The sequence below is a fragment of the Camellia sinensis genome, chromosome 4, assembly GCF_055761805.1.
Source record: "Camellia sinensis isolate YWXY chromosome 4, ASM5576180v1, whole genome shotgun sequence".
Taxonomy (NCBI): Eukaryota; Viridiplantae; Streptophyta; class Magnoliopsida; order Ericales; family Theaceae; genus Camellia; species Camellia sinensis.
This window is the reverse complement of record NC_138964.1, coordinates 102,112,471-102,184,559: the sequence shown is the minus strand read 5'-3', so window position 1 is coordinate 102,184,559 and position 72,089 is coordinate 102,112,471. Positions and strand designations below refer to the sequence as shown.

At 36.1% G+C, this 72,089-nt stretch overlaps 3 protein-coding genes across 3 annotated transcripts in view; 1 reads left to right on the top strand and 2 right to left on the bottom strand.

Annotated features, from left to right (window-relative positions):
* Positions 1 to 6,856, top strand: part of LOC145823929 (ATP-dependent 6-phosphofructokinase 3-like) — an 8,672-nt gene extending 1,816 nt beyond the window's left edge. Inside the window, exons 3-5 of the mRNA XM_082923499.1 lie at positions 6,274 to 6,342; positions 6,464 to 6,593; positions 6,804 to 6,856. Of these exons, the coding sequence (XP_082779625.1) occupies positions 6,274 to 6,342; positions 6,464 to 6,593; positions 6,804 to 6,856 (252 nt within the window). The remainder of the gene's footprint in view (positions 1 to 6,273; positions 6,343 to 6,463; positions 6,594 to 6,803) is intronic.
* A 20,534-nt stretch (positions 6,857 to 27,390) lies between these two features.
* LOC114297199 (GDSL esterase/lipase APG-like) lies at positions 27,391 to 33,341 on the bottom strand. Its single transcript, XM_082923498.1, has 7 exons — positions 33,338 to 33,341; positions 32,761 to 33,129; positions 32,504 to 32,582; positions 32,373 to 32,424; positions 30,761 to 30,994; positions 28,794 to 29,049; positions 27,391 to 27,587 (listed from the first exon to the last, which is right to left on the bottom strand). Exons 1-7 carry the CDS (start codon positions 33,339 to 33,341, stop codon positions 27,391 to 27,393), a joined length of 1,191 nt encoding a protein of 396 aa, XP_082779624.1.
* Positions 33,342 to 37,614: 4,273 nt separating this feature from the next.
* Positions 37,615 to 60,691, bottom strand: LOC114297184 (uncharacterized). The gene is made up of 10 exons (XM_028241567.2): positions 60,415 to 60,691; positions 56,644 to 56,819; positions 55,569 to 55,700; positions 55,429 to 55,479; positions 53,229 to 53,325; positions 45,450 to 45,496; positions 42,642 to 42,858; positions 38,468 to 38,597; positions 38,343 to 38,385; positions 37,615 to 37,898 (listed from the first exon to the last, which is right to left on the bottom strand). The coding sequence occupies exons 1-10, from the start codon at positions 60,467 to 60,469 to the stop codon at positions 37,818 to 37,820; spliced, it is 1,029 nt and encodes a 342-aa protein (XP_028097368.2). The 5' UTR covers positions 60,470 to 60,691; the 3' UTR covers positions 37,615 to 37,817.
* Between the last annotated feature and the right edge of the window lie 11,398 nt (positions 60,692 to 72,089).

Genomic DNA, 72,089 nt, shown 5'->3' with positions numbered 1-72,089 from the left:
GGATCATTTGCTCATTCATTGTCCAGTGGCATCTTGTTTGTGGGAGCTTATTTTTTCTACTTTTGGAGTGGTGTGGGTCCAGCAAAAGGGGGTGTTGGAGGTTTTGTGTAGCTGGGGAGGGGGTCGGGTTGGGAAGAGGCGTGGGAAGGTGTGGGCTTTGGCCCCATTGTGCTTGATGTGGTTGGTATAATTAGAACGGAATCGTTGTGTTTTTCAAGGGGTTACTTGGCCAGTGCCATGTTAGAGAATAGGTTTTTTGAAGTTTTGTATCGTTGGGTGTCTAGGCGGGTAGATCTGGATTTGTTTGCTTTTTGGGATTTTGTAGATGGTTTGGTTGGTTATGTATTTGCCTTTGTTTGGGGTTATGGTTTTGTATTCTTTGGCATCTGCTTGATGCTTTTGGCAATAAATTTATTTACCAAAAAAAAAAAAACTCTAGATCGAAATCGCATCTCAAATTTGCATCAAAATCATGCTACGAAGTCAAATCCAAGTATATTATGAAGTTACAATCAGGAATATATGCCAGATCAAATCCAAATGGAAGAGATGAACTCGAAGAGGTCTCCCGATCCCAAGTATGTTCAACTAGAGAACCAATTCAACTCGAAATGTTCTCGAATTGGCTTAGGGTTTCAAATCTCGAGTCAAAGATCCAAAACAGAGTCAAAATTACAAGACCTAAAGGCTCGATTTCAACTTGTGTTCTTGAATTAGAGTCACGTTTCGCAACTTTAGGGTTTGACTCACTGCTTGGATTGAGAACTCAACTCTAGTGAACTTAAATTCTGCTTGATCAGTGGAATCGAAATGTAATAGGAAGGAACCAACACAAAATCTATGCTCTGATACCAAATATTGCAATCTAAATGCAAATCAAGAATCAAATTAAGAGAGAGAAGATAAATGCCCCAATTAGGGTTAACGCCCCTAAGGGCTAGAAAGAGAAACTAAGCTCTACTCCAATCACAATGTATGTTCTTTAATCCAAAAACACTAAGTACAATGGGTATTACATCACCTATTTATAGACTACAACTAAGCTACAACTAATAGGCCATGTTATCATACACTTAAAGGCACTTATTATACTACATCAAAATCTCTAATCTTGAGTAGGCTAAGGTGGTGTTTGATAATCTAATTCAACACTTACGAAATTATTGATTATTGATTTTAAGTTCAATTTTAGTTGATTAAATAGATTAAATCATGAAAAAACTATTAACACATGAACAACAAATTTTACATGCAAAACCCAATAGGGTAAAAAATCATAGTCCCGACACTCAAAGAAAATCCACTATGATCAAAGAATATATACGCAAAGTTGAGAGGACTTATAACCTTCACCTAGGTTTGTCTAGCACAATGTTTTGTAGTAACTCCTACGAGCACAATATGACCCAGTCAGCCTTCTTGATCTTTAGGAGTCCACGAAGCTTTAGGTCCAATCTCCGTTCACGAACAGCTCTAATTACCCAATCGGCCAAGGGTGTAGAGCGAATGATGCAAGAATGTAAAGTATTTTATGGGCTTTTGAAACTCAACTCTCTATAGTGAGAATATATTTTTCTATGAAAACACAATTGTTCAGATACCTAAATTTGGGTTAAGAAAAGCTTTTTATAAAAGAAAAAGGATTTCTACAGCAAACAAAATTAGGTATAGGAAAAAGGTAGAAGAGCGATTGATCATATACGCTAGAGCGATCGCTCAGTCCAATAGGGTTTGGTCGCCTTTCAATCACAAGGTTCTGTTTTTCAAAGCATAGCAGTTGATAAGTGATCGATCTCCAACGGCGATTGATCGCTTACCCAATGCGATCGATTGCTATGTTTAGGAAAACATATTTGGCACATGATTTTAAAACCCCAAGGGGTGGGGTAAGTGACAAGGTCTTGGGTCTTGGGGGTGGTTGTAGGATGTTCCGGGGGTACCCGAGGGCACCCAACAGTTCAGACTCCCGATTTCTAATATGATATCACTAGTATAGTGTGAAACAGAAAGTGAGAGTCCAAATTTGGCAACTTTATAGAAAATCTATTTATTGCAAAATATGCCAGAAATAGACTGCATCATCAGATCTCAAAGTCGTCACCTAATCTTTTTGGGAAAACTAGGAAACTCGTGACTCGTGCCAAAGGTCACTATTTGTTATAACCAAAGATATCTCAGTTCAGAACCTTAGGTATGAGGGGGGAAGGTTATGAATTGAGCACTCCCGCTTACCCAATCAAAATATCGGCCTCTACTAAGCCATGATATGAGTTTTATAGACACTATATGCTCATGTTCTAATTTATTAAATAATGCTAGAAATTATTATGTGAAGCAATCAAGTATAGATCATGTTGCTCACTTTGGTTATGCTTTGAATTCATGTATTTAAAAAAAAAGCCTTTTTGTACAACTCAAAGAAAACTAAGTTCACACACATGAATAACATTCCAACTTAAGCAACACAACCTCCATCCACTGGCATTCATACAAATATTCCAAATAAGCAAGTAGCCACATGGTATACCGTTGGACATAGTAGAATAACAGACATACACATGATGCTAAAACTAGAAATGCTCACCTAGTACTCATCCATGCAAGCCCCAAAAGTAATATGCCATAAACATATGCATGATCCTATATGAAAATATCTAATGCAATACATAAAGATCCGGCTGCTAATACATGACATGTGAATCATCTCAAAACATGAGGTAGCGTACATAATTACGTTTCAAATGATAATTTCCACAAATGTAGATGAGCCGAATCCAGATGCATGAAAAGTGGATGCAAGGCATGGATATGATAAATAAAACATGATGCCATCTACAGATATGGTAAGCATAAAAATAAAAGGGATAGAAAGAAATGGAGGATGGAAGTTATTACAACAATCCTTTATGATGAAAGGAATAGAAGGTGTGGGGTTGGAAGTTATTACAACAATAAATTGATTCAGCAAAACAAGAGTTGAATCTAACAAATCATATGAAAATAGAAAAAAAGAGATGTAATAGAAGCTGCGCGTGCCTAGGAGATCATCTGTCGGAAATCGCCCTGTTCTGCTTTACTTTGCTTGGAAAAGTCATCTAGCCAGACAAATAAATGGTTTGGCCAGATGAAATAATTGTTGGCCGTACCATTTATCTGGTCGGCCGTACGAACAGATCTGGAAAACCCTATTTTGTGCGGCAAAGACAAAACAGAACAAACAAAACATTTCCAAAGGATGCTCATCTTTTTTACTCCTTCCTATCATAAAGATGTTGAAGGAAGATGTAGATAGGCCTCATCCAACATCCAATAGCAAAATATGCTATGTAACTTGTGCAAAAGTTATAAAATAGACAGAAGCTAATATGTACAGGAATGAAAGCTAAAAAGAAATACAAGCCAAAAAAATTGATAGAAACATGCATTCATCTCTTTGTATATAAGGGTAAATTAATGCTCAAATCTATTGGTATCAAATGGAGAGCAGATTGCCACCATTTCTAAGATGAAACCTCGTAAAGCTAATGAAAACTCTATAGGGCTTCTAAGAAAGTAGGGAAGAAGAGAGTAGAAATACATATAACTTATCAAAATAGTTGAAGACTCATCTTCTTGGTCACGGAACAAGGATGTAAAATCCACTTTCATGTTCAAAATTGATTAAGAAAAGAGGTTTCAGCACTTTTGATGAGGAAACTCTTATAGCTTCAAAGAAAAGAAGGAGAGAAAGAAAGATAACAAACCACAAATTCTCATCAAGATTGAGTGTGGATTGAATCACATGGATCAAAACACTGGGATGATGCAAAAGAGGTAAGAAAGTGCAATAAAGTGAAGAGATTACACTATCTAATAATTCTATAGGTTGAGCTATCCACATCCAAAGCTAAAATACATATTTAAGTACAAGAAAGCAATAAATTACAACATTTATAAGGGGTGGCTGAGCCATCCACATCCCAAAGCTAAAAGATTATATTGAAACAAACATAAATTATACTATAACTCTATGGGGGTGGCTGAGCCATCCACATCCCAAAGAGGATCACAAGTATAAACAACAAAAAGCTACGGAAATAGAGAGAGGAAAAAAAAGAGAAAAGGAGAAAGGGATGAGAAAAACTTCAATGCTTACCTTTCAAAGCAAGGAAGAGTTTTTGATTACCAAACTTGCTTCCAAACATCCTCAAGGTTTTAGGATATGGCTTCTATCTATTGAAAATATCTCCAAAAATATCTCCACAAAATATCTCTGCAAAATATCTCCGAAAAATATCTTTGAAAATATCTCCGAAAATATCTCACGTGCATGGAAGCTAATTTCCCAGAAAATGCTCTGTTTTGCAAACAACTTATCCGGTCGGCACACTTTTAAGCCAGCCGACCACTTTTCATCCAGCCATAGGTTTTTTGTACGGCCAAATAGAAAAAGCATACGGCCAAATTAAATATTGTACCGTAAGATCAGTTTTGAAGGGAAAAACAGGGTTTTCCAAAGAATTATCCTCCTTCCACTCATTTCCACTTTGACCTTTGCTCGGTTTACTGGAAAAGCATAACACTTGGAATTTGAAATGTGAACCTCATAACATTGTAGAAATGTTTGGAATTACACGACCAAAAGATTTTAAAAACAAAGGGTTTTTACAAAAAGAAAAGGTCAAAAATAGTTTGGCTAGAATGGGTGTAAGGTTGTGATTAAAGCTTGAATCCGGCTTTCCTGCAAAAGAATTCAAAAGATTGCACATTGCAACTTTCATCATCGGATGTTTGGAAGAAAGAGCCCAAGTCTTAGGGTCGGTCAAAATGGGGTGTGTACAGGTGTGCTCTCTGCAATGCTTAGGGATCGAAACCTCTTAGGTGCTAACAATTTCTTAAGGCCATTAGACTAGGGAAAAATCCGTGAATTAACCATGGTGCACTTGTGGGAAACTCCTTGTCGAGGGCCTGTGCATTCCTGGGGATTAGTCGGGCTTTGATCTGGACAACCCAGTGGCTAAAAAAAAAAATTTGCTCAAGATTGTAAAACAAGGTTTTGGGAAACAATTAGAACTCTCTTTGTATAAAAACCTTTTTCAAAATGGTTGGAATATGTATGCAAATATTAACTGGATGGGTAAGGGATTGAATCTTTCAAACTTCTTGTGTGGGGCCGACGTAGCCTGTGCAATGACCAAAATATCCTAACATAGTTAAACTACCCTTAAATCCAATTTTGATCACCGAAAATAGACAATACAAAATATCATATTTCAACTTAAAACTAAATGAATTAAATGATAATCAATTAACTCCGTTTGATAACTATAATTGATATCACTTAAAAAATTAAATGCCTCTTAAAATGTAGGCTAGAAGTTCAAAAAAAATTTAAGTTATATGAAACTTACTTAATTCTGATTGAATTTATAAAATATTAAGCATAAGTATTGATATACACTATTATATACTCACTACCATTGCTACTACTGCCGCTGCCACCACCATCATGCCACCGCCACTATCATTACTACTACCGCCACCTTCTTCACAATTGTTATTGTTGTTATAAGTACTACCCTCATTTCACTACCGCCACCACACCGCCACCACAATCCCACCACCACCGCTACTATTGCCTCCCCCACCACCACCACCACCACCACCACCACCACCACCATGCCACCGTCACTACTACCACCACCACCACCACCACCACCACCACAACCTTCATCACCATTGTCATAAGTACCACAATCATTTCACCACCTCCACCATACCACCACCACAGCCGTCACTACCATTACTACCCACCACTACAACCTTTCACTTCCACAACCATTGCTACCATTGTCACAACCACGATTATCATTCCACCACCACTACCACCCCTTTTTTATCTCCACAATATTACCCTTCCACCATCACCACAATTACTATCCCTTAATCTCCACACTATTGCCATTGGCGCCATAGCTAATGTCGCCGCAGCCTACACCACTACCAACTCACCGTCACAATACAAAAATTGTAAGATATACAATTTGAAAATAAAAATTTTCAAATTTGATCTTGTACATATTAAACAATTTGTTTTAATTTAGCACTTAATTTTTCTTCAAACAGTCTTTCAGCTTATGAAATTCAGTACAAATTTCATTATTCAGTTTTATCAAACACCACCTACATTATTTTCTAATTTTGGAAAATGATATGATGTTTACGAACTCGAATAGCACTGAATTTTTTGGGGAGTCATAGTGAAGGTCATTTACATGACAATCTGCTATCCAGGAAATAAAAAGGCGTGGTTTAAAAGTTGCAGTGGCTGGAATACCCAAGACAATTGACAATGACATTCCGGTACTTCTCATGCCTTGCACAATCTCTTCATTGTGACAAATGTTGCCATAATTGGATGCAAAATGATAAATTAGTTACTATTCATGAAATATTTTCATGTCAATGAGTTCGCCTGATTCAGGTTATAGACAAGTCCTTTGGTTTCGACGCCGGTGTTGAGGAGACTCAACGGGCTATCAATGCAGCTCATGTTGAAGCTGAAAGTTTTGAGAATGGCGTTGGTGTTGTCAAGTTAATGGGCCGCTACAGTGGTAAGTCTTCTTCCTCTAGTTTTGCTTCCTGCACTGACAGATTCCACCATTAACTTCCTCCCCTCCCCTCCTCTCCTCCAAAAGTGTAGATGATTCTACGTGAAATCCACATTTTCTTGCTTTGAAAGGCATGTCATATTTGTGGTTAAAAAATATCTCGAGAAGTTACTTCTGGTTTCTTGATGTAGTTCATATTTAATACTCATACAGGATTCATAGCAATGTATGCCACTCTTGCCAGCCGAGATGTGGATTGTTGCTGAATTCCAGAATCACCCTTTTATCTGGAAGGACCAGGTGGACTTTTTGAATTTATGGAGAAAAGACTCAAAGAAAATGGGCATATGGTTATTGTAATAGCTGAAGGTGCTGGACAGGAGCTTCTTTCTGAAAGCATGCACACCATGAACCAGCAAGATGCATCAGAAAACAAGCTACTTGAAGATGTTGGGTTGTGGATATCTCAGAAGATCAAGGTATCTGCACATCCGTTTACTGGTTGCCATATTGTCTTCCATGTCTGGTTGGTTTGTAGGTGCATGTGTGTGGTATCAGTGTGCATGTATTTACGATACTAACTGATTCCTGAATTTATTTAAAGCTCATGAATGATACGTTACACATTGAGAGATATATTTGCATAATACTTGAATATCTTACTGCCAAGTAGGAGCAAGCAATGGAGCTATCTTTGTGTCACTGTTACCCACTTGGGTTTTGCTCTATTCATTTTGTTACCACTCGGTAGCACCATCACTGCTACCCACTGGCCCTGAAGAAAAATGGCACCCATATGAAATGTAGCCCTTTGTTTTAATGATGTCAATGGGACATAGCATGTAACGGTCCTCACTCTTAACCCAAAGTAAGTAAATCCAAGTCACTTGGGAATAACAATCAATAAAGGTGACAAACCACCAATACCTAGAAGTAGAAATTATAGGTGAAGGCGCCCACACATCAGTATGAGTAAGCATAAAAGGAAAAATACTTCTTTTATTAACTGAAAGATAACAAGTAGTTTATGCTTGGCAAGTTCACAAGCATCACAAACAAAATTATTCCTAGGACAATCTTAAACTAATGAGTGAAAAAGCTTTTCCAAAATTCTAATTGAAGGATGACCCACACAACAATGCTACTGATGAAGAAGATAAAGGGAGGAGCCAGTAGTCCATTGAAGAGCCTAAACAGTGGACAAAGACAAGGAAAGAGAGATGTCATCCAAAAAGTATAATCCACCTTGTGCTCTGCCACTAATCATTTTTCCCGTAGCCAGTTCTTGAAAAACACAATGAGTAGGAAAAAAGATTACAGAGCAATTTAGTGAAGTAGTAAGGGCTACTAACAGAAAGTAAGTTAGTAGAAAAATTAGGAACATGAAGAACAAATGAAAGAGAGAGTAAATACGAACAATGAACTGAATCTTTGCTAGACACAGATGATAAAGTACCACCAGCCACTCTAATCTATCCCATCCAAAACAAGGAGAATAAGAATGGAAAAGACTAGAGGCACCTGTCACGTGGTTGGTAACACCATAATCAATAATTCAAGGTGACGAGGACGTATTAAGGGCACTAGCAAGAATACCTGTGTGAGCAAAGTTGGAAGAAACAGGGGAAGAAGGAACTATGGTAGGCGAGGAATCAAGCTGAGCCATCAATCGCCTGAGAGTGTGTAGCCTATCTTGGGAAAGAGTACTAGTGTCACCAAAAGTACTAGCAGTGATCTCGGACACGTGGGAAGAACTGCACCACCACCACGGCCACGTCCTCGAGTAGGACGATCATTCAATTTCCAACAATGTTCCCTATCATGTTTGTCTTTCCCATAATTATCACACTTCAATTGATCCCAATCTACCAGGGTACACTTATTGCCAAACTAACTGGACTTGGTGTCTCGTGGATTAGGAGCAACAACCAAAGCCGAGCAATCCTAAATAGAGGTATGGCACTACTCCGCCTCTCCTCTTGCTGAACAAGAGCACAAGCCTCGCGCAAGGGACCATCATTAGTAGGTTGAGGGAGGGCACCAGCAATATAGCCAGTCAAACGACGGGCAACGATAACGAGACAATAGGATCATGAACAAATCAAGTAGTTGGTACCATTAAGTTTAACGGGACTAATTAAAGAGAGGGCTATCACCAAGAGTCACGACATGATTCATCACACTCTCCTCATTGGCCTTAGGTTCTTTACTCTCGCCTTCAGCCATGGAAGATCAGAGGCCACACAACTACTCACGGATGCAGCAATACAAAGGGAGACATGTCCAAAAAATAACTGGAGACAAGAAGGCACCTCTTGAGTCAAAAAACAGTGGAAGGGCAAAGCAAACAGAACTACCAGAAGCTGAGAAACTGAAGTAAACAATGTCTAACAACACAGGTAAATGGATAGAAATATCAAAAAAACTTCAAAACAAGGACATCTGAGCCATCCATGCTTCCGGTCGACTACCTGGGAAGAGAGGAGAAGAAGGACAAACAGCTGGAAGAGGCTCAATCAAGGGATTCTTAAAAAATCACCCGTTTTTCCAAAAAAAAATTAAATAAAGTCATAGTGAATTAGCCCATCACTAGTCGATCAATATCATGGTGGAATTTTTTTTTTTTTTATTTTATTTTTACGATTGCTATAGACAAAAAAAGAAGGAAAAAGAAAAAAAGGAGAAGAAAATCTTCGAGGAGGAAGATCTAGCTCTGATACCGCATTAATTTTACAGAAGAAGGGGGGAGAGAGAGAGAGAGAGAGAGAGAGAGAGTACAGTTGAAGCAAAGATATTACTCAATGATTAAAGGGTTCTCCTCTTAGACACATGTATCCATAATAGACACAAATTACGTAAGTACCAAAAATACCCTTAACCCAAATAACACTGACACTTAACATGTGGCAAGCCTGGGCATCTTCCAGCATAGTGCAGGTCTAAGGGAGTGACAAGTCAGCCGTCATCACAATAATTTCAGGGGCTGGGTGAGAGGTAACCTTTTCAAAGTGGTGGATCTAACCAGAGGCAAAATAATAGTGAAAATGGGACTAATCTGGGGCAGACATCTCGTAATGGGACTCAAGAGCAGAAGTCAGCTACTCTGGGGCGTGTATATGCTCTCACTAGAGAACATGCTGAGGCTACGCCATTTGTGGTTCAAGGTACACTCTTTATATCATCAGTACCTGCCAAAGTTTTATCTGACTCTACACCTCGAATAACATGAACTTAGGTATTATTTAATAACGGTGAGTTAGGTTAGGCTGTGTGAGTACGCTCTAGCTTGGGGTTGCTTGTTTATTATCCTTTTTAGTCACTTCTGAGTTAGTAATGACATGTAATTTTCTTACTTGGTCCAGAGCGCTAGTTGGATTGTTTTAGTTTTTAGGAGGATTGCATTGTGCCTTTGTTAGGTGAGTAGTTGTATGCTACGTATTTTTATAAATTTCCCTTACCCTAAACTATTTGGAATGTGAATTGTTTTGTCGTGACTAAACTACCTTGGTAAATTTATTATTGTGTCATTGGAACAAAGCTATTCTTGAACATGTGTAAACTTGGCATACAATTAACTATTTATTATGGGTTCATGCTTGTAATAGTGAACTATCTTGTTTATGAAACTGAATCGTTTTGATTATATTGGAGCCATATATGAAAGCCCAGGGAACTTATTCCACTCTGTGTGGTGACTTTGGTCACTAGGGAACATATCTGCGTTAGGCTAAGGTCTTGGTGCCCACGGCCGGTCATGCCTTTGATTTGGGGTGTGACAATTACGGTATCAAAGATGTAGGTTTATTGAATTACATATCTTGCATTTTATTAATCTACATGAGGTATGAGTCCCCTGTCCTTAGTAGTGTGTGGTTGAGTCAAAACAACAGGAAATTACCAAAATACCAAAAAAAATCAGCTAGGGGTCACCCCCTCGACCCCCCATCCATTGGACCCAAGTCTCAATGTACAGTACTTATCAAGGTCCGCAAGACCCAACAGAGTGCATTTGCAATGCAACTAGTCACTGGGCAGCTAACCATGAGGTACCCCTCTTTTATTCCTCCTTTAGTATGTTGAATACAGAAATTAGAGTACATAGAATGTTTCTATTTTTAGTATTACGTATATAATATGTGATTTTGTCAATCATTGATTTAGTATCGTTTCCTAAATTGTATCATGAATCTATTATATATACATGGCCTCTACCTCATTCATGGGAAAGCCAAATAATTCTTTTCATTCTTTTTGGTATCAGAGCTAGGTTAAGTACCTAGTAATTTTGCTTCACTAATGGGCGGCAGCCTTGCCTTGGCCGCCCGCTGGACCTCAATCCATTCCACTGCCATATTTTCTTTCAGTATCACTTCATGGTGATCTCTTCCTCTATCCACTAGTTTATTCATATCCCAAATATCTCTGTCATATTTTTTTTTTTACTCGCAATCCATTTTTTTGTATTTCTGTTCCACTTTGTCTTTCTCTCAACCTCAAATGGGTTTCTATCTTCAAACCTATTTGAGTTTGAGCGGTGAGCATGGTGATATACCATGTGAACCACCTAAGTCACCTCATTTGGTGCACAACCCAAGTCGCCCCCTTTGGCGCACAACTCAAGTCGCCCCCTTGGCACACCACCTAAGGCGCCCTCCCTGGCGCACTTTCTAATAAGCCATCCCTTAGCGCACTCAATCATCTGTTGCTATCATCGTTCAACACCACGTTATAAGTACCAGTGTGTGCCACACTTGCTAGTTTATTATCCAGTTCTCTACATCGATTTGGCATGATCCTTTTAAACTGTCTCGACATTGATTCCGGTTAATCTCTACAACGGTCCGACATGACCCCTTAAACTGTCCTGACATTGATTCCAATTAGTTCCTACAACGGTCCAGCATGACCTCGTAAGCTGTCCCGACATTGATTCTGGTTAGTTCCTACAATGGTCTGGCATTCTAACCAGTTTCTGCAATGGTTCAGCATGACCATAAACTATCTTCCAACATTAGCTCCAGCCTCTAATGCCGACCAGGGTCTTGTTAGCTACCGACCAAGGTGTTTCCTGGCCATAGATGCTTCGGTAACTCTTCTAGGGAAATTCGGTCCCTCTTTTTTTTTCCCTTTCTAGGGTGTGGTGCTGATGTATTACGCATTTTTTGGCCTTTTTATTTAGTGGACTACCAGATTTGATCGGTAGCATTTATTTGGACTAGCCATTGAGTTTTTTCCATCTTCTTCCAGTCATCCGTTGGCAAGCTACAATTGTTGAATATATTTACATCAGCTTTAGGGAGAGTGTTGAATATAGAAATTAGGGTACATAGAATTTTTTTGTTTTTAGTATTATGTATATAATCTGTGATTGTGTCAATCACTGATTTAGTATTGTTTCTTTATTTATATTGTTTCCTAAATTGTATCATGAATCTATTATATATACATGGCCTCTACCTCATTCATAGGAAAGCGAAATAATTCTTTTCATTGTTTTGTGCCAACTACTGGCTCAGCTGCAGGTACTGTTCCCCCTGCTACACCACCTATTGCCCTAGTTGCCTTAGTAGCACTAGGGGTTGTTCCTTCCTGTATACGATATTGTAAGTTTAGAGAAGAGAAAGAGATAGGGAATGAGTGAGACCTCATCCCCTTTTATATTAAGAATAAAGCATAATTACAAGAGTGCCATAAGGCATGAATTATAGGCCAGCTTATTATAGCCAATGACATCAATAAAACAAATCATAATAAAATATGTGAATATAATTTCCTTATTCTAACACTCTCCCTCAAGCTGGTGCGAAGATCTCTCTCATGCCTAGCTTGTTGAAAATGTCATGAAATGGTTTGCTCCCAATTCCTTTGGTGAGAACATTTGCTAATTGATCTCCAGTCTTCACAAATGGAATACATATGGTGCCACTAGTGAGCTTTTCCTTGATGAAGTGTCTATCAATCTCCACATGCTTGGTTCTGTCATGTTGAACTGGATTATGGGTTATGTTGATTGCTGCCTTGTTGTCACAGTACAATCTTATGGAATCGGTCTGACGGATCCCCAAGTCTTTCAACAATAGTCTAATCCATAACAACTCACATACACCCTATGCCATAGCCTTTAATTCTGCCTTAGCATTAGATCTAGCAACCATATTTTGTTTCTTACTTAGCCATGTGACAAGGTTGCCTCCAACAAATGTGCAATATCCAGAGGTTGATCGTCTGTCAGTGATTGATCCAGCCTAATCCGCATCAGTAAATGCCTCCTCACCAAGATGTCCATGTTTCGAGAAATAGAGACCCTTTCCAAGAGAAGTCTTCAGGTACCTCGGAATTCTCATACCTGCCTCTAGGTCGGAAGTTCTAGGAGCATGCATAAATTGGCTAACTATGCTTACTGCAATGGCAATATCTGGATACGAGTGGGATAAGTATATGAGCTTGCCCACTAGCCTCTGGTATCTCCTCCTATCCACTGGCTCTCTCCCTTGATCTTCAATTAGTTTCTGGCCCAGTTCTAGAGGTGTATCACATGGTCTACCCCCAAGCATTCCAGTTTCCTTTAGCAAGTCAAGTACATACTTCCTCTGGCATATGAAGATGCGCCCAAGAAATATTTCAAATTACCCAAGTCTTTGATTTCAAACTCCTTGGCTAAGTTGTGAGAATATATTGTGTATATTCTCAATTTGGCATGATTGTGTATATTAGGAATTAGGAAAGATTGTGATATAAATATTTGAATTGGTTGTTTTTCCCTTTTCAATCATAGGTTTAGGGTTATACAAACTGATAAACTCTTTGTAAATAAGATACAATTGAATATACAAGTTTATTCAGAAACTTACATGGTATCAGAGCTACGTTCGTAACCCTAGCCGCTTGATTCATGAATTCTTCTTCTGGTTTCTGAATCACGAATTGATTTAGTTCTCTCTCTCTCTCTCTCTCTCTCTCTCTCTCTCTCTCTCTCTCAATTCACGATTATCATGGTCGGTTGAAGCTCTCTCTTCCTTGTTCTATCTGGTTTGAAGTTCTAGTTCATCTGGTCAGCGTCATCGGCTCACGTGGTTCATAATCGAACTGCGTAAGTGGGATTTCTGGTTCGTCAAACTCGCCTAAAGCTTGCATCTCTTTTTCTGGTTCAGATTTCAATCACGACTCCCTCTCTTTAGGTCTGATCACAATCACGAGTCTTTGACTCTCTGATTTTTTTTTTGGTTCGTTATCTGTCTCTGCCTTAGCGAAGTCGTGACATCATCTGGGTTCAGCTTTGGGGTCTCAGTCTCAGTCTCTATTATTCGTAATCTCTCAGGATTGCGTTTCGATTGAAGCTCTCTGCTTTGTTGTTGGTATTGACGAAGCTCCCTAGCTCTTCGTCTTTGGTCTCGTCTCTGTTCTCTGGTCACTAAGCGCTTTCTCTCTCTTTGTATTGGTTCTCTGATCTTAGTCCACCAGGTTTTGTCCTTATTACACTTCGACTACATCAGTACCAGTGTGTGTATCATATTGTGTGATCTGGTTCTAGTTGTTTGGAATTATTATATGTTTTGACTCATCAGTTCTTAGTTTATTACACTCGAACCCCTCACCTCTCTGGTTATTACAATGTCTTTGGCTTTTGATGAGTGTGCCTTCTGCCATCAGAGGGGTCATTAGAAGTATCATTGTCCCAAGAAGGGATGTATGTTTGCCTTTTTCTTCTCAGCAATTTCCAATCCAATTTTGTGCCCCTCCTCCGAATATTTTTCAGCCTCCCACCGGTTCTACTGCATTTGCTCTGGCTTCTGATCCTGACCTGACTTCCTTGATTACTTAGATTAGTCAGCTTTAGCATATACTGTCTACCTCCCAACTATCACCGTCTGCCTCCATTGTTTCCTCTCTTCATTTAGGTTTGCTTGGGTCTTCTTCAGGTATCTTTTCGTCTATCTGAATTTTTGACTCTGGTGCCTCTCACCATATGACTCACCATTTCTTCTTACCTCAAAATTGAACTTCTCCTCCCCTTCCTATTACTGTTAATGCTACTAATGAGTCTGATATGTCTGTTATATCTATTGGGTTCGTCTTACTGTCTACTATGTCTGCTGTTTCTATTCCATCTGTCATCTATGTTCCTCAGTTATCTGTCAATTTATTATCTGTCAGTCAGCTTGATGTTTCCAGTTTTGATGTTATCTTTTCTTCTTCTATCTGTTCTGTGCAGGATCGAATGTCCAAGTAGTAGATTGGGACTGGTCGTAGAGTTAGAGACCTCTATGTGGTGAAAAGCTTGCATTTGCCTATGACAACCTCTCCGATAGCCTTTTTCTCTTTTCTGTTAGATTCTTTGCTAGGAAGAAACTGAAACCGAGAGGTAGTGTGAGTCTTGGTGAAGAAGTCCGTAAGTTGCAAAGCCGAAGAGACAAAAGGAAGCGAGATAGAGCCAGACTGCAGATGTTGTCAGACAAAGTGACAATCAATCTCAATGTGTTTCGTCCGTTCATGGAAGATAGTATTGTGGGCAATCTAAATAGCACTACGGTTGTCACAATAGAGGGAGGTCGGAGAAGACTGAAAGACACCCAAATTAGATAAGAGACAACGAAGCCAAACAATCTCAGCAGTAGAATGAGCCATAGTACAGTACTCAGCTTCGGTAGTACAGTGAGCAATAACAATTTGTTTCTTGATTTTCTAAGAGATCAAGGAATCGCCAAGAAACATACAGAAATCAGACGTGGACTTGCAATCAATAGCATTACCAGCCCAATCAGAATCAACATAGGCCACCAAATCCAGATAAGAAGTAGAGGACAATAGTGAACCCTGAAATATAGTATCGCGGAAATAGCGAAGAATCCGAACCAATGTAGCCCAATGTGTGAAGTGAGGAGCAGAAACAAATTGGCTAACCATATGAACAGCATCAGTAAGATCAGGACGAGTAACTGTCAAATAGACTAAGCAACCCACAAGCTTGCGATATAAAGTGGGATCATCCAGAGGGACACCATCAGTAGAGTTGAGCTTCACATGAAGCTCAGTAGGTGTATCAGAAACCTTAGTATCAGTAAGACCAGCACGGTGAATGACCTCATTAAAATACTTAGCCTGAGACAGAAAATAACTGAAAAGAGGCTGACTCTTTTAGAGAGCTTTTCCTCTTTTAGAGAAGAGAAAGAGATAGGGAATGAGTGAGACCTCATCCCCTTGTATATTAAGAATCAAGCATAATTACAAGAGTGCTATAAGGCATGAATTATAGGCCAGCTTCTTAGAGCCCATTACATCAATAAAACAAATCAAAATAAAATATGTGAATATAATTTCCTTATTCTAACAAATATTTCCGTCAAGTTCTTGAAAATCATACATTGGCAAATGTTCAAGAAGTATTGGTCTTATATTTATTTTTTAATAATAGACATGGCCAAGAAGTGATGGACATGTCGCAAAACGAGTGTCGGACAAGTGCCCGAAATTAAGATTTTTATTTTTACTTATGGATACAGAAAAAAAAAGTATTAGATACGTGTCCTAGAGTGTTCGAGGACTGTTGGTGTCTAACACGTGTCCTACACGGACACGTCACCTTGTTAGAAGTGTTTGTGATTCTTATATATATATAATGCGAACAAAAATAGAACTGAATTGTAATGAATTAATCACAAAGGATTAAATTTCTGCTGTAGCCATTATTTTGAATGGAAAATCTAAAGACTTGAAAATCTAACAGTGGTCAGTCCCCTTGGTGCAAGTGTTGCATTTCAAAATACAAAGTGAAATTGGCCTAATTACAAGGGGAGAAAATGTAATTTAACCAAAAATTATCATCGAAAGTCAAGGAGATGTACTGAAGGAACATTACAAATCTAAAGCTTTCAGACTGTTGAAACTATAGTCTATATGGGTATATCTGGGTTCTGTGTGCAACTATGTACTTTGTATCAACCTATATTATTTAGGTAGTCAGCCTCCTGATTATTTTGCTTTTATATGACCTTTAGTTTGCTACATAAATGTTCACAAGTTTAATCTTTTGCTGTTGCAGGATCATTTCAATAAGCAGAAGAAGGTGCTAAATCTTAAATATATAGGTTGCTTTGCTGAAAAACACCTCTTGCTGTTTTCCTCCTCTTTTCTTTTTTTTATTTTATTTTTTATTTTACACACACACACACACATAAAGGTGATTTGTCCAAAAACAAATGATATAACTGGACAATTATTTGTCCCATTTGGCAGATCCCACGTACATGATTCGGGCCATCCCGAGCGTTGCATCTGATAATGTGAACTGCACACTCCTTGCTCAGAGTGCAATCCATGGTGCAATGGCAGGATACACAGGCTTCACAGTCGGCCCTGTCAATGGAAAGCATGCTTATATACCATTCTACGTAACTTAATTATAGAAAAACTAACCTTGTATTTAGTGTGTTGATGATTGAATATTTGGGTGTCATTAAGTCCTTTGAAAAGGTGACTTCGAGACCTTGCTTGCAATGTGCTCCTCTCTAACTACCAACTTATATTAAACATGGCATTTTACTTTTGGCTTTAAATGGTACATTGTCAACATGAACTTATCAAACAAATAAGTAAATAAATAAAAATAAAAACAAAAATTGACGCATCATCAACATGTCACTGTTTAGATTTCCAATCTTTGTTTTAGGTGGGACCATTTGAGGATTCTTTTGGGATTTATTATTGGAGTCTTTTATCCCCATTATTGCGGATTAGTAATTGCCTTAAGTTTCCTTTTTTGATTAAGTTTGTTAGAATATTGTATAAATATAGTGTTTGCTTTCGGCTGTTAGAATATTGTATAAATATAGTGTTTGCTTTCGGTGTTAGAATAGCTTTAGCATAGCAGACTTCATTATATTATTAATTGTATAGTATCCAATGCCCCTTTCTCTCTCTATAAAGAGAGCCTTCATCCCTTTGTAAAACACACAACATAATACAAACATTTCAGAGTCTCTCTCTCACTCTATAGCTTCTCTCACTCTCTCAAACTAATCTTTCATGGTATCAGAGCCCAGTGTTACATTTCTGGCAATTTTCAATTTTTGTGTTTAGTCCCGTACACAGTGGCATACATCAAAACGCTCGGAATTTTCTCACGATTCCAACGGCACCTAGCCCGTTCTCAGAACACCCTCCACGCGCCCACACGCGCCGCCTTTACCTTCGGCGCGTCACCAGCTCCGCCACCACTCTCACACGCGCCCGCACGCGCCATCTGTTGCCACTCACCTTCGCCACGCGCCTCCACGCGCCCACACAACCGCGGCTGACGTCAGCCCTGCCACTCCCGTACGCCGCGCCTGCTATCGTGCGCCTTTCGTGCGCCGCTTCACTACATTGCACCCGCGTGCGCCAAAACGGCTATTGTGCGCCGCGCCTGCGCCTGTTTCGCTACCGTGCGCCGCCGCCTTTCTGCTAACGTGCTCCTCCCTGCACTCTGCTAACGTGCGCCGCTGACATCATCGCTGACATCATCTCTGTCCAGCAGCCTTTTCTGGCTATTTTCGACCTTCCGGACTCACTGGTACACTCTGTTTTACCAAATTTTGCTCCTACAGGTCTCTTCCTGTTGCTTTAATCCTACTTAACTAGTATTATGGATCGTCTTGACACCTCCCATCCCATTTCCGTTATTCTGAATGGTTCAAACTATGTTCTGTGGGCCCAAGCCATGTCTTCCTTTCTTAAAGGCAAGAAGCTCTGGCGAATTGTCACCGGGGATGTGACTAAACCAGTCAAAGACAGTGCCACTACTGAAACTCCTGTTCTTACTGCTACATATGAAGACCGACTTGAGGAATGGGACAGTAAGAATTACCAAATCATTACCTGGTTTCGTAATACCTCTGTTACCTCTATCAGTCTTCAATTTGGCCGGTTTCAGCTTGACTCTGTAACTACTCCTGCGAAAGACATCTGGGATTTTTTGAAAGAACGATACCAGACTACTGGTCTTGCCCATCAATATCAACTTCAGAACCAACTTCACCGCATGCGTCAAGAATCCACTCAGTCCATTAATGACTTCCTTTCTCAAATATACTCTGTTTGGGATCAGCTTGCTCTTTCAGAACCAACCTGGCATGACCCCGAAGATGCAGTTTTATTTACTAACCATCGCAACCAGCAGAGGTTGGTGCAATTTCTCATGGCTCTTACCCCCTCTTTTGAGCCCGTACGTGCCTCTCTGCTTCATCGCCATCCCTTGCCCACTCTTGAACAAGCCATTTCTGAGTTGCTATCAGAGGAGACTCGTCTAGGTACTCTTCAAACTCATCATGTGGACTCTGTTCTTGCCACTCCTCCGTCCCGGCCATCATTTACCCAGCGGACAACTGCTTGCCTCTATTGTCAGAATCGGGGCCTTCCTTCAACCCATCTCCTGGTCAATTGCCCCGTCAGATCCTGCCGCTACTGCAACAAACTTGGTCCTGGTCATCTGCAACAGGATTGTTTTCGCAATCCATCTCGCTCATCCTCCAATAGCCACTCCTCTCGCGGTGGCTCTTCTCGGGGAAGTTTTCATCGTTCCGGCAACCAGTCTCATCACACTGCTACTTCTGCTTCCGGGAATCAGTCTTATCACACTGCTGCTGCTGCTTCCGGGAATCAGTCTCATCACCCTGACACTGCCCCCTCTGTAGGGTTCTCTGAGTCACCTGCTCCATCTACCCCTCACTTTTCTCCAACGGATGTAGAGGCCATGCTCAAACAACTTCTCTCCTCATCTGGTACACCTCCTCCTACTGCTTTGTCTGTCATCCCAGGTAACTCTTCTTGGTATTTTGACTCTGCCTGTTGTAATCATATGACCTCCAGTTCTACTATCTTTTCTTCCTTATCTTCATCTCCTCATATTCCCTCAATACATACTGCTGATGGTTCCCTCATGTCTGTTCGTCATGTTGGTACTGTTTCCACCTCTTCTTTATCTCTACCTCACGTTTATCATATCCCTGCTCTTACCTTAAACCTTATTTCCATTGGTCAATTATGTGAACTTGGTCTAACTGTCACCTTTTCTGCTACTGATTGTTTGGTACAGGACCCTCAGACAGGGCAGACTATTGGGATCGGCCGTAAGCGTGGACGTCTCTATGAACTCATTCACCTTCATGTTCCTGCCTCTCCTCAGATTGCTGCTCCTACATCTACTTCCTTATTATCTCCCTTTCATCTTTGGCATTGTCGCTTAGGGCATATTTCTGTTACTCGTTTAAGGTCTTTGGTTTCTAGTGGACAGTTGGGTCATGTAATTCCCGATAATTTCGATTGTATACCCTGTCAACTTGCCAAACAACCTGCTTTATCATTTAATAAGAGTACTTCTGTTTCTCTTGCCCCTTTTGATCTTATACATTCGGATATTTGGGGGCCCTCCCCTACTACTACTATGGGGGGATCCCGCTATTTTGTTGTTTTTATTGATGATTTTTCCCGGTTTACTTGGCTTTTTCTCATGAAAAATAGGTCTGAACTTAAACACATTTATTATCGATTTGCACAAATGGTTCACACCCAATTCTCCAAAACCATCAAAATTTTTCGCTCTGACAATGCTATGGAATATCGGGATTCAGATTTCCTTTCCTTTCTTCAGCATCATGGTACACTGCCTCATCGTTCTTGTGCTGGCACGTCCCAGCAAAATGGCCGCGCTGAAAGGAAACATAGGCATATTCTTGACACTACTCGCGCTCTCCTTCTCTCTTCTTCCTGTCCTGAACACTTTTGGGGAGAAGCTGCTCTCACTGCTGTTTACACTATCAACTGTGCTCCTACCCCTGTCATCCATAATCAAACTCCCTTTGAACGTCTGCATGGCACTCCCCCTCCTTACGCCAATCTCCGGGTTTTTGGCTCTGCTTGTTTTGTTTTACTTCAATCCCATGAACACACCAAGCTTGAACCTCGCTCTCGTCTTTGTTGCTTTCTTGGGTATGGAATTGAACATAAAGGTTTTCGCTGTTGGGATCCTCTCTCTAAACGTCTTCGTATCTCCCGCCATGTCGTTTTCTGGGAACACCAAATGTTTTCCTCGCTATCCTCCTTTCACTTACCCGGACTTTCCACTACTGCACTGTTTACTAATCCTTCCATCGATCTTTTCTCTGCTGAATTTGATACAGGTTCCTCCTCCATCGAGACGCCCTTGCTCACCCCTGATCCTGTCCAGCCTGCTCTACCTGAAGGTCTACCTCTGGTTGCCACACCTCCTTCTCCACCGACTCTTCCTCCCACCGATCCTCCTACGGGTCGACCCCACCGGGTAACTCAACCTCCTATTCATCTTCGTGATTATATTGTTGGATCTGCTGCCTTCTCTACTTATGAACCTACCTCCTATCGTGAGGCTTGTACTAATCCTCTTTGGCAGCAAGCTATGACTGATGAACTCCATGCCTTGGACAAAGCTCATACTTGGGATCTTGTTGATCTTCCTCCTGGCAAGACTGCGATTGGCTGCAAATGGGTTTACAAAATCAAAACACATTCTGATGGCTCTATTGAACGCTACAAAGCTCGTCTTGTTGCCAAGGGTTTCAACCAAGAATATGGCATTGATTATGAGGAGACATTCTCTCCTGTTGCTCGGCTTACCTCTGTTCGCAGTTTACTTGCTGTTGCTACTGCTCGCCACTGGGGGCTCTTTCAGATGGATGTCAAAAATGCTTTCCTCAATGGTCATCTTCTTGAAGAGGTCTACATGCAACCCCCACCTGGGTCCACTTTTCAACCTCATCAGGTTTGCAAACTACAGCGTGCTCTCTATGGTCTCAAGCAAGCGCCTCGTGCTTGGTTTGCTAAGTTCAGTTCTACCATTCATGACTTCGGATTCACCTCTAGCTCCTATGACTCTGCTCTTTTTATACGGACTACTTCTCATGGTACTACTCTTCTTCTTCTGTATGTGGATGATATGATTATCACTGGTGATGATCAAGCTGGTATTCTCCACCTCAAACAATTTCTCCACCAACAGTTTGAGATGAAGGACCTTGGTACTCTTAACTACTTCTTAGGCCTTGAAGTCTCTCATGATTCTACTGGTTCCTATTTGTCCCAGGCCAAATATGCATCCGATCTTCTGGCTCGAGCTGGTCTTACTGATTGCAAAACTGCCTCTACTCCGGTTGATCCCCAGATTCGTCTCACTCCTCTCGATGGGACTCTTCTCTCTGATAGTAGAGTAGAAATCTGTTCTAGCAAATAATTATTCGCCAGCATGTCACCTGTGGAACTGTTCATCTTCTTCCTATTCGCCAGCATACATTTTGCTAGAACAGATTTCTACTCTACTATCAGAATGTATGCTTCATAAATATTCTTGAACAGATTTCATATCCATTTTTGTATGTTGATGTGCAGCGGGTAACGGAAAGACAGAACAAGGTTGTGATAACTGACAGAATGTGGGCGAGGCTGCTGTCTTCGACCAATCAACCAAGTTTCTTGAACCCTAAAGATATCATTGAAGCCAAGAAAGAGGAACAACCGAAAACCCAGCTCTTAGATGGGGATAGTGTTAGTGATGAGCCAACGAGCAAAGACAATGGAAAATCAGGCCAAGCAGAGTAGCTATTCATCTAGACATGATTGTGCTCTTTCGTTATCTTAATCTGTGGTGAACTTTGTAGAACATTAGATGATTTGACTACTAGCAGGGGTTTGTGAACAAGTTTTGTAGATGAGTGCGTTCATTCGGCCAGGTATGGAGTTTTCGTGATTTTTTCAAGTAGAATATTGTTGATGATAACAATCAGAGGATTTTGAGAACTTGTTAGGATTTTGTGAACAAGTTTATGTGGATGAGTTATATATAATATGAAATATGGGAAAGGCATAGTACACACCCCTCAAAAGATGTATATCATATGCATCTTATAACTACATAAGAAAATAGTATAACTTTATATTTTGAGTCATAACTAAAAAAAATAAAAAATAAAAGAGTCATAACCAAATACAAAAAAGTCATAGTCAAAATTTTAAAATAATGTCATAATTAAATAAGGAATTTGATCATAACTAAAGAAATAAAATGGCGCAACTTAGGATGAATATGGTATAGGGATGTGTATAATAGAATTCTCCATGAAGTATATATGATGTATGTGTATATATTACAATGTATATATATATATAATTTTTATATTTTTCTATTTTTTAATTAAAAAATGAACTTAAGATGGAAAACAAATTTAACTAAGTTTATACCTAACATTTAAGGACTAAATATTAAGTTTTTATAAGACTCAATTACAAAAATATTAATTATTAATTTTTATTTTTATTTAATTTATGGATTTGTTGGATGCCTTCGTGATTGTAATATTATTTTAGTGTTGGATTTGGGAGAGACTTTTAGACTCAAGCTCGGGCTAGTTGGGTTTGAGCACGAGAAATTATTTTAATTGTCAACTTAAGCTTGCCTGAACTAGACCCGTCCATCTTATTTTCAACTGTTTCATACGTATTCTTGCTTTGATATAGGGATGTGGTGCTTCATATTGTGTCATCTTGTGTCAGTTGTGGTGTTATTTTAGGTTCGTGTCAGTTGTATTTGTGTTGTATCATTTTAAGTTTATGTTAAAATTTTCTCAACACTAATCCAATCTGATTTTTTTCCTTCTTCTCAACACTAACCCATGGCTCTTACAAACATTTCAACCGCTTTGATAAATTTCATTGTGAACTTTTTTTCTTCTGTGTGAATTCTATTGTCACAGCTTACATAAATGTTTGAATAGTTCAAGGTATCATATGATTAACTAATTAGTTCGATAGTTTGCCACTAAAAATTACATATTCCGATACAAGATATTTTCATTTTATACTCTCTTTATTTGTGTTTGCATTTCATTTGCATTGTGTTGTCAATTTTATTAATGTGAGGAATTGTTGGAAAATTTAGAAGTGGATGGGAATGGGAATTGACTCTATTTGAAATAACAACTTTTCATTTAAAACGGCCCATTCGAATGAAATGTTGCTACTCTTCATGTTGTCTCGCCCGATGAAAGGGTACAACCCTTCTCTATTTGAAGAGTCATTGTCAAACACATTCCGAGCCCATGAAGGATGAAGGCAATAACACAATAAAATAAGGAAACACAAAAATTCAAGGGAGAATCATTGGATCAAGGGAAATAGTGAGAAGATAATAATAAGTGAAGGACGAGATTCAGACTTATAACCCGTTCTCTATTTCCATTTCACACAATTCATGTATTATATCTTTTACATACATCTTATATTGAATCTCTTTGTGATTCAAAACATACAACATGTGATTCAAAAGTAACTTTATTCATTTCAAATTTGTGCCCCGTGGACTTACATCAACAAATAGGGCTTAGCCCTTTGCAAAGAGAGGCACTTTGCCTTTTTCATCTACCTATGAATCATCATATATATAGGGTTCAAAAAAATCATATATATATAATAATAGTTCAATTCATTATTTTTCAAAATTATAAAATAAATAAATGGGCTTCAACAATATGGTTAATTTTTATCTTAATTTTGTTTACAATGATGAGTAAATAGGCTTTGTTCATTTACAGTCTTAAAAGTAAAAGACATTATACAAAATAGAAGTGATAGAAAGAGAAGTGGAAAAAAAAATGGAAATTTTGTTTTCTAACATGCATTTGGTTAAGATGAAAATTTTGAATTTTTTTTTTAACAATTAGCTACTTTAATGATGAAATATTTTTTCTCTGTAAAAGTCATTTGCCATGTTGAGATGTGTTGTACAATAAATTAAGTTTTCTTTTATTTTTCATCATTTTCATTCTAAACCAAAGCTGTAAAAGTTTTAAAATTTCTTTCTTTCAATCAATTTCATCAACACTCTTCAGATATCAGTCGGTTGAAGGTGATCAATACCATCAAATTCAAATCAGCACTATGGCTTAATTTTAGGGTTAGTTTTGGTGATCTATCAATTTTGGTCTGGTGGCTTCTTTTGAATTCTCCAATCACTGCTAGTGTTCTTGTTTATAGTTTCTGCATTGTTTCCACTTGAAGTAGGTACCTTGTTTTTTCTCTTTGTAGATCTGTAGTGTTGCATATGATTGTCAAGGCAACCTAGTTGGGTGAACATCACAAAAAGTAAGAATCAAGGAGGGTTGGGAATCATGAAAATCAGAGTTTAATCACTGCTTGTTATCAAAATGGTGGTGGAGATATGGCAATAAGGACAAGGCCTTATGGAAAAAAGTTGTTTGCTCTAAATATGAATCTATTGGTGGGAGATGGATGCCATTCTTGGAAGATATTAGCAGAGTTTCAAGAGTATGGGGTGACATTCTTTCGGTTGCTAGTAGTAATCCCCAATTGGGCAATTTTTATCTGTCAAAATGTAGGGTAGTGGCTAGAAATGGTTCTGGAATCAGATTTTGGATTGATAGCTGGGTTGGTGAACAAAGTTTGAAAGTTCTGTTTCCAAGACTCTACATGCTGTCAGTTGAGAAGGATGACTCTCTTGGGATGCTTGTGGAAAGGAAAGGTAACTCAGAAGAGTGGGTGCTGGCATTCAGAAGACCATTAAGAGCATGGGAGGTGGCTGAGGTTGGTAGGCTTAACACTATGTTAAATGCAGTCAGAACATCAGTGGCAGATTCTGAACATTGCTTGAGATGGATTGCATCCTCCTCAAGTGAGTTTAATGTTGCTTCTATTTACTACATAAATGAGGTTGGTGTTTTATCTGATGTTCCTTCTCTGATATGGAACAATCTTTCTCCTCCTAAATCGCAATTCTTTGGGTGGTTGGCTTGGAAGGGGAGGGTCAAAACCGTGGACTACCTTCGAAGTATTGGTGTACTTAGTGGGAGTGTTCGTAACACCTGTATTTTTGCAATTATGATATTGATCTGTTAATCAGGTGCTTTTGTTGTGTCCATCAATCTGGAAGGTGTGGTTTAGTTCAGTGGATTGGTGGGCTATTCAGTGGTTGTGCCTGGGTCAATTGAGGGGCTTCACAATTGGTGGGCTGGGTTTGAGTTTAAGAAGTTTGAATGGCTGATATGGAAAACTATACCAATGGCTTTACTGCGGTCCATCTGGAAATGTAGAAATGAATGTGTTTTTAAAGGAACTCATGCCGCAGTTGGAAATGCTTGTTGATTAGGAAAAGTAAGAATTGCATTGTGGATTAAGTATCATCACCCCAGCTGTGTGTTGTCCGTGCATGACCTGGTTTCCAACATGCATCAGATTAGATTTCCTGCAGTGTGAGTATTGAAGCAGCTCTGAAATGCATTGTTGTTGGGACTGTTACACAGGTGATTGGGTGTTTTGTGTTTTTATTATTGATACTCCTTGTGTAGAATCCATGCAGAGTGAGCATTGTGGATGGTTCTGGGTAGAAGTTTATGGGTGGCTGCTCTGTTTTACATTGTTGCTGGGATTGAATTCGCTGATCTGTTTTGCACTATTGTTGGGGTTAAATGGCTGCTATCTTTGTGTTGTTGGGGCTGCTGCATTGGGTTTTTGTTTTTTGTTGTTTTTTGTTTTCTATGTTGCTCTTTCCTTGTTTGGTTTGTTTCTCATCAACCCCACAATGTGCTAGCGTATGATTATGCGTTCTTTTTAGTACCAGCATAGTTGGAATCTTCTAGTATGCTTTGATGCTCTTTACATTCATCATTTTTTTTATTGATGTATTCTTCTGATTCCACCAATAAAGATTTTGTCTTTTTGCTACTAATAAAAAAAATAAAAAAAGCAACCTAGTTGGGATATATTCTTTCCTTGTGATGTTCTCACCCTGGTCTTTTTATCGATGCATTCTTGATGGACTTCTTTTTACTCTTTTTACATCAATAAAATAAATAAATAAATAAATTCAATGTATACTTTATATTCGTATACTTTTTGTGTACTTTTTTTGAATACATTGCTCTTTTTGTAATGTTCTTTGTCACATGATATTTCAAGAGTAATTAATAATTTTCAATTTTATTGGTTACTATGGAAAAAAAATCAAAAAAACACATAGAAACTGAAATTAATTTCCAAGATTCACTAACAGTTTGGTACCACAAAAAAAAAAAAACTTAAAAGGTACATTACACTGACTTCGCTTGAAATTTGAAAAAAATACAAATAGCTCTACAATCTTGGCATAATTATACTAGCATCCCTTTTAATATGGCTAAATGGACTAAAACTAATGTAAATCGTGTGAAGACATAAAGATAAATGCGAAAAAAAATATGGTTTAGTATAAAAGAGAGGAAAATATCATTTTTTTTCATTCATAGCACTAACGAGTTATTGATGAAAATGGAATTAAGTATTATATAAATTAAAATCTTAACTGAGTTCAATAAAGTCAAAATTGTGACTTGCTATATTTTTTCAAAACTTCAGGAAAGTCAGTGTAATTTACCCAGAACTTTAAATACTCCCCATTGATCTATTTTACAAAGTAAAAATCCAGGACATTAGACTTTCCTTTTCAATTTAATCAGATTCCCCCAACCAATTAGCTTTCACTAAAGATAGAGATCAAGAAAAATTATCATGAAATTTATCCCAAAAAGTGATGAATGGTTATAATTTAACTCCCTAACACCACTAATTAGTTTCATATGCATCAAATTGAAATGCAGGAAGAGAGTAGCTTTTTCACCATGTAGATTTATTATCCATTTTTAGTCTTTTGAAAGTCTGGTCTTGTTGACAATACATGGTATGTTATATATAGACAGAGAACATACATACTAGATAGATACATAGAAAATAGAAGGAAGATCCTTCCTCATCAGCCAATGAGGCTGATCCCTTGAAGGATCAATGCATTGGCAAGAAGCTGATTAGCAGCCTGAGATGGATGGACACTGTCCCAAAACACATACTCAGTAGCATTCCTACATGTTCCTCTCGACTTTGGATTGCACAACAACCATGTCGTTTCTATTATCCCTGTTCCGCAGCAACCTCTCTGTGCTTCCGCAAAACCTGCAATCACCCATTATTTTATCATAGTTGACAGACAAATCTTACAATGTGGATTCCGTGATAAAAGTTGTGATTTTTGTCGTAGAAGTTATGAAATTGATTGATGAAAAGTTACGATTTTCACTGTGAAAATTATGAATTGCGGAATTATAGTGTGCACTCTTAAAGTAATAACTAACAAAGTTATTTTTTGGTGATGAAAGTTGGAATCATGCTACCCATAATCTCATTTCTTACCTCATTTTTTCACTCTTAGACCAAAATAATGGAAAATTATTTAATAATCTCGGAACATCACGTGACCATACCCCAACCAATTATTTAGCCTCATGTTGTTCCCTCATTCCCAACATAAATTGTGGGTCCCTATCCGTCTCTACCAATCAAAATCTTATGGAGCACCGCGTATCCGTCCTCCTGGAATCCTAAATAATCACCCCAAAATAATAGGGCTCACATTTATAAATGCATATGGGATTCACTATTGTGTCTTGGAGTGAAAAAATAAAAAAATAAAAAATTGTAGCATTTTCCTAAAAGTTACGTTTTTGTAAGAGTGTGCTATACATAATATTGTTTCTTACCTCATTTTCTCACTCTAATATAGAAAGTAATGTGATCCACATCATAAATGCGCACGAGACTCATTTACTTGTGTATAGAGTAAGAAAATGAGATAAGAAACAAAATTATATATAACATATTCTTTTTTGGTAAAAAAAGTGATAATATTATTTTTTATTCATAAGATTAATCAATTATTGATCAAAGGAGAATAAATGTCATGTGATTAAAATCTCAAAGGAAATCAATATAAACTCAATGTAATAATGTCAAAATTGCAAGACTTGTTGCATGTTTGGCAAACCTCAAGGGAGGTCAGTCTAATTTACAACTCCCCGCAAAAAAAGTACACAACTAAATCGGCACCCAATCATATTTTAGTCATAATTCAATTCAAAAATCACTTTTAAGGCTCGTTTGATATTTGGCTAAAACAATCAAAAAGTCACTATAAATTATCGTAGCATTCTCTCTAAATTCCTATATGTTCTTTTCTAAATAAATTTAAAAAAAACAACTAAAGCAGTTAATTTCCAAACGAGACCTTAGTATCATAAAATCCAATTTAATTTTTTATTGAAGTCAAACAAAAATACTCAAATCCATAATAAATAAATAAATAAGGATATTTTATAGTCTTACCATAGTTAGAAGGAGTCTTGACAAGGTTATAGAGGGATTTGTAAATGTCAAAGACGACAATTTTGAGTCCTGGAAGTTGCTTTTGGAGGTTAGTTGCAGAAGAGTTGATCATCTTGTTGAAGGATTGAGCATCATTGTTGATCCTTGACACACACCCACTTTCATGCATTCCAAACAATGTGATTGCCAATGGAACACACCCCAATGGTGGGAGTGGTGTCACTCCTATTCTTCTCGCCCCCAAATTATACAGCTTCTGTTTGTCAAACAAACAAAATTAATACGTCTTCCTGTGAAGGATGAGAAATCATTTGTACTTGGATTCTCTTCTGTTCGCAATCTAAATTAGAAGGTGTTAATCTGAAAGTATTAAAAAAAAATCAATTTGATAATCGTAACATATTCAATTTATTATATTTGTGTCAAGAAATGAATGACAAATGTATTTTTTTAAAACAGACTATTGAATAGGTTATGATTATAAGATTGACTGATTTTTATTTTTGTTTTAGAAGATGATATACATGTTAGGTTCTCCAAAATAAACAGTTTGAATTATTGAAACGGGACTTGAGACAGCACCCTGAACGGAATCCAAACTTAAATTATAATTTGCTTTGAGAGCAAATTTAGGTGGTGTCTCAACTTGTATATTTATTAGCTAAAACAGAGGTTCCACCACCTATTTGTCTCTTTTTAGAAGACAATAGAGCAGTTGTCTAAATATGAATGGTGTGAAACAATGCTACAAACAATCAAATAACTTTTTCGTGAAGGATATATTTTAGACCCAAAATTTTTATTTCATGTACCTAATGCCTAATCTAAAATGTTAGGTATACAGAATTAGAATATAATAAAGGGCATTGTATAGTTTAGTATAAGTGTGACTCACATCACACTCAAAATGAATCCAAATCACATACAGTGCGACTTTTGTGTACATTGTATTCTAATTCTGTACATCTAATAAAGTGCAATTTTTGTGCACTCCCGGTCATTCGATGTAATGAAAATTTTGAAATATGTATATCTTAAGATACAAATCATGATTAAGGTTGTGTTTGAATTAAAAAAAAAAAAAATTGAGCGGAGATTTGTGGAGCAATCCAAATATAATCTAGAGGGGTAATTACACCCCAATGGATTTGTTGCCGTACGAATATAGACAAATGATTTAGACTGAAAATAAATCAAAAAATTAGAATTTAAATTGAAAAAATTAAAAACTTAAAATTTATTTTGATACTGGACCCAAATCCTAGGATTATTTTGTAATTTTCTTTAAACCATTTGCTCTCTTTTCTTTGCTTTTTTTCTTTGAAAATTTTTAATTGTTAACTATTTTACTTTTTTTTTTCTTTTCCATAAATGGATGCATTAAATGGATATTTCAAAAAGAAACATAGCTAAAATAAAAGAGTATTGTTGGCGGTGTAAATTTAAAAAGTGGCCAAGGAGGAGGGTCCCTCCAGTTCACTAATTTAGTGCAAACCCATTTTGGGTTTGTTTCAGTGATTCAACATGTTCAAATTTTAGTGATTTCTGAGTATGTCATACATTTAAAAAATAAAATTAATTAAATATGAATAATTATATATTTGAATCATATTTTTTGGAGGGAAAAAAAAAAGACAAATAATATAATATCAAGAATAGATTATCCAATTTTTTTCAAGATAAAAACGATGATCCAATCATGTAATATTAATATTCAATCAATCTAATCTTTTACATAGAAAATACTAGAAGGCACTAAAATTTAAACGTTCAGGAGGTGGATCCAAAATAGGCCCACAAAGCACTAAGCTGGACACTTCGGTCAAATTAGTGTACTAGAGACGCGTCTCCTGCTGAAAATAATAAAGTAAAATTTTGAGTAGATATTTTGATTAGCATGGTTGGAGCTCATTAAATTTTTATTTCAAACCTGTAAAGAGTAGTATTATCAAGAGGTAGGAAGGTACCTTTACAAAGCTTGAAAATATGGTGACAAGGTATGAGGAATACTGATCAGGAGTGTAGACTTTGTAGAGGAAAGGATTGACATAATAGTTCTGCAGAAAGTCACTATTACCAGCACTCAATATATATAATCCATCCTTGATTATGGATCTTGCTTTTTCATTCCCCGCCACCTTTGCTAGCTTAGCTTGGTACTCCTTGTAATATTCTAACTGTTGTGACAAAGGGATTGCATGCTGTACAAATTTTAACAATGAAAAAGTAAAGTCAAAAGAAAGGAAAGTTATAGATCAGCTTGCATTTATGATGCATTGAAAGAGAGAAACTGAATTTTGTTTGGTTCCTGAGAAAGACAAGTGAAAAGACCATGTAATTATTTTTAGGGAAAAGTTAGGGATCATGAAAATTTTGTCATGAAAATAATCATGAAAAATTTATGATCCTTGGATTACCTTGATTAGTGTGTGGTGCTTTATTCTAAGTGTAATTCAAGGGTCACAAAGCTTTCATGATTATTTTCATGACAAAATTTTCATGATACCTAGCATTACTGTTATTTTTAAATCTTGGAACTATTTGAAGAAAGTGTCATGCTATTTTATGATCATTTTCCCTTTTTGTTTGATGTTTGATTATACAACAAGACTACAAATTCAGAATTATCTACTCACAATTTATTTAGAAATAAGAATCAATTGTTCAAATTCATTTCACTCATGCACCCCACAATTCATCAATTTAATATCCACCACACATACTCATTTTAGATAAATTTTGGGTCCCAAATTCTGGAACCCTAGCTTTTCTGTTCATTATATTATATATGCAGTTAGGAATGAGCGAGAAAATCTTAATCGAACCACTCTTTGATGAATTGATAATTCTAAATTCGCTACCAATCTGACCATCCTCAAAACCAGAGGATTAGTTGAATTTTTTACTAGTTTCAACTGAGTTGTTTGAGCAGGTTGAATGAGTTAGAATTACAGAATTAAAAAAACATCTGTGAGTATACAACTTCATTTTTTTTCACAATTTTAACCATAAAAATTTTATTTCTTTCAAATCCCAACAAGAGACCAATAATTAATCAAATGCATAAATTTAGTCAAATCAATATACAAAACAATCTAAATTAGAAAAAAGAAAATATGTGAAGGAAATAAGAAATGAGTGTCATTGATTAATGGTATTAGGATTATAAGGAGATCATTTGTGTGTGAGTAAGTGCAAGGTAACAAATTACTTGGTTTGCATATTGACAAATTTTAAACCGCAAGCTAATTTTGCCTATCAATCTTGATCATCTAACCCGCTCACCTTCTCAAACCATAAGGAGCCGTTTGTTTAATGGAATTGAAGTGTGAGATTGGATTTTATATCCAATAAAGTTATTAATTCATCCTTTGGTTAGAAAAGTGACGGTTGGACTAATAGTCAAATACATATCATTTTCAGCTAAATATTCTAACTATCTATTTAGGACTAATGGTTCATTGTATTACAATCCGCTCTTATTCAATCTGTCCAAACAAACACTGTTTGAGTTAGTTTAAGTTAAAAGTTGGCAGGGTTTTCACACACCTTATTCTAAGCACAAGCTAAACTTCTTACACTCAAGAATGCAGTTTTGTCATCATAGCCAGATCCAGCAGAAGCAAAATTTAAAAAAAAAAAAAAAAAAAAAAAAAAAAAAAAAAAAAAAAAAAATTATTCACCCAAAAAAAAAAGCAGAAGCAAAATTGGCTCCAAGAAGAAGCTTTTTCCCTGAGGCCTGTGGGCTAAGATATGCTGGCGGGTATGCGGTAAAGCCCAGTGTATCAGCTGCATGCAGAGAGAGAGAGAGAGAGAGATTAGAATGACAATTAGTAGTATTAGATTAGATATACACAGATTGAACTTGCAGAGACAGGTTAAAATGACAATTAAGTAATAATATTAGATTTGATACACAGAGATTTCCCTGACAAAGCCAATATTCTCAAGCTGTTGAACAACTTACCGGTGATATCAGTGGCTAGTTTGCCATTGCAGAACCTTCCAGTTGGTTTGTGATTGATGAAGTCTCTGCCATAAGGTGGGAAATTAGCTTTGAAAATGCTGTGAATATAGTCATTGTTCCCGACATCTACTGCCGAGTCACCAAATGTTAAGATTGCTGGAACAAGAGTTGTTGAATTTTCAGCATCCCCATCTTCTCTTCTTTCTTCTTCTTTTTTCTTTCTTCTTTCTCTGCTTTCTCTGCTTTCTTCTTCTGAGTTATGCTGAGTTATGGAAAAGGATGACGAAAAGGGGCCCACAAAAAAAAAAAAAAATCCTAAAACTATGTCGTTTTGGGATTTCGGACCGTTCGAGCCACCGAAAATTCGAGCTACAAAACGGAACCATTTAATAATACTGTTATTTTTCTATTTTTTCTTCTTTGTAAGGTCATGTAATTCTTTAGATCTCTTCTATTGGTTAGGCACATTATCAACGTAAAATTCTTATAACACATAATATAATTATTCAAATAAAAGTTTAGGAAATTTATTCAAAATAATAGTGGATGGTATAGATTGAATTTTGTATAATAGGACCCATCTTTGAAATGCATCTTAACCATTAAATGCTCTTTTTTGATTTTTTTTTTTTTTTTTTTTTTGCAAATATTATAAGTTTCTAGTATTGCTCATAACTAGTTGAAAAATTATCAACCCACAAAAGCAATCCAAAAAATTTACCCAAAATAATAGTGGATGGTGTAGATTGAATTTTGGACACTGGATTCCTTTGTAATGCATTTCTCAGTGTTTTTCTAGGTAAATATTGTGTGTTCCTAACATTATTGCTTATATAATAAAATTAGAATGAGGATGAGAATGAAAATGAGAATGATATCTCATGCTCAAGATATGTATCTAATATTAATTAATGGAGTCTTGGAAGTAGACACATAGCATTAAAAATAAATAATGTTTCGGACTATTAAATAATTTTGATTTAAACTGATAGAGTAGTGATACATGTACCAGTTAGTGTACTAATTAGTATACCAATACTTATGATATTATTATTGATCTCACTCATTATAAAAATTACAAATACGAAAAATATTTTAAATTATGTCACATTATCAATTAATACATTAATTAATATACTAATTAATACATATAGCATTATTCAAACTGATATCCGTCAACTTTTTTAGTAGTGTTAAATGAAAATCACAATTATGAATTTTTGTTCTTCTAACTAATAAAAGAAGAAAAAGTAGTTGTGGGATAATTAAATGATGCATTGGGAGTTGCAGCACGAGAATACTTGCCTGCACGTGTTAGATTGTGATATGTTTTGGTTATAAAACTTGCAACTCAAAAATCAAAAATACAAGACACGTTAGGATTGCGTAACATATCACTCAATTTATTAAAAAAAATTTAATTTGTATTGATTTGCATCAATTTATTTGTCAATTACAGATTAAAATTTATAATTTAATTTTGAAATCGTTTCGCTCTGTTATAATTAATACATATATTTTTTAAAATTTCTAATAAAATATCAAAATAAAAATAAGTATGTGAGAAATTTAAAATATATAATTTATTACAAATTAATAGTTCTATATAAAAATATATATATTATGTAAAATTTGTTTATATTATATATATAAAAAATATTATGTAAATTAATGTTATATGCTATGTAAATACTTAATAATTATTTAAGAATATTTTTCAATTTATCACAATTCACAATTTAATTTATAATTTTACTTTTAAATTGCTCATACCGCATTAGCCCCACACACCTCTACACACAATGCATAGATGCGAATATTTTAAGTTACATTTGTGTCTTATTACCCTTGGCAAAGTACCAAAGTGTTTGCACTCGCTAAATTCAACCCTCCTAAGAAAAATTGAACCCATGACCTCCTTAGAACTAAGCCCTAAGGAAGACATGGTGGCCAACTAGGCTAGTTGGTTGCTTATTTCCACTACATAGGGATGTAAAGCTTAATAACATGATCTATTAATTTACTGCATTTACTTTATTTTTTTATTTTTTTTAGGATAAATTACAAACACACTTCCTGAGATTTACTTAAATTACAAATTATCTCATGTGATTTTAGAAATTACATTATACCCCATAAAGTTCTAATTTCATAATAAATAGGTCCTTTTATTAATAAATTATCAAGTTAATTAATAGTTTTTAATAATATTAAAATTTTATTTCAATTAATAATTCAAATAATTTTATTATTATATAGGTAAACAATTAAAAATTTTACTTTTTCAATTAATTCTGTTAAATAAAAAATTCTGATAGGGAAGTATTTGTAATTTTCCAAACCACAACGGACAATTCATATTTTTAGTAAACCTCAGAGGATGTATTTATAGTTTACCTTTTTTTTTTTTATCTAGAACTTCCTAGAAGACTCGTGAAGTTGTGAAAATATTATACATAATTATAAAATTATAAATATTCTTCTTATATATTTTAGAATGGATACTCGGTTCATAAATCTAAATTTGAATTTTGTTTAGTGAAAAATCCAAGCATAGAAATACTTTGTCCATAAAGACATGGTAATGGACAATGTCCATACTACCCTTACATTTATATATATATATATATATATATATCGTAAACACGGTTAAAAATTCCACAATTCCCACATTGTATCTTCAAACCCTAACACTCTCTCTCTCTCTTCCTCTCTCTCTTTCTATACCATTGCTCACAAAAGACAATGACCTGCTGGACTCGACCTCTGCCACCCGACGCCGCTGTGATGAAAGACCTAAGGGTTTGCTTGGCCGACATAAGGTACTGGATGATCAGGAAATAGATAAATCTAACAAACCATTAACAATGCACTACTAGCTTTACTGTAATGAATATAAGTACAACCCTTCAAAGCAAACAAAAAAGATTAAAAATAAAAAAAATTGTCAAAAAAATAAAATTGGAAATGTTTAGTAGTATGTTACAGGACATGTACATTTTGTTCGGTAGTAAGTTACTGAACAAGTATTTTTGTTCGGCAATGGGTTATTGGATATGTATTTTTTTTCGACAGTGTGATTCTGGACTATTTGATTTTGTTCGGTTTTGGTATACCAAACAAAAGTCAAACATCCCTCTTTAAAAACGAAACGAAAAAATAAAAAATAAAGAAAAAAAAACTCATCAATTCATTTTTTTGCTAGTCCTTCATCACTATTTCTTCGTCTATTGCTTTCTTTTATGATCAAAACACTGTAATTCTTACTTTTTGAAAGTAGATGTATAATGGAGAAGAAGAAATGAGAAAAGAAAAAAAAAATTAAAGATTGAAATGTAATAGGTGTAAAGAAATAATCAAATTTATTTAATTTTTATCTTACGTCCTTAAAGATAATTTTTACACATAGGCAAAATTGAAAAAAAAAAATACATATATATCTCCAATAAAAAGTGTAAAGAGGTAAATATGTTGTGTAAATAGAATTTTCCTTTTGTAAAATGTGCTAATAGTGGGGGAATAGTAGTTTCAAAACTAAGACGGGTCATTGTTATTATTGAAATCTCAAACGAGATCCTTGCAATTATGCTAAATCTCAAAGGGGTTAGTTAACTTCCTCAAAAATAGTATATTTACCATATGGAAATAAAAAAATAAAAAAAAGATCAAAAAAATCATATAACAAATTTAGTATGAGCTAAATGATGATTAAAGTCTCGTTTGGAAACAGACTATTTTAGTAACTTTTTAATTTTTTGACTAAAATATAAGATAAAAAAAAAATGACTTCTTGATTTTTTATAAAAAAATGTGCAAAACATATAGAATAAAATCTTTAATTTTTTGGTATAGATTATAGACTTCTTGATTTTTTAGTAACTTTGTAACTTTTAGACTAAAACTATTACATGCCAAACAATGTCTAAATAAAAATAATGGATTTAACAAGACAATTTTCTTATATTCACCTAAACAATCAAAAGTTTGAACAGTTTGCCTAAAAGAATAAGAATGTATAACTTTATATTTGCTCTAACTTTTCTGACGATAATATCATGCCAACAACAGCTTCTTTAGAGTGAGAAAAGTGAGAAGGGGAAAACCATCTTATCTGGTTTTAAAAAATAAATAAATACATTTGGTGGTGTTACTTAATGAATTACCAAAACATTACTTAAAATTTTAAAATAATGATTTGAAAAGAAAAATGGAGATTAATGAAATGTTAATAAAATATAATTATATTTTACCCATATTTTCCTTTTGCCTTTATAAATCTCTACTCAAAAATCTCTACTCAAATTCATGATTCAAACACGGTCTAAAATGAAAATCATTTGCATAAAGGACTTTTGGTCAGTTTATCATTAAAAAGAAGTCTAGAAATTGGTCTTTGATAATCATGTGAAAGTTGCAGCCCAAGAAAAAAGCATCATAGTGAAATTCATGTTAAAGGTGATTAGTAAATGACCTAGGCATTGCTAAATCGCTACAACCTCATAGCCATGATGCATCCAGAGAGACTCCAGAGCTCTTGGATTTTTAGAAACCTTTCGACCATTGTTTTAAGACCTTCCATCTCTAGTTTAAACCAAGATGAGCCTAAAGCTAGGCTGACAGACAACAACACAACACAACACAATCCAATCATTAACTTTGGGCTCAAATCATCAAACAGTGCAGAAATCCCCAAAACTTGGTGCTCAACCAAACAGGTCCTAAGAAACACAAGCTTCAGGAAAACAAAGTTATCACAAGCAGATCCGAGCACTAATCTCCTTTTCATCTTTGTGTCTTAGATATAATCCATCAATTGCAAAGACCAAACCATGCATTTGATCGAGCCCGGAAGCCTTTAAAAGACCATGCTAACTTGTATTGCTGCTTAATGTAGACAGTTTGGTTCAGGAGTACCAACTAAACATCTTTTTACATCAGAATCAACTTTACAGGGGCCTCAAGTTTGTGCAAGCACTTAACAAGTAATATAAAGTGAAGAAGGTGAAACCAAACTCATGTACTTTGGAACTGTCAACCAATATTTTCAGCGAAAAGGCTCAGAATGCATTTCCTAGCATCCTCCCTCTCAGAATGGCTTCTGCTTTCCTCACCTGCTTCATAGGTCCAACGATCACCACCTACATAAAGAATACATCAATTGGCATTTATACTACGATATGCAGGAGCAGCATTTGATATTGGAAGTTTAAATAAATAAATAAAAATTCAACAAATGGCACAGGTGGAATTCACGCTTTAGTTTTTGTAAGATAATAGTAAGAATGCAACACTACGCACATGGAGTTTATATCTATGAGAGAGTAGTCTTTGGATCAATGTGGGTGGTAATTACAAAAGTATATCTTAGGAATAATGTGAAGCACCACACGACAAAGACCGAATGAACACAAGCAATGAACCAACATGTCCCTTGTTTGATACTACAAATATTATGTGAAAGGAGATGGCAAATCCTTCTTTCTATCATCATCCAACAACACACACACACACACACACACACAGAAAAAGAAAAAATGGCAATCAAAACCATTCACTTATTTCAATAAAGTTCACAAACTAACCTTGTCAGGTGGTCCCTTCGCTCCTCCAATTAAAATATCAGCACTGTAGAATGCATTTCAAGTCATGATCTAGAGAAATCAATGGAGAGAGAGAGAGAGAGAGAGAGAGAGAGAGAGAGAGTTACTTGCAAGATTCTTTGATTGACAAGATTGAAGATCCCTTTCTGCCAATGATGCATCCCATTTTTCCTGGAGGGACATCAAGCACAGACAAGATCTCCTCCTCCGGACCATTCCCTTCTACAATGAGGTTATCTGACAGGACAAATCAAATCTTAGCATTTGATATATGACTAGACTACATCTTAACTTATCAAGCAATTCATGAACAAATTTGAAGTTTATTGCTATACTACACAGGATTCAGGAATACTTTTGAACAAAACATGCGGTGGAAACTTCTATTACAAAAACAGACTTTATACACACAAGCCTGTCCTGACTCAAGAAACTCATCCCCTGTCAACACAGCTACCCATGTTTGTTCACCCCACTCGAGACCCCTCTTGAGGTGCATAGTCGAGATGAACTTGTCGTTGGTGGTTGACATAGTGAAGATAAGGCACAAATAGTCCCCCATGACACGGAGTTGGAATATGGCATCCTAGTTGTATTCCTATTCCCCAAGAACTCTATAACCTAAAAATAGCCTAGAAATCATTCATTAGCACTGTAGTCGACAGTGAAGTTCACCTTGCTTTCCCATGGGCACCACTGACCTAGCAATCCCATAGATTGGTTAGGTTGCTAAGTTAAAACCCTTGATTCTACTAGGACCCTTCTTCCAATGACAACCCAATACTCACTACTTCAATACCCACAACAAAATTGTCATATGCCCATGTTGACCAATGTGCGGATGGGTTTGCCATTGAAACCTTGCTTACTAGTAGAGCTTTTCTTCTCCATGGCATTCATCATATGGAAAGCACCTACTCCAAAACCACCAGATTTTGAGACCCTTGAGCGCCTTGACAGCAAGTCTTCCTACTAACTATTAGTGCTACCACAATCAGACAAGTAATTCAACAAACTTATGTGAGTAGTTGAGAATATAATATAAATAATGAACTTGCGCATCTAACTGCTTAAGCCTTTAGATGAGTTGGTGGTCAACAATTTAATATGATATCAGAGCAGGCAACACATCCAGTGTTTGAACCTCACCGTCTATCTGATAATTAAAAATGCATGTACATGTTTGGCCTGCTACAAAGAAAAAGCATGGCCACACGTGAGGCAACGTGTTGAGAATATAATACAAATAAAAAAGTTGTCCTCTGTAACAACTTAAAGTTTTTAGATAAGTTAGTGGTCAACAATCTAATATGATCATTCAACAACCCTACATAGCTCATTTCATAGGTAACAAGAAATGGGGCCACACCCCTTGTCCATTGGGTGTTGTGTCTCTGACAGTCATAATGCATTAAAGCTCCTCAAAAATTTGAAAAATCATGAAATATTTCCCTAAAAATGTAGCTCTCACCCTAAGGTAATTTTAGAAAATTTTTAAAGAAAAACTGACCCATTTGATCCTTGGGTGTGTAACCCAAGTGGTTGATTGGACTACTGCACAAGTTAACTTGGCGTACTCAAGTGAGTGGGTGTTGATGTGCACACACAAGTGTTGCTAGGCTTGCCACACTCGTGACACTAGACATTAGGCTTGGTTGTGTAGGTGTCACTTGAGTGCTGCTAGCTTGAAATAGGCCATCTGGCTGACGGCCATGGACACTTTTCCTTGGGCCATGCTTGACCTGTTGTGTGGCTGGTTGGGGTGCTGCTTGTGGCTAGTTCTGCATATGAACTAGTTCGAGCTTTGGGGCTATGTTACCAAAAACACTGATACCTTAGCGAATTACATATTGATACGCACATTCTAAAACATGGTACACTTCCGTTTCAAAACAGTAAATTTAGTGATCGAAGGCATTCCCAAATGTTTTTTCTAATATACTTCCTTAAATGTTACTTTAAGAGGAAAAAAAAAATCAAATATAATGAATTAAAATCTAAGATGAATTAGCCAAAGGGCTCTAGCCTAGTTGGCTAGCCCTTTGGCCACCAAGTCTCTCTTAATAGGGAGGTCTTCAGTTCCACTCTTAGAAGTGAAATGAGATGGCAAGATTTTCTTGCAAGGTGTATGGGTATGAGTTTCAACTCCCCGAGATGCTAATCTAATAACTAACCACTGACTTTCGGTGATCAAAAAAAGTCTAAGATGAGTTAAGTTTTAACAAGACAAAAACATTAACAATGAAAAGAAAAATAAAATAAAATTATTGGATGCCTAATAGTTAAAAAAAAAAATTATCCTAGAAGTACCTTAAATTCTTAAGTGTAATATATATTAGTCTACCCTTATCGTACCACATTTTAGAACATGTAGCATATCACGTTCACGTTCCTGTTTCCGTTCCACGTACCAGAACGATTCACGTTCTAGCTAACATAACTTTAGGGTGTACAAGCTCGGCCCGCTGAAAATTAGTCAAGCTCGAGCTTAACTCAAGTTCGAGCTCAGCTCGTTTAGTGTTTGACAAACTCAAGCTTGGCTCAAGTCAACTCAATTACATAAACAAGGCAAGCTCGAACTCGAGTTTAGAGAGAAAAATAAAAACCTAACTTAACATGTACATGTTAAAAAAGAGAAGACTATGAACAAAGTATAAATGAATGCTTCATATTGTTAATAAATTTTATCAATCAAATATGTAAATTTGCATAGACACAAAACATAAACAAAATAACAATAATAATAATAATAATAATAATAATAATTAATTTATATATCCTTTTGTTCACGAGCCTATTCATTTGGTTCTACTCGAGCTTTACTTGATTAAGGCCTCGTTTGGCAAGTGGCTTTTTTAGTCAAAAAGTTAAAAAGTTACTAAAAAAACCAAAAAGCTAACAAACCATACCAAAAAGTCAAAGATTCCCTTTTCTCTCCACTTTTTGCACATCTTTTCGTAAAAAGCCAAAAAGTCATCCCAAACATACTAGTTTTTTTTACATCACATTTTAACCAAAAAGTCAAAAAGTTACTAAAATAGCATGTTCCCAAATGAGGCCTTAGCAAGCTTAAAATTTTACCTCAAGCTTATCCATTTAGCAAATGAGCAAAGCTCAATTGAGCTTTAAATGAACCGAGGTCAAATTGTTCATGAACAGCTCGATTCGTTTGCAGTCCTACTAAGGTTGCCTTGAGCCAAGCTTGGGGGCATGTCATGAGCTCTTAGTTGCACACCCATGGGTAACTCCTTAGGCACACGCGGGAACAAATGAGCATTGCATTTGCATCAAGAGCCAATACCTTGGAGAATTGCACCTCGACACTAGGCCATCCCAAGAGCCATCCCCAAACTTGGATTCCAATATGCAGACTCTGTCAAACATTCGATGCCCAATACTCAGAGAACAAAAGAAACCCTCGACCCATGCACTTCGATGTTTGTTGAAACCTACCGGACACCTAAAGAACCCTCTCATCCCCATAGAGTAATGGATCTCTATAGGCCTCTACCTCATTCAACCACCATCTCAACCCCATTCTTGCATTCTTCAACAACTTGATGTTGAAGAACTTCAACCCAAGTTGGGTGAACTTACACTTCTTCTCAGCCCACTCTTTTGAAATTAGAAGAGCTTCAATGGAGGATTTTAACTCTACCCTGCACCTATCTTTGGAAATATCATATTCCTAATCAAAGCCCGTCAACTCTTTTATTTCCTTAGTATAACAAATCTAGTGTATCCTTCTAAAGTCCTTCTGCACTTTATGCAACCCTCCCTCCCATCTCCAATTTTAACTATTATTTAATTTGGATCATTTAGTGCCTCACGCTCCGTCAACTTCTACATTATCATTGTGAATATGGTTATAATCTCTAGGACTTACAAATTTCTGTAATTGCTAGCCATGTTAGAAGTGCACAATTTTTTTTAGCAACAACCAGGACTCACAGCATTGCAAATGCACACAAGAAACACTAAGCAATACCAAGCCAACCTTGACCTATTATTCACTATATCAAATATAGAGTTGAAACAGACCGTCTTTCACAGGCAAAATTGATCTCCAGACAGTTATTACATCGCAGTTGCCTGACACAACAAATGTAATCCATATAATTATAACAATGTGAACATTGTGCAGTCTTTTTTAGAGGGGCTTGAAACAGCAGTATATGAGCAACAGATGTAGACTAGCCATACCCTACATGAACGCATGACCTTTGTGTGTGTATAATATCTTTATGCAAGACCTTTGCAGTTGGGAAGAGAGTAAAACACCTGGAATAGACGGAATAGATGGCCAATCCACATATTCATTATCACTGATGCAGAAACATCGACTATAGAGTGCACCACGAACAGCCAGTTTCCATAAGGATCTTTCATTCAGCTTCTCCATCATCTTGTGGTAAATATAAGGAAGAAAGCGGACATCATCTGCAGCTGCACGGACCATCAGTTCAGACAAGGGTCTGTACATCCAAAATGTTGGATCCTGGAAATAAATATAAAAATTACACATCTCTCCAAAGAAAAGGGAATTAGGAATGAAAGGACATGCACAAAAATATGAATTATACACATTTTGTTTTTGTAAACAAAAGAAACATCATACAAAAATTTCTAAGCAACCAAAAAAACCCAAGCAAAATAAGTACCAAAAGGACTCTAAAAATTGTAGCAGCTAAAATTATTGCTTATTTGGGAGTTAGCTTTTAATATTTCTGTGAGTTTCTGAACTTAAAAACAATTTTAACCATGCATTTAAGCTCCCTTGCATCAGGTCTAAAAATAGGGGGAGGGAAGGGAAAAATAACATTAGTAACTCCAACAAAGTTCTGCATCATGCAAACAGTTAGGACTCAAGGAAACCCACTTAATTAATGATAATCAATTCATCGCGAGACTGTTGCCAAGAAAATTATACTTGAGTTGACACTAAGCACTCAAATACATTTCTTCAAAAGACAAATGAGAAGAATGATACATCTTACAGTTAAGAAGCACAGACACGGACACAACATGGACAAGACACGGACACGCAAATTTTCAAAAAATGCAGGACACGACACATTGAGGACACGTGCAAAACGTATAATTTTCTATATTTATTATATGTCATATTTTTAAATATTTAATATGTACGTTATGTCAAATATTTAATTTTATCAAATTTATCAACCTTAGGTATGCTATTTTAGTAAAAAGATTAAAAAATTTAATTTTTTTTGTAGAAGAGTCCTCAATGTGTCCTTAATGTGTCCGCAGTGTGTCCTCAGCATGACCCAACATGTCCGACTCTTTCTAGCGTGTCCGACATGTGTCCAGAGCGTGTCTGGCATGTGTCCATGTCTGACATGTGTTAGACACTCATACGCGACCTTAGTTGCACGAAGCAGGAGCAGGAGTGAGGGAACGTGGCTACTTAGAGGAGCCGTAGATTAGGAGCGCTCATGTATTATTTTTATTAATTATATTTTATTTATTATAATAAATAAGGAATAATAAATTATGTTAAAATAAATAAAAATAAAAATTAGACGATTTATTTTATAATTTTTTTAAGATTTTTTTTATTATATATGATTTAAATAGATTTCTTTTAAACAATTAGATGATTTATTTTATTTATTATAGGTCAAAAAGTTAAGAAATAATAAATTTTGTTAAAAAAATAAAAAAGAAATAACAAATAAAAATTATATTATACATGATAAAATAAATAATTTTTATTTTCAACATAAAAATTATATTATTTATGATAAATTTTATTATATATGATAAATATTATAATTTATAAATTATATTATATATGATAAATCATATTATATAAAACAAATATGAAAACGGAGAGGGAGAGGGAGAGGGAGAGAGAGAGAGAGAGAGAGAGAGAGAGAACAGCGAATAGATCGAGAGAGAGAAGCAAACATAGACAGGGAGAGAGAAGCAAACAGAGATCGACAGTGAGAGAAGAGAGGGACAAAGACAATCGAAGACTAGGGCTTCAAAGAGAGGGACGAAGACTAGGGCTTTGAAGGGGAAGTCAAAGGGCGCGAGATCAAGGTCGTCGAACAGAGGATCGAAGCCAACGACCAGGTTCTCTCCTTGACCTCTCAAGAGTGCTTCCTTCTTGCATCAAATTCGCTTTTCCCTCTCCTCAGATTTGCAATTCTGCTGCGATGCTTCCTCAGAAGCGCAGAATCGCACTTCTTCCTCAAAACCATCACCATCTGAGACAATTCCTACTACTAAGTACATGACCTCCGGAGAGTTGTCCGTGCTTCATAGATCTTACATAATATGAAAGTGTAAAATATTCTTCTTTGTAATTTTATTTCCTTCTCTTCAATAGTATATATGAACGAGGAAGAAAGGCCTTTGGGAGTAAATCCATTTCTTAAATACATCCCTGTTCACCAAGAGAACCTTAAAAGCATAGACAATCTCCGTAAAAGCTAGGTCAATCCTCATTGACCAACGTTGAAATACACATAGTAAGTTGTCTACTTCATGCACAGCCTGAAACAGCAGATAACTGATATCCTGAACACACTGGTTGACCAGTCAGTTACAAATATCAACATTCAAAGCTTATAGATCTTAAATATCCTAGGCTCCAGAAGAACAACAAAACCATCAATAGTTACCATGGGAAGTGTCATGTCAAGGCGAAAATTAACAAAATAAAAGCTTAACAATTTGATTCAATTGTACATCTTTAAGTTCAGAAACTTTATATATCAGAGGGGCTTTGAGGGTTGAAAGGCATTATTTCCACAAAACAGAGGCCCCTGAAAACTCGCACATGAGAACCCAACCACTTATCATTGCCCAAACAGAAGCCCCTCTGGACTGTGAAAAGTATTTAAAATAAAAAAATAAAAAATAAGCTCACCCTGGTATCTAAATAAATCAAGACATACATCTCTACCTACATTCCGCATATTAACTACTAATGAGGAAACACATGAAAATTTGTTAAGCAGTTACTCGAACAATAAACTGAGAAGATTAACTCAATGACATAAAATGACACAATAATACTACTACATTTCGATAGGTGCAGACATACATGACTATACTCACCTCTCTTAGACGGGTGCGGACTTCTTTCTTCTCAAGATATGATATACCTACATTCACAAACTAAAAGTTAAAACCAGAGAGATGATAAAAACAAGAATGTCAAGATGCTGATTTTCCAGTCCAAGCTTTTAATAGCTATATTTAACAACAAACATTAAAAAAAACACCATCTGTTATCTATTAGAAGAAATATAGATGTCCTCATTAGTAACCCATACAAAATACTTCAATGGCAACTAGACAAGTGTCCTGGCAAACCCACACAAATTTGAGATCGGACACAAAGTAGAAAATTGATGCAAACACAATCATAAAGAAGAAAACAGATAATTTACATGGTTTGGCTTAGGCCTACATCCACAAGCAAAGCCGACGAGAAGACTTGACTAACTGAGAAGAAGAAGATGGTATACAACAGCAGCTGCCAAACAAAGCTCCCAAACTCTAATCCCTCTCTATACAAAAATGAGCTCTCTCAAAATCCCCAAAAACCTTATATTTTGGGGTCCAAAAATGCAAGACAAATAGCCCCAAAATTTGGTGGCATTCAGCCCTCGGAAAGGCCCCCAGGAACAAGAGTTTGCTTTGCTTTGGATTTTTTTACTTTTACTTGGGCATATGTATATTGGCTAAATCTAGTTCAACTCTACACATTTGTTGTCTAGGTAATACAAGTGGTAGAATAAATACTAGTTCTGCAAAACGTTTCTCATGGTATTTTGCAGATTAGATGGAACAGACCAACCTTATTTGATGACCACAAAACTACAAAATTGTAAATCCAAGAACATTAGTGTTGCACACTTCTATAAATACACAAAACTCAAATTGGTGATGATATTACAATTACATCAACCGAGGAATAGCCCTGCTCTCTTTATTACAAAGTGTTCAAATTATTTCTCATCCATTTAAATTTGAAATATAAAAGGTGAACATAATTGAGTTCATTCAAAACGATAAAACTTGATGGAGAAAGTGGACAAAATGGTTAACATTGTTTTTACATCATGTTAGCAACACCTTCTAATTTAGTAAATCATAAACCTAGGTATGTTTCCAAATTTAAGATAGAAATGCTACTGTAAAATTATTGCACGATTTTTTCCAAACTCAAATAGTCAGTTGGACAATATATATATATATATATATATATATAAATAAATACAACTCCTCCAATTAAGTTGTAGCTGTAAACTTGTAGTCATATAATTTTGAATATACACTCCACTTTTCTTTTCTTCTCTTTTTAAATATTTTTTGATTTTATTAAAGACTATGTGAATCCCATTCAGAGGTAAGATAAACACAGGATAAAATTGCAACCAGGTCAATCAATCAACGTAAATACAAGTCACAAATTACCCCTAGATGAATCCCATTCAATGGCTAATTCGTGGAATTGGTGAGCCATACCCTGCTTGGAAAGCAATTTGGCGGAATAAAGCTCCTCCAAAAGGTAATGTTCTTTGCTTGGATTGTTTTATTAAACAGTAGTTTAACTATCGATAACCTTAGGAGCAGATGCAAGATCATCATAGATTGGTGTTGTGTGTGCAAACAGCCGGGAAATATGTGACTCACTTGTTCACAATTGCCTGGTGGCAAACAAGCTTTGGAATCTATTGCATTCAGTTTGTGGGATGATGCGAGTAATGCCTTGATCAGTGAAGGAACTCCTTTATCTCTTGGAGTTTTTTCCTGATAAAACTGAGACGGTTAGATGACAATTGCTTTGTGTCTTGTGGACAGTTTGGAACGGACACATGAGATATTTTGAGGGGACTTAGCACCTAATTAGTAGGTAGTATCAAAGGGCCTTTGCTTCTTGCTTTGTTTTTGTGGTTAAGACAGGAGTGCCCTTTTCTATTGGTTCTTTTGTACAGTTCATTAGAGATCTATACACGCCACTAGACTATGATGCACGGGCACGGACATGGACACATTACACGACACGGACACGCGGACACGCAAATTTGTTAGGAATTGACCCTTCCTAACCAAGATCGGTGAGACACGAAATAACAAACACGGAAGAAAAAACGAATCAAATAAATAATACACATAAGAACACAAGGATTTACGTGGTTCACCCCAGGATAGGGCTACATCCTATGATCAGAAAAATACAACCCTCTCTTAACCTAAAAAAGACACCCCCTCATCTATTTATAAGTATAGAATTAGGGTTACACGGAAGCAACATGGGAATTACGAAAGTACCCAAAAAATTCCAGCCTAGGGGGTAAACCCCCCTTCCCCTTGGGGAGAGGCTCCCCCAAACCCCCCATTAGACCCAGTGTTTGAGTGAATAGTAAGGTTGAGTGAACAGTACTTATCAGGATCCACCGACCCAACAAAATTTTCAAATAAATAGGGACACGACACGCTAGGGATACGTTCAATTTATTTATTATATGCCTAAAATTTAAAAATAAAAAATAAAATAAAATCATTGGAATTTATCAACAAAGAAAAAAAAATCATTAGAAGATAAATTAATAAATACCAAGGTTCTGAAAAGCGGTTGCGGTCGTCGTAATGGTGGCGGTGACGCGGTTGCGGTTGCGGGGTGTAAAGGCCGTAGTGTAACGGTTGCGGTAACCGGAACCGTGAATTTTTTTATTTTTTGCACAATTTGAAAAAAACTTACCGATACGCATATTTTTTTTCCATAATCATATTTATTGGGTTAAAAATAAATATTGATCAATTTTTAAAAATTTTTAAGTATGATCCAATATATTTCATATTTTTAAATCACTATAAACTGAGTTTTTTACATTTTATTTTAATAATTAATGACTTTATATTTTACAAAAAATCAATCACTAATTATTATATATAAGATAAATAATGACAAAAGTAAAAGAATAAATAAGAGCCTAAATATATATATATATATATACATATTTTAACCAAACCAAATAGATAATAACCACACTTATTATTATTATTATTATTTTCAAATAATATATAGATAGTGTTAGAATTTACCATCAACTACCACCTCACCTACTCCACTAAACCTAACCCACTACACCACTACCACCTCACCTACTCCACTAAACCTAACCCACTACACCACTACCACCATCCACTACACCTAACCCACTACACCACTACCACCATCCACTACACCTACATCTATATAAGGAACCATTTGTAATAGACAGAAATTAATCAATATCAATCAATAATACATTGAATTTTAACATGGTATCAGAGCGGGTTTAGAACCCAGTATTTTCACTTCACCGGCAGGCGGCAACCTCACCTTGGCCGCCTGCCGGACCTCAAACTAGTCCGCTAAAATTCTCTACACATACCTTCACTTTCCCCAGTTTCTTCGAACAGCTCCTTCACGTTTGAAATCACTTCCTCGTCCAGTTCCACTGTGGCGTTCAAAATCACCACCGTCTTGTCTCTCTCTCTCTTTTGCTGCAGTTAGAAGCATTCTCGCAGATGAGAGTTTTGCATTTTCTCTCTCTACTTTCTCTCTCTAGCTACTAGTCTGCCAAAACGGTTTGTGGGGGAGAATTTGGCTTTAGGGTTTGGTGGTTGCAGTAGCAGAGACCTGCTACTCTGTTTTTTATCTGCAGAATTTGAGTGCTTTGACTTGGATTTAGAGTTGGGTTTGGTTCTAATTTTGCTGGTTGAAATCTGAAATGGAGAGAGACTTCTTGGGTTTGAATTCTAAAGATTCTGTAGTTGTTGTGAAGGAAGAGGCTGTTGAAGGATGTAAAGACTCAGCATTTTCAAAGGGTTCAGGAGTTCAGTGGCCCTTGTCAAACAAGGTTTCGGCCCTTCCTCATTTCATGTCCTTTAAGGTTGCTCAAGATGAAATGAAGCCAAAGGTGATGTCGGACCCACTTGCTGCTTCTGGATTCATGTCTATATCAACAGCACATGCATTGAACCACCTCGGGCCACCCATTCACTATTCTTATTTTAACATATTTTCCATTATAACATATTTTAACATCTTTTCCACCCAGCACCATCATCACATTTTCCACTTTTTTGTTTTTAAATATATATATATATATATATATTTTTTTTTTTCTTTTTCTTCTTTCCACATAAAAAAAAATGTTGTCTGTCATCTCCATCATTTGCCTTCATTTATTCCACCCACCAAGCGCAAATAAAATAAAATAAAAATAAACCAACATAAAAAATAAAAAAAAAAAAAAAAAAAAAAAATTACAAATTTGCACACCAACCCATATTTTATTCATCTCCGGGATCACCCCCGATCACAATTTTACACATAAAAAAAAAAAAAAAAACAAAAAAAAAACAAACAAACACACACAAAAACAACGGCTTTGTTTTCTTTTCTGCAGACGGCCACACACCGACATCCCTTCTCTACTCTGTCGCCGGTCTCTTCTTCTTGCCTCCGTCCTGGACGGCCCTTGCCAGTGTTGCCTCCGTGTTTCCTTGTCCACCGAGCACGTTCACTCCCCCTTGCTCCTCCACTGCCGCATATGGCGGTCCTCCAAATCGGAACATCACGGTGGCCTTCCGCTTCAGCTCCTTGTTTTCTGCCCTTAGCACGCTTATCTCTGCTCGCGCATCCTTATACATGCGTTGGAGCAAAGCCAGCTGGGAGTTTAAATGCTGCACCTCATTTGTCCTACTCTGCAGCCGGTTCGACAAATTTGTGACCGCCGTCATGCTTTCCACACATGCCTTCAAAGTATACTGATTGGCCTCCACATCCGACTGCACTGCCATTCTTTGCTCCACAGACCGCATCGGAAAGTTCAACGGAGTAAACTCCGTGGCGCTTGGTTGAGGTTCCAGTGCCACCGCACCAGTTGTCTCTCTTGTTGACTCATTGAGGTCGGGAAAGAGAGTGAGCAGACTCCGGGAAGATGAAGCCATTTTCTGGGCCACAGAGTATTACAGAGTATCTCTCTCAGAAATCTCTCTCAGACAACAGAGTGTTACGGACTATCTCTCTCAGCAAAACGAAGAAGAGTTTTTGTTTTTTCAGAGGTTTTTCGCAGCTTTTCTCTGCCTCAGCCTCAGCCTCAGCCTCTGTCTTATAGCCGAGGCAGCCACGCGCATCGCGCGCCTCTTATCACCAGCCGACAAACGGGCACGCAAGCCAAGGCGCCCACGTGCCTCGCCATCATGTCCGGCACACCTTTTGATGAATTGGGCACGCCTTTTGATGGCACGCCTTTTGACAAAATTGGGCACACCTTTTGAGGATGCCACTTTTCCAAGGGTCCGACAAGACTCTATAAACTGTCCCGACATTTGATACCGGTTAGCTCCTTTATGGGTCCGACAAGACTCTGTAAACTGTCCCGACATTGATTCCGGTTAGCTCCTTTATGGGTCCGACAAGACTCTGTAAACTGTCTCGACATTTGATTCCGGTTAGCTTTTTCAAGGGTCCGACAAGACTCTGTAAACTGTCCCGACATTGATTCCGGTTAGCTCCTTCATGGGTCCGACAAGACTCTGTAAACTGTCCCGACATAGATTCCGGATAGTTTCTACAAGGGTCCGACAAGACTCTGTAAACTGTCTCGACATTAATTCCGGTTAGTTTCTACAAGGGTCCAGCAAGACTTCGTAAACTGTCTTCTACAACGGTCCGACATGACCCCATAAACTGTCTTCTACAACGGTCCGACATGACCCCATAAACTGTCTTCTACAACGGTCCGACATGACCCCATAAACTGTCTTCTACATCGGTCTGACACCGCCATCCAGTGTCCTCTACAACGTTATGACACCCCCATACAGTGTCCTCTACAACGTTATGACACCACCATCCAGTGTCTTCACCAATGGTCTGACACGACCATACAGTGTCTCCTATCCTTTTTTATTTTTATGTATTTTCTTGTTTTGTTCCTCTCTTCAAACTCAAGTTGGTTAGTTTCTATCCTCCTTGAGTTTGCGGGGGGCTGTTAGAATTTACCATCAACTACCACCTCACCTACTCCACTAAACCTAACCCACTACACCACTACCACCTCACCTACTCCACTAAACCTAACCCACTACACCACTACCACCATCCACTACACCTAACCCACTACACCACTACCACCATCCACTACACCTACATCTATATAAGGAACCATTTGTAATAGACAGAAATTAATCAATATCAATCAATAATACATTGAATTTTAACAGATAGACACACACAAACAAAATGGTTTAGTGATAGCAGTTGAATAGAATAGCATACATCTTATAGTTTCAACAAATCAATAATATGTTCTTCATCTTCCCTCTTCTTTCTCTCTCTATCTCTTGCTCCTCTATTTTCTCTCTTTATCTTCCCTCTTCTCTCTATCTCTCTTCTCCCATTTTCAGTTTTTTTTTGTGTTTTTTTGAAAGAAACAGTTTGGAACCGTTACGTAACGGTGCGAAACAGGCCGTTACGGCTGTTACGGCACCGTCACGATCGCTACAGCAGCCGCTACGGCCGACGCACCTGTGAATCTCAATCACACTGCAAAAGCGGTTGTAACGGGTGGCGGTAACCGCCAAAACCGTTACGTAACGGCGTTACGTAACGGTTGCGGCTGCTTTTTAAAACCTTGATAAATACGGTATTGAAAAAGATTATTTTAAAATTTAATTTTTTTCTTCAAAAAAAATAAAACTAATTTGTTCTATGCATTTCAAGTTCAACAAGAAGGGATACCTAAAAAATAGAGGGAAAAAAAAAGGGCAACTCAGAAGAGAAGAGGGGAGGGGGGAACTAAGAGGAGACAGAAACAAAATCATAAAAAGAAAAACGAAGTAAAGAAAATAGAAGAAGAGAGAAGCATAATCAAAGAGAAGAAGATAGAAGCACAAGTAGGATCGAAGAGAAAAACAGAAACACAAGGAGAATCGAAGAGAGAAAAGACGCCCTAGCCAGTTGGAGAAGAGAGAGAGAAAGAGATCAAAGGAGAGGTGGATCGAAGGCCCTAAAGCAATTCAAAGAGGTGAATCAGAGGTCGATCGAAGGCCTAAAGTTGTTCAAAGAGGTCGGCTCGAAGGCCCTTTTGAAGTATTCTTCTTTTTCTCTTCGTTTTTCTGTCTTCTCTTCGATTTTGTTTTTCTTCTCTTCGATTCTGCTTCTGCTTCAATCACCTCCTCTCTATTTCTCAAGTTTATTTTTCCTCGCATGTCCTCCCGTGTCCAAGACGTGTCCGATTGACAAAATTCAAAAAAAAAAAAAAAAAAAAAAAAGGGGGGGGGACACCTCTTGTAGAGTGTCCGACACGTGTCCACCATGTGTCCAACGCGTGTGCATGTCCGTGTCCCACACTTGTACACTGCCTTCAGAGAGGTGTCCATGCTTCATACCCTCTAAATGTATAGTTTTAGCCTGGTTTTGTACAAGGTCGCCGTTTATGGCAATTTTTGGTCTATAATAATTTATGAATCAAAAAAATTATGTTTTCAATTGAGAATGTAAGATTAAAGTTTAAGGATTTAACTAAGGTTAGGAGAAGGGGAAGGCCTGAATTGACATGGATATGGTAGTAAGAAAATATATGAATTTATTTAATTTGACTAAGCATATAACTCTTGATAGAGTGGAATAGTGAAAAAAGATTCAACTCCACCTAATTAGGACACAAAGCGTTATATGCTTAGTCAAATTAAATAATAATAATAATAATAATAATAATAATAATAATAATAGCAACAACAACAACAACAAATGACAATAATAATAGGAATAGTTATTATTCAATGGCAAGAAGACAATAAGAGAAATGAACTCCAGCAAAGATTTAGTACCACAATAGCGCGGATCCGCAAGCAGGCCAACAAAAGAAATGTAGTCATCATGTGATCTTTTCCGCCCCTGCTGTTCCTCTATAAGATAATATGCTATCTGCACACACACACGAGAGAGAGAGAGAGAGAGAGAGAGAGAGAGAGAGAGAGAGAGAGAGAGAGAGAGAGAGAGAGAGAGAGAGAATAGACAAGAAGAAATTAGCAACACCCCTTGATCATTAGTTGCTTTCATGTAAAGAACACATTTATTACTACAGGAGGAACAATTATAAACAAACTAGCAATCAGTTGAGCACAGAATAAATTAGGGTGAAACTTCAAATTGTGCAAGTCCGTACTCTCCAAATCTAAAAGCATGGATATCATTAAGGATGAGAATATATAGAATGACCTCTAATAGCCACAAGAATATTCCTAAATGGTAGTCTTACTCATATGAAAACGCAAAGTTGGTACATCTCCTTTCAAGCTCTGAAACAGTTGTTTTTTAAATCAGTGTCCCAAAGTAAGTTTTGCTTGCTGCGATGATTAATAACTTAGGCTGTGTTGGTACAAGGATTTGGAGAGGGATTTGGAAAGGGAAAGGAAAAAAGTGTGTGAAACTAGATGAAATGTAGATATATTTTATTCACATTTCACAGTCATTTTCCCTTTCCATTTCCCTCCTCAAATCCTCCAACCAAATACATCCTTACTGTTATGAAATTATGATCAGATAACAAAAGAAACAAGTTTGACCTAATACTCTCAAGTTAGAAGCCATTCCTCCATCAAATTATTCCACTCAATATAACTATTAACCAAGAACTGATCAGATAATAAAAGAAACAAGTTTGACCTAAAACTTTCAAGTTAGAAGTCATTCCTCCTTTAAATTATTCCTCTCAGTATAACTATTAACTAAGCAATGATCAGATAACAAAAGAAACGAGTTTGAACTAAAACTTTCAAGTTAGAAGCCATTCCACCCCAATCAGATGCCCAGTAAACCCTTGATTGGTGGCTAATAAGACTTTTTATGCAAAAGGAACAGTCCACTTCAGCAGCCTTGATGCCCTCACTAGAGTTACAGGCCTGCATTACCAAGCCCGGCAAAACAGCCCACTTGCCATAAAGATGTGGAGACACATGGCTGATAATCTGTGTTGGTAGAGTGTAGCGATGGCAAACCATTCAATTGAACACAAAAGGTGTATAATGGGACTTATACTCGGACTATAAAAATTTCTTGCACTGAAAATGAAAGGCGGAACCCAAATGAAAGAACTATATTCAGGCCACATAAAATTCTTGTGCAATAAAGCTCCAGTAAAAGGCTATGTTATTGCAATGTTGAATAGCATGGATAGGGAAACAAATTGGAAAATTAAAAGAGGAAACAAGTAGCTTACTGAGGTTAATGTGGTCAAATCAGGCAGGGATAAACAATTTAACCAATGCATGTTATTCTACAGACCGTTTTCTCTCAAAAACTAGCTTCTCCTGTTCTATAAGAGTTGCAACATCTAGCTGTTTTTTTTAATGCAAACCAAAAGCCACCCACACACCCCCAAAAAAGTAAAAGAGATGAATAGGTAACTAGAAATTCCCCAAGTTTTCCACCCTACGAAGCACGGACACATGACACAACATAGGCACGCCAACACAATAATTTTCAAAAAATGTAAGACACGACAAGTGGAGGACACACACAAAATATATAATTTTATTTCTTTATTATGTCATGTATATGAATATATCATTCAAAGATTAAAAAAAAAAATGCAACACAATACTAATTTCTATAAATCTACATTATTTTATCATTGTATCCTAAATTATTTTATTCAAATTTATAATTAATTTCATGTGGTGCATCTAAGTGATGGACATGTGTGTCCACAAGTGTCTAAAGTATGTTCAGATCAAAGAAAAAAATAGGATGACACGTAAGGATGAGTGTTCAACAAGTGTTGGAAAGTGTCCAATGAGTGTCAATGTCTGACACAAACACGACATGCACATGCCAGTTTCATAGAACTGTTTGTGCTTCTTAGCTTTTCAACTATTTAGTACCAAGATACATGGACCAGACCAAGTTGTCTAGAACAATGTCTGTCCTCACCGGACACCGTGGTCTGGTTTGATGACTGTAAGCATGCATTGAAAAGTTATTTTTAAAATTAAAAAAATAATAATAAAAAAAAAACTTGAAACTAACCTGGGTGTCCACAACATTGTGCAACTTGATTCCAAACTGAAAATATAGAGCCTGCAATAAGGACAATATACAGGAGTAGGCATAACATGTAATAACTGAAATACAAAATATGCAGACAAGTTTTAAATCAATTCAAAGACCTCACTGTCCCGTTTGCAGTCGTGAATAACTTTTGTGATGTAACTAGATTCAAGAGCAGGCTTACAGGCATTCATCAGCACTTTCCCACCTTGAATAGCATCGACCAAATAGATAGCATCTGGAAAAGCAAGCTGCCACAGAAAAAGGATGTATAGCAATGAATTTATACCGTCATGATTACCTAAGGTCCCTATTGAATCACAAGGAGACGCCCCAAAATAAAAATCAGTTACAAATTTTAAGACTAAACAAAACGAAAAATAGCCAAACTCAAATTTAAAATATATCTAGCAAAGCACTATTCATACAGAACTTAATTTTAAAAGCTATAAAGTTCTGTATGAATAGTCGCATCCCCAAGGACATTGCTACACATCCTATTTCTTTATTTTATTTACAACTCATTGGAGACATAAAAGATAACTGCACATCATTAAAACTGGGTTAGCCTTTAACTATGAAGTTCACTAAGGTAGTCCAAAACCATACTCACCTTAAAAAGGGCAATAGTAGACTAATTTTACAAATTGTTTCTTACACAACAAAAGTATAAATCCCAAACGAAACTTTTACTGCTTATACAACATAAAAAATATGATGATGCCGCTTACAAAAAATTAGGTGGGAATACCTCCATTGGAAAATTTTATTATTTTTACTGTAGCAAAAACCCATAATCAAATGTTAGCAAAAACAAATTTGCTACTGTCTATAAATTTAGATAATCACATTATTCACATTAAATTATTTATTATAGGTTATAACAAACACAATCCTAATATTGTGATTCTTCACATTATTGCAGAAAGGGAGTTGCATGTTCTGAAATGTATTTCAATATTTGCAGACATACTGTCAATAGGAGTGTTATGACTAAGATGTTTGACTTTGTCTTTGTACATAACTCATGAAATGTGTAAATTTCATACAGGCAAATAAAATTTTAACTTAACATATTTACATAGCAGCCTGAGTAACTCAAAAATCGTCATGGGATAAAATTGGGATAATGGTCCAGCATATGAACCAGAGGCTTGTTATCTAATCTAAATGTTATCAGAGTAGACATTACACCTGCATGATACAAAGAGTTCCATATCGACAAAGGTCAACACCCTCACAATCAAATCCAATCACCAGCTGCCTTTCAGGAGAGGGATAGAGAAATTCAGTCGGAAGTTGAGATGCATGGGTGACTATATGAATAGGCACCAATGATAGAAGCGCTTCATTATCTGGGTGCTTGCCTCCTGCAGAACATGTATGACAAGTAATGCAACAAAAATAATACAGTGACAGATTAAACAAAAAATCCCAAAAAGAAAAGAGCCAGCACGTTGAAAATAGAAAGGTTCAACAAACCAAATATCTGGTCCTAATGCAGTTACTAATCTTTGATTGTTTTTTGGCAGCAATGATCCTCACTTGCACAAATTACACTTCCTAATTCATGGATGGCCTGATTCACTTTTACACAAAACATTAAGCAAAGAAACCTGACGGTTCATACCATAATCTTTTTCATTTTGTCCCATAAAGTTCAGAGCAATGAAAATGTCAAAATTAGATTACTAACCTTTTTGTCATTTCCTTTTCCCTTTAAAAGGTACATTAGTTTTATGAAACATATTTGAAACACAGAATTTAAGGTTTAATAAATCATTTAAAATTGGGTAAAATTATTTTACCCCAATGTGGTGTGATCCGATAGCACTTTACCTCCCTAACTTTTAAAAATAGCCACACACCTCCCATGTGGTTTTAGACTAAAATGCTACAGTTACATTTTCCATCCAAACTAACGATGAGTATATCACATGCCTATTTTGAGAGTGGGAAAGGGGAAAAAAAAAAATTAGTCAAAGTTAAATTTCAATGTAAGAAGACGAAAATAACCTTGTTTTACATTTTTTTTTTTAATCTAAATTTCTTATTTAATAACATTTCAAATTAAACATACATATTATACTTATATATATATATATATATCAAATTAAATTAACCTAAATACCTTAATTTATTATTATAAAAATTAATCATCAAACTACCTTAATCTAATATTTAATTTTTAACCCAATTTTTTTATTTAATAACAGTTTAAAACAAACATAAACATACATATATGTAACAAATTAAATCATATATTTAACTAAAACCTTAATTTATTAACATAAAATTGCCTTATTTAACAACATTTTAAATTGAACATATTCACATATATATATAACAAATTAAATTACAAATTAACCAAAATAATTTAATTTATTACCATCATAAAAGTACCTTAATCTAATTTTTTATTTTTAACCTAATTTATTATTTAATAACATTTTAGAATAAACATGTACATATATATTTAACAAATTAAATCATAAATTAATTACAATGTCTATATATATAGGGTACATATACATGTACATCGTAATTAAAATTAAAAATTTTGTTATATATATATTTGGGAAACTCTAGTTTCTTAAATGATTTTTGTACTATATTTTTAATTTTTTTTGCTTAGTCATTGAGGTAAATTTATTTATTTAATTACAAAGAGAGCCAAAAATAGAAGAGCACATAAAGGGTAAAATTGTCTTTTTATTGTTAACATTAATAGGGTTAAGGTTGCATTTCAATCCAAAACCACATGGTAGGTTTATGGCTATTTTTAAAAGACAAGATGGTAAAGTTCTATTGAGTCATACCACAGGGAGGTAAAATAGATTTTTCCCTTTAAAATTTTCAGTTTTTTGGACTTCAAAACTAAAATGCCATTCAAAATAAGAATCTGAGCCTTTGAGGATAAACACAAGAATACTTTGGGTTTCTAGTGTACATTTACTACCTCGTATTTGAGATTGGTTGATTTTTGAATAAAAAGTGCATGAGCATCATTTTATTTGAAAAAAGAGAAAATGACGAATTTTATCAAAACATCACATGAGCATGATCATACTTATATCAAATATTCATATACTCTGTTAAATGTACTTCTACTAGGCTATTTTGCACATTCCTATAAATTAACAATTTCAAGTCAAGACGATGGAGTGCCACCCTGTTGAGTAGATGATGGGGATATTTTGGTGGAACAAGGACGCTCTTCTTGTTGTGCTATATGTGATAAAGCTTCGAGCTAAATTGTCTGAATAGTCTTCCTATTTTGTGTAATCAAGACCCTCGTCCTGAAAAGATGTAAGCCACTAGGGCACTTTATTTGTTTTTCTCTCTCTAGCTCTTTGAACTACTAATGTCAGATAGTCATATTTTGAAACAATGCCATTGTAATATGAACATGAAATATTTTGAGGAAGTTCAAGGAGAAAGAGAAGTATTTAATCACTACTTGATGTACTCCAATCATGTCTTTATCTTGCATCAATTTTTATTATGAAATGGATATAAGTTATAAAGAATTGAATATTTTTATTATCTAAGAATCATAGTGTTACAGGGCTACGCCCACGGCTATTACAATTTTTACTATGATCAAAAAATGATTACAAATCTCTTAACCAATACAAGAGGCGGCCCCTTACCTATTCATAAGCATAGAAATTAGGGCAATGCGGAGACGCACCCCCAAACCTCCCATCCCTTGGGAGAGGTATCCCAAACCCCCCATTGGACCCAGGTGACCCAAGGCACTAGTGTACAGTACTTATCAGGCTCCTCAAGACCCAACATAATTTACCCTTTTTTGTGCAAATTAATATTGTTAGAAACGTTGATGAGAAGAGTATTTTTTTTCCTCTTTTATTTTATTACCTCCTTTACAAAAATCTACACGACTAGTATTAAATTATCTGATTTTATTGATTTACGCCCACTTACACCAATTAAAGCTTAAAGTTTTCTAAAATAGTGAGTTTAGACAATATGAAAACAAATATATTACACAATTAAGGGTGGTTTGGGATGATCTAAATAAGTGTACTTTTTTACTTTTTGTGAAATATAGGTTGGGTATGGGTTGGGTTTGAAGTGATGTGGTAGAGAGGTGATGTGATTTAAATAAGATGACGTGACTTAAATATGATAGTGACTTTTTGACTTTTTTAGAGTACCCCAAACAAGGCCTTAGTAAGATTAAGAAAATTTTTGAAAGTAAATTTGATTCAATAATACAATCATGTACTGGGAGTGTTATACCTATTTTAACAATGCATGCATATCTTAATTCAAAGGAACTTACTTTTGCAATTTGAAGAATTGTACATTGCTTAATGACAACTATGATTTTAACCAATAGGAACTATATTTATTTTTTTACCTGTCTAAAGATATTAATAAAATTTAAAAAAAAAACTTACAATACTCAGATTTAGAGGGGGGAAAAACCAAAAAAAAAACCACATACAACATTCGTATGCCGATTTGACTTTTGGATTTTAGGTTTTGGAATGACTTTTCAAAAACCCTAAACCAAACAAGTTTTGGGTTTTGGGTTTAGAAAATTTGATTTAAAAATTGAACCAAACGCACCCTATGATTTTAACCTTTCGGAACTTTTCAAGCAGTATTATAAAATTGAAACAAGAACTCTGAAATAAAAACAAAGAAACCCAAATGGGCAACAGCAAGAAAACTGAATCCTCCGATAACAGCAACAAAAACAAAACAAAAAAAATCAACCACCCCCCACCCACACCCAATATCAACATTCAAGAAAGTAACAATGGTCAAAACCCAGAAGAAAAAACCTAATTAAGCCAGTTAATGACAACCCAGAAACCAAAGCAAAAACCCACGTTCAGGAACATTTAATCATCAAAACCTAAGAGCAAAAAGCCAACATAACACCAAAACCCATGTTGAAAAACAGACGATCAAAATAAAAAAAAAAATTACCTGAGTCAGAAGGGAGAGGAATGTATGTCTTATGGGGAGTAGTAGCAAACGCCATGTGATCAAGAACCCCAACTAAAACATATAGACACTGTTGATGTTTAATATATAATAAAAAACAATTATCTGAAAATTCGAAAGTTCCTAGAATTACAGTGTGTGTGTAAAGGTTTCCTCTCTCAGGAGACACCCCTCAATTTTCGTGCGTTTTCTCTTTCTCTCTCTCACGCAATTGCAGAGCCCCTTCGCAATTTAAACATGATTATCTGTATACATAACAACCGCTTAGTCCTTTTTTTAAGGGTAAATTACATTGATACCTCTTAAATTTATGTATATTACAGTTCTCCACACCTATTTGGAAATTACATCATCTTTCCTGAGATTTAATGTTTTATTACAGCTTATTTCCTAAGATTTAAAATTTCATAGCAATTCCTCTTTCACCGTAATAATCATCATACATAAAATTAAATTAATAGGGGGTCAGTATAATTTTCTAATTGTGAGGGGAACTGTAATAAATGGTATTTTGAGAAGTTGGTAAAAAGTTGATTTTTTTACTTTTTTTAGCTTATTTTGTCTTTTTATAAGTAAGTTATGTAAGAAGTGATGTGACCCAAAATTGGTAAAAAGTTGGAAGCTGGCTTTTTACCAACTTTCCAAAAGAGCACATAAACGTGCCAGTGTAATTTACCCTTTTTTTTAATGATTTTTTCTACTTATTTTAAATAATTTATTAATGGTGATCCATATATTAAGTAAAGATTTTTCGTAATTACATAAATATTTCTAGTCAATTATAAAAAAAAAATTTCTAATTACACAAACATTTTTCGTTAATTATCAGATAGTTTTTTTTTTCATAATTTGGCATAAATTAAGACCAAGTTTGGGAACTTGTAAAAAAGTCAAAAAGTTACTCAAAAAGTTAAAAAGTTAACACTATTCATCAAAAGTCAACAATTACGGCTGCACAACTCCCAATTCGAATTTTTCCCTACAAATCAATTTTTACAATTTTTTATTACACATTTTTTCATAAAAAGTCAAAAAGTTAACCCAAATATCCATATTTTCAACCTCAATTTTTTTAGTCCAAAAAGATAAAAAGTGCACTTATTTAGGACACTCAAACAACCCTTAAAAATGCCAAAAAGTCAAAAAGTCATTGCCCTATTTAAGTCACATCATCTTATTTAAGTCGCATCACCTCTCTACCACATCACTTCAAACATAACTCATACCTAACTCATATTTCATAAAAAGTCAAAAAGTGTATTTATTTAGATCATCCCAACAACCCCTTGTCAATTATGAAACATAAATTTTTTATTTTTTAACAAATTACAAGTACACTCATAAGATTTGTTTAAAATATGAATCAATTCTATAATATTAGAAATTACAATTATCGTTTGTTATAAATTTTAATTTACACAATAAAAAAAACTAATTCTCTTATGCAATAATAAATTATCAAAATTGTTTATTGAAAAAAATTTATCACATCATTAAAAATTATAAATTGACTTAATGATTTATTTATTAACAAAATGATTAATTGAAAAATATTTTTCATATCATTAAAAATTGTTAATTTACTTAATAATTTAATTATTAATAAAATTGGTAATTTGTTATACAAGTATGATTTATGTATTAATAAAATTAGTCATTTGCATATATATGTATTTTCTTTTACTTTTTTATTAATTCAGTGAATTATCTTAATAGTTTTTTTTAGATAGGATTAACTGAAAAGTACTTTTTTATGCATTTATTTTATATTTATCTGTTGAGAAAATCTACACACTATAATTTTTTTTATAAATTCCTCATAAATTTACCCAAAATGATATGGTAATAGAATTGGAGCCTACATCATTAGGTGCATAACAAGTCAAAAAATAATATATATCATATCACATAATTCTATTATATATCAAATGATTTATTATATTTAATTTCATAGAACAATATTCTAATTTTTAAAAAAGTATTAAAATATAAAATTTAAACATGCTATAATAATAGCTCATACCTTACACGAGCCTTTTTAACTAGTATTTTCATAAGTTGTCATTTGGCCAAAAAAAAAAAAATCCCTAAATAAGCATAAAAAATAAAATAAGTTAATAAGATAAAATGGCACATCTAAATTATAATTATTTTATTTTTTCTCTCACAACTAGCGCATCTAAAGAAAAAAAAAACACTAAAAGTTCTTCCTAAACGAAAATAATTTAGTTAGGCTAAATTAGTCAAAAAATCAGACTGTTGTTTGGAATTATCTAAATAAGTATTTTTTTTTTTCACTTTTTGTGAAAAAATATACAGAAAAATACAGAGGTGATGTGACACAAATAAATGCACTCATCTAAATAAGTGCACTTATTTAGTTTTTGCCAAATAGTGCCTTAAATATTCCCAAACGAAGCCTAAGTAACTTATTGATTTATTGACTTATTTGGGTTATCTCACATCTTTATTTTGGAAAAATTAGTCTAAGGTCCCTCTCCCATATTTAGTAATGGAAGAGATCCACAATCTTATTTTATAATGTCTAAGGTCCCTCAACTTCCACACCCATATATCACAAAGAAATTTGACACTCTGGAATCAAACCTCATTTTTTTTTTTCTGTCTCTCACTCTAAACTTCTCCCTTTCCAAATTCGAAAAAATTTCACTTCATTCCAATTCCAATTCCAATACCAATTCATCAAAAAATGGATTTGAGGCTACACTCTCCAGCACATGATGGATGTGGTTGAAGCATCCGAAGCTTCCACTGACGCAGCAACGCAACGTCGCGCAACTACGTTCGCGATACCAAGGCAATGGTGGCGACACATGCGGACGTGAAGGAGTACCCGAACTCGTACGTGTTCATCATCGACATGCCTAGACTAAAGTCAGGGGGAGAGGATCTTGATTCCTGGCCATGCTTCTGGAGGCCTTGTCCTCGTGGCTCTGCAACTATGAATAAAAGCAAACTGATGACCAGTGAATACCCCTAAATTTCTCAACCCCCCTCTCTCTCTCTCTCTCTCTCTCTCGTAATGAAAGTAGTGGAAGTGAAGAATGGTTATGGTGGTGGCGGTGGAACCACCGTGTACGTGACCGGAGCTTCAGGTTTCATTGGTTCATGGCTCGTTATACATCTTCTTCAACGTGGCTACTATGTCCGAGCCACAATTCGCGATCCTGGTCTCCATCATCGCCTTCGTCAAGGTTATGAGGAAGTTTTTGTTGCCTGAGAATGCTAATACTAATCAGATCTCTGTTGTTTGTCAGGACTGTGTGCTCACTGAATTTCTCTAGAGAGAAATTCAGGAGTCTAGAGAAATTTGGTTAAAACTGTAACAACCCTCATACTGTTTACCGATTAATGACTGATTAACCGCTAATTACTGTTAACCGAGACTGATTTTGACTGATAATTGAACTGCCTAAGGTACTGAACTGACTGACTGAAAATTGGAAACCGAATTGATTGAGTATATGTTAGTTAAATTGCATTCTATCTGTTTGACTGTATGATTATCTGTTCATGCTTATATGTTTAAACTGCTAATTGAAGGCCATATCGGCGGCCGAATTAGAAATCGATTGATGTTCCATGATCCTCAGAATTAATGTGATTTTATGGTATAATTATCTGAAAATTGATTAGGTATGATTAAATTAGATTAAATAAGCTAATTAAAGAGTTAGGCTTATTTACCAAATTGCCACCCTTAGTGGCCCACTCAATACACACACTTGAGCCTTATGTACACACTTGAAGAACATTTCATCAGCCATTTTCTTCTTGTTCTAGCCGACCTTAGAGAGAGAGAGACTTGAGGAGTTGATTTCATCTCAATTTTGCTTGTGAATTGTTTGGAAATTGAAGAAATTGTTAAGGAGATTGCATATTTGAGCTCCCTTCTTGAACTACAAGACTAAAGGTAGCTCCATTGTCTTCTTGTTCATGTTTTGAGTTGATTGTTGCATGGTCCATGTTAGATTGTGGAGCTAAGTCATGATTTGGGTCATTAATGGTGAATTGAAGCTCATTTCATGCATGCATGTTTGAATTAATGAGTTTTGAGTTGAATTCATGGTATAATGGTGCATGCATGTTCATAATTTTGTGGTACCCCATGAGTTCATCTTGTTTTTGAAGGTTTAAACTCTTTTGAAACAGCATTAAAGCTTTGAAAATGATTTAAGATCATGCATGTCATGTTTGAGGATTGTTCTTGGAAATGGTTTGAAATTGGGTTTGAATATGGTTTTAATTGACTCACCTTTGGGGCTTGAATTCATAAATTGAGCTTTGAAACTTGTTATACATTGAATTTAGTTATGTTTTCCAGAATTTGGGCCCAAGAGGTCGAGTTTGGAGTGGTAGAATGCTTGGTTTGAGCTTGGGAGGCAGATCTGGAAATTCCAGATTTGGCTTCCTCGCTCGAGCGAAGGATTACCCGCTCGAGCGAGCACCTTTGTCCAGGGCTCCGCTCGAGCGACCATCGAGCGACCATCGAGCGACCATCGCGCGCAAAATCACAGCATCCAGTATTTTTACTGTTTTGCAGACCGCTCGAGCGAAGGATTCCTCGCTCGAGCGAAGCCTTTGATTTTGGACTTACGCTCGAGCGGAGAAAGTCCCGCTCGAGCGAGGCTCCTAGTTTCAGCAAACTTTGCGAAATGTTTTCTAAGTGTATTGTTGCATCCTCATCCCATCCTAGGCATTCTTAGGCCTAGTTTAAGACATTTAGATGAGGATATCGTTGTAGAACACACCAAGGCAAATTAGGGATTAAGTTATGATATTTCCCAACTGTGTAGCTTAGTGTGTGTTCAACCTGTGAACTGTGTAGGGTTGGCAACTGGGGAGACACGCTCTAGCATACTGTAGCCCAGAACTCTGTGAGTAACAATTGTGTAAAGATATGTTCAACTGATATCTTTTGAATACTGAACTGAACTGTTTACTGAACTGGTATTACTGAATGAATGTATGTCCTTTATTTCTGAACTGTACTGTGGCATCCTTAGTACCTACTGTTTACTGTTACTGTTACTGTTACAGAGATCTCTGTCGGTTCCCTCGTGGAGCCACTACTGTGTTACTGACTGATGGCCATCATTACTGTTCGGTCTTTTAAGACCTACTGTTACTGTTATGCTAATGGATGTACCACATATGACTGTTTACTGTACTGAACAACTGAAATACTGATTGAATTGAACTGTTTTCATTACCGTAAGGACATTCATTCTAAACCTCTTTACACATTATGTTATTCACTGGGCTTTAGCTCACTGCTCATATATATATGTAGGTGTACAGGCACCAGATCGGAGCTAGGAGCGTCAGGGTAACTCCAGTTTTGTCAAGCCAGCCTTTGTGCCTCACTGCGAGGTTCCGAGTTGCCATGCTATGGCTTGGGGGTGTTTTGTTTGTTTTCCCCCGCCTGCCTTCATACTGTCTAACTGTTCTGTATAGACTGAATGTTTACCGTACTGTTATCAAGGGATTAGGTCCCTGTACTGTGTGACTGTAAATTCTGTATAGACTGTACTGTTTGTGTATGTATGAATGCATGAAAAATCTTTTTGGCATACAGACTGTCACAGCTCATTGGACATTGTTTAATTACTGTATTGGCTTCCGCCAGGCCCTGTACTCTGTTTTACTGTATTACTGTTCAGCAGGCCTTCGGTAATCTCGGATTACTGGCCGGTTACGGTGCTAAACCCATAGGGCCGGGTTTGGGTCGTGACAAAAACACAGACAGAGAATCCAGAGAAATTCAGAATTTCTCTGGAGAGAAATTCTAAAGTCTAGAGAAATTTGGTTAAAACACAGAGGATCTAGAATTTCTCTGGAGAGAAATTCTGAAGTCCAGAGAAATTTCCATAATTTCTCTAGAGAGAAATTCTCTGGATTGAATTTTCTCTGGATCAATGTTGAGGGACCTTAGACATTATAAAAATATTTAGTGTCCTTTATGCTATAAAATCTTAATACCAGGGACCTTAAAAAAATATTCCCCTTTATTTTTCAACACTTCTTTTTATAATAAGTAAAAAAGTCAACTTATAAATTGTACCCAAAACAATTTAAATTTGAGACATTAAATTCAGGCCACGTTTGTGACGCCCCAAAATTTAAGGACATCATAATAAGATTTATAACTTAAAATTAATATTGTCACCAATATTACTAACATCCATTAATTAACAACCCAAAGATTTAAAGTTCTTAAGGCATCGTTTGGGAACAAGTTTTTTTAGTAACTTTTTGGCTAAAATATGATGTAAAAAAAATTAGTATATTTGGAATAATTTTTTGATTTTTTACGAAAATATGTGTAAAAAAGTAAAGAGAAAAGAGAATCTTTGACTTTTGGTATAGGTTATTATGTTTTTTATTTTTTTTAGTGACTTTTTGACTTTTAGGCTAAAAAGTGATAATGCCAAACGAGGCCTTAGTCTTAGTATGTAAAAATAACACAAATATAAAAAAGAAGACTAGAGAATTTAGAAAATAGTTCATGGAACTTGGGCACTCTTCAAGCTAACTAAGGTTGAATGTTGCCTTGCAAGGCCTCGGTGTTCCCTTCGGTTTCTTCAGTACCTAGCATAAAACACTAGGTGCCAATGAGCGACGAGCTCAATAAGATACTACAACCTGAAAATACCCACTCCGATAATAATACTCACAATTAATGAATAATGTGTAGTAACAGAATAACAAGTAGCATTTAATAAGTATAACAGGAACACTGTCAATTGAAATAATAACAATAGATAAATAAATAAATAAAAATGCAAATGGAAGCAGTATCTCATCATAAGGAAAAATGTCCACATTTCTTTTTAAATTCTCATAGATTTAGTTTATTAGATAAATTTAAGTAACTCCCTACGGAGCATTATTTCCACTCAATTGCTAAGCAATGGCCACGGAAAATTCTGACTCTCCCTTGGGCAAATATTCAAATAGTACTTGCTGTAACTATCAATGATGCCCACACACGAGGGTTATGTACTCGAGTTATGACATCATGGTCTGCCTCAAGGGAACGGTCTATGTTGTAACACCCGCACCACCAACCTTATATCGCCTATACCGATAAGAGCCAAAATACATTCCCGTGCCGTGTTAGTGTTCACTTGTGCAAGATTCTAAACTAGGCTCACCCTATCACTTTTAAATTTTAATGTATTCTCGGTTTAATTTCGTGTTTCTTTATTTCGTAGAATTCACATTTTGATGCATATGCGAGTTTCAGTTTGAAAACCACAGTGACATAATGTTTATATAGTACAACACAATCATGTATGGCAACCAAAATAAATATGATAGAATGTCTTGGGAATCATCTCAAAATTTCTTAAGAATTCACACACTTCTTCTTTCAGCACTGTATGGTCAGACAAGAAAATATGAAACACATACCAAACGAAGTTCAACCATTACAGTTTTTTAACTGTTGCTAGTTAATCGAGTTAGGAAAATATTTCGAGAAGAATACTAGGGATAAACGATTTTAAAATGGAGAAATAAAATGTGGAGAAAACTAGTTTTTCTAGGACAGTGAGTTACATTAACTTCCAACACAGGTGATCTATGTTTGAAAAATAAAAAGTGGCCTCAAACGGTGTCAAAAAGAGATATGGTCAGAACGGTTTGCTAGATATTTGAGTTTAGAACATATTTCCATTGGAGTTTGAAGACTGAAACCCAATGGAAGATGGTCAAATAATTTTTCTAAGAAAACTGGACAGATTCTATCACATTTTGAAAAAATTGATGTTTCTCTCTCAATGCTTAAAAAAAAAAATCATGAAATCAGCGGCATTTGAAAGGTCACTTAAAATATAACTTTTCCAATTTGAATCACTTGAAAACTCATTATGTAGAATAAACGGTGACTTGGTAAAGTCAGCATTGCTACTGCCTCCAGGCAACAATGAAGTTAAAAATATGTTTCGACCACGAAATGTTGTCAAATAATTTTTTTTGTTGTTGATATTCTAGCACCATGAAAACATGTTAAACTAACTCTAGTAGTTTCAAATTTTATGAAAGTGTTCCCACGAGTTTGTTTGGGTTTATTCAAAATGAATTAAAAATCTGCTTTGCCGGAAGTTCATTATTTTGTGAAAAACACACTTTGTATTCACCATGAATCATATGCAAGACTATAAAAATTATTTCTTGCCACTATTTCCATGTGAAACTTTAATCCTTCATATTTACGTTCATTAGTGGTAACAAGGAATAGATGAAAATAATATTTATGAAGAGTAAACACAAATTCATAAGCATGCAAGATTAATTCAAACAATGGAGAATATTTGAGCACATAAGAAGAAAAATCAGTAACTAGACCCTCTAATCTATACTTGCAAGAAGGATAGAAATCATATAATCATAAGATTTTCATTCTATCAACATGCATTGAGTTATTATGTATTAACAATGTACACTCTTGTATATTTTTTATATATAGATTTAGTAAAAAAAAAAAAAACATATCTAAGGGAGGATAGAGGTTGAGTATTCTTACCTCAAGAGCTTTTACAAACAATTCTCAACACTAGTTTTGAATTGGTAACCACCAAGCAACCCTCTCCTCTTCCTCTCTTTTTCCTTTCTTTTTCTCCTCTCTTTTTCTTTCTTTTGCTCAGCTGCGTGTATGTAATGAAAGGGCTGAACAGTGCTCTTAGTTATAGGAGTTTGAGGACCTATTTCATTTTATTTTATTTTTATTTTTCCTCTTGGCTTGGGAATTATTATCTACAAGCATAGGCTTAGAGTGTAAAGGTATGCATAGGCTTAGAGTGTTAAGGCATGGCTGCTTCCAGCAGCCCCCTTCCTTGGGAAAGAAGGGTGGCCGAATTCCTCTGTCAAAAATCTGATTTCAAATTTTTAGTTATTTATTTATTTTTATGTTATGAAAATCTATTTTTATATATAGCATAGTTACTAGATGTTTTGTTTCCTACTATCATCTAACTAACTTAGTTATTATTTGTTTAAATCATTTAGTTTCCATAATTGTATTTAGATACAGAAATTTAATCACATAAAGATAAATAAATTTATTTAAAGAAGTTCAATATTGGTATTTGTACGGGGAAGAAATAATTCTCCTCGTATAATCCTGTTGACTAAGTCCATGCTTCTCCGTACGACGTCGCTTTGTCACCTGAAAACACAAACGTGAGCTGGCCGGCGAGTGTGTGCCGGAAACCTCTCCGATGCCTAAGTCAAAAAACTTGACAAATAGACAAAGCTCAATGTATTCAAGAAGCAAAATTGTATGTTGTGTTATGTTACCTCCTCCAAGGTGATGCTTGTGAGCTTTTATAGGTTTCGAGTGGCCCAATCCTAGTAGGACTTTTATTCTTCCATGCAGAGTCCTTCTAGGATTCATACTCCAAAAGGATAATGCTTATCCTTTTACACCCCCCCCACTGCTTAAACCAAGTGGGATGGTTTTTACTACGGCCGAACTACCATTTGACTGAAGTAAACTGGCTAAGCTGAGCCACGAGGTAGGCCGAACTATCCTTAGTTCGGCCCTTCCTTTTACTCCTCATCTCGGTTCTCCCTTGTATGAACCATGATGTGTTGGGACCGGGCTACTGAGTATCAAGGTCTTGACCGATCTATCCAGAATACGTCATGACCGAACTAACTTGGAGACCGGACTAACTCAAGTTGTCCAACCCGAAGTAGCTTTACAATTCCTGAGCCGAAGTAACTTCATCTCTTTCGACCGAAGTAACTTTATTTCTCTTGGGCCGGAGTAACTTCTCGGCCCATTTTACCCAGTCCTTCGTACTTTGGGGCCATAAAGTCCATTTCATAGCTCGGCCCAATTTTTACCAAAAATTACCCTCTTAATTGCCCCTTAATCCCATCTGTACAGCAAGATTGGGGTTACCTAGTGACCAGCCGAGCTAACATTTTTAAGCCTTTCCAGCCGGGCTAAAAAATCGCTTAGCCTCTCCAGCCGAGCTTATTTTACTCCGGCTCTACACGTTCGGTCAAAACGTCTCTTCAATCACTGACTGTAACGCTTCACTTTCCAATGACACGTGGCAGGCTCTGATAGGCTGTGAGCAGCTGTCACGCTGCCCTCGTACTACGAAAATTTTGAACAGTTCCCGCTTTTTTTCCTCTTTCCCTTTTCACAAAACAGCCATTTCTTCTTCGGAACATTCATCTATCTTATTCATCTTCTCTCTTCGTGCTCTGTTTTTCCAACTACCAAGCTCGTGTTCTTCATTTGCTGCCACTGTTTTCGTCTCCAACTCCCCCTTCTTCAATCTGGTAAGCAGATCCATCCTCCCTGTTCTGTTTTGCTTTTGCATTTGTTCTATGCGTTTCGTTTACTGTACTTTTGCAAAACATTTTCTTCCATTTCTGCTTCGCTTCTGTACTTCCTTGAAAAAACATTAGTAGAACTTATGTGCGTAAGACCAATTCTGTAGAAAATTAGTCTTGAATCCAAAATCAAGTAGCAACCGAACTAGGCTACTGTTTGTCCTATATAGGTAGATCACTTTAGATAATAACCGAACTAGAACTCCAGAAATCAGTAGTTTCAGTAGATTATCAACTCCTGAATAACTCTAGCTGAGATAAGCCCACCGAACGAAGTTTGACTTTAATAAATAAGGAACCTCGGTCTGCAACCGAGCTAAGCCTTTTGGGGCTAAGCCAGCTTTCCTAGTTTCTAAACCAAACTCAGAAAGCTGCCCCTAGAGGCCTAAACAAAGTAACAAAACTCACAGTTCAACCGATTTAGGCCATTGGGGCTGAACCAGCTTTCTTAGTTTTTTTTTTTTTTAGACCGAACTCAGAAAGCTGCCCCTAGACGATGAACCGGTCTAACAAAATTATTTCTAAAGCCAGTATGCTGAGATGCCTGCCAAGATTTGGCTAATAAAAACCCTGCTCAAAACCGAGCTACCAAGCACTTTGGTTGAACCGATATAGAACCTGTCCATAAAGCCGAAGTAGGACTCTTTTACCTCGCTTTTAATTTGTAGCATGGTCCAATGATCTGTGCTTAACTCCTGTGTTTTCTACTTTGCAAACTTAGGTTGCCCAGGCACTCCTGCGTGCGCTCAACCGAGCTATTGAGCACAATTTTTTCACCGATATAACTTATTTGTAAATTATACGATAGATGGGGAAGTATAGATACCTAGTAAATACTCCGGGCGGCCTAGCCGAATTCAGGAAAGACTACCAAATACCTGATGACATCCATCTGGTTTTGGCCGAAAAAGACGTCATTCCCTGGGACAATGAAGGCTTCGTCCCCTTCACCCTTTTATCCATTATAGAAACCGGACTACGGTTTCCAGTCCAGCCATTGATTTGCGAGTTCCTTAGGCAAACCAGACTATGCCCAACCCAACTATCTACTAACTCCTACCGTATCATTATGGGAATAACCGAACTGAACCGTCAAGCCGGACTAAACCTTGGCCTGGCCGAAATCTTCCATCAATATTCCATTGGCTCAAAAGAGGATGGGTGGGTTTATTACCTTAGAATACGTCGCCGCCGAGAGAAGATAATTAAATATACACCGGACAAAGACGTAAATGACGATGAATTTTTCTGGGTCTCTGGGAACTTTGAGGATTTTCAAG

Excerpts from the sequence above, each read along its gene's own strand:
- LOC114297184 (XM_028241567.2), bottom strand. The coding sequence starts at position 60,469 with ATGGCGTTTGCTACTACTCCCCATAAGACATACATTCCTCTCCCTTCT. Across the intron at positions 55,480-55,568 it reads ACTGCAAACGGGACAGTGAG|GCTCTATATTTTCAGTTTGG; the intron begins GTCTTTGAATTG and ends TCCTTATTGCAG. Across the intron at positions 53,326-55,428 it reads ACAATGTTGTGGACACCCAG|ATAGCATATTATCTTATAGA; the intron begins GTTAGTTTCAAG and ends GTGTGTGTGCAG.
- LOC114297199 (XM_082923498.1), bottom strand. Across the intron at positions 32,583-32,760 it reads ACTAGCCACTGATATCACCG|CTGATACACTGGGCTTTACC; the intron begins GTAAGTTGTTCA and ends CTCTGCATGCAG. Across the intron at positions 32,425-32,503 it reads AAAAAGCTTCTTCTTGGAGC|AAATTTTGCTTCTGCTGGAT; the intron begins CAATTTTGCTTC and ends TTTTTTTTTTTT.